Source organism: Myotis daubentonii, chromosome 6 (assembly GCF_963259705.1).
Source record: "Myotis daubentonii chromosome 6, mMyoDau2.1, whole genome shotgun sequence".
Lineage (NCBI taxonomy): Eukaryota > Metazoa > Chordata > Mammalia > Chiroptera > Vespertilionidae > Myotis > Myotis daubentonii.
The window spans coordinates 82,024,352-82,096,440 of record NC_081845.1 but is presented as its reverse complement, the minus strand read 5'-3'; the positions used below and the strand labels follow the sequence as shown (position 1 = coordinate 82,096,440).

Below are 72,089 nucleotides of genomic sequence, written 5' to 3'. Positions count from 1 at the left end.
GGGAAACAGCCACCAGTTGGACATTATTTCCACAGATCAAGACAATAGAGCAATAAAACAAAACTCAAAGGCACAGTACCTTGAGTGATTCGGGAAAGTGACTCTTCAGCACTTTTTCCAGTGTCAGTAATTTGGTAGCACAGTTTAGCACCAGCATCTTCTCCAGAGTTCTAGCAGCTCCACACCTAGTAGAAACGTGAAGGTATACAATTCATTTTTGCCTGTTAGCAATGAATCCACCTAGGAACATCCTGGAAACCCTGTTTTCCCTGGCTGTGATTCTGTTTTTTGTTTTTTTAAAAATACATTTTATTGATTTTTTTACAGAGAGAAAGGGAGAGAAATAGAGAGTTAGAAACATCGATGAGAGAGAAACATCGATCAGCTGCCTCCTACACATCTCCCACTGGGGATATGCCCGCAACCCAGGTACATGCCCTCAACTGGAATCGAACCTGGGACCTTTCAGTCCACAGGCCGACGCTCTATCCACTGAGCCAAACCGGTTTCGGCCTGGCTGTGATTCTGAATACCGTTGCTCCCCCTGAAGAGGGAAGGAGAGGTGAGGGAGGCCCTGGGATGGGTAAATCAGAGAACACCTAGAAATGGAAAGTGTTAATGACCTGATTCTGGAAAGATCTATCTCCACTGGGTAAAGCCTTCATCATTTACACATGCATAGGACTCAACGCCTCCTTCAGGATACAGTAGCTGTTGTAAATTTACATGTATATGTGTTTCTTTTGATTGAAGTCTTTCTCAAGTAGACTGTGAGATATATGAAGGAAGGGACCAGGTCTGCTTTGGGCTGCACCATCTCCCCAGCACCTACCATGGGGCCCGGCACATAGTAAGGGGCATTCCAAGTAGTTGTTGAATGGCTGATGTGAAACTCAGGGTAAGACGCTTCACAATGGGGTACAAAGACACTGAGGGGCTCAGATATCAGGTGGTTATGAGGAACAATTTGGAGAGGAACAGCTAGATTGCAGATGAAGACTCCTATGTGAGCAAAGGCTCCTTTCAGTCAGATAAAATTAAGGAACAACAACAACCAGAAAAGCCTATAATGTATACAGCTTCACTCATTCTGATGCAATTATATTTTCTAGATTTGGGGGCTCCAATCTCCTGCTCTTTTGCCCCAAGAAAACTTTTCCCTCAACATTCCAGTCAGGTCTTGACTAGATTAAAGATATAACATATATTTATATTTTATATTCAACTAGAGGCCCAACGCATGAAATTCGTGCAAGGGGCTTGGCCCTCACAGCCCCGGCTTCGCCTGGAAGGTTATCCGGAAGGTCGTCTGGATGGTCGTTCCGCTGTTCGGCCGTTGGGTCTAATGAGCATATTACGCTTTTATTATTATAGATGTAGCAGAACTTTTGCACCTCATCTTCACAGCCAGGCACTCGGAAGGCAAAGAAAGCTCAGGACACTTGGGAACCGGGGTCTTCTGGGATTGTGGTGGATTATTCCTTCGCAACACATTTCCCACGGGGCATCTCTGTGTGGCCATAAGATACTCAGAGTGTTCGATGGTGATTTACTTCAATCCACTGTATAAAGCCCTGTCATGTTGTTTACGAGACTCTGAGCTGCGAAGAGGCATGTTTCTGATGCCTGAGCCGGCTCCAGGTCAGTGAGCGGGCACGTGAGGTGTTTGCATTCTCTGTCGGAGTCCGAAGAGAATGAAGGGTCAAGGCAGCATCAGATAGTCTGGGCCATATTAGAAACTTTGAAAAAAAATCAAGTTTCCAGAGTTCAGGTTGAACAAAGAAAGAAGTATAGCCACTATCTCCTCACCCTTGTATCTGCTCCCTTTTTCACTCCCTTGTGTCACCTCTAAATAAACTTTAACTTCTTCATTAAACACATGATTTTAATTTGAGGCCTTTCGGGAGAAAATGAAATATAATTATTTCACAGGGAAGTTGATCATGTATCTCTTATTAGGTTTGATGTCTAGAGATCTTTTTATATCCCAATATACAGCACAGTAGCTAGTGCAAAGAGGAGGAATCCTAAGCCGACTCTTTGCCTGGTTTGTTCCTCAAAGGATTGAAACTACTTATAAGCATCAGTAAAATATAAAATAAAATTCAGGCAAAGGGGAAAATAGAGGTACCGAAGTAACATGAATGCCAAGCCGATGTCGCTCAGTGTTTGAGCATCCTCCCATGAACCGAGAGGTCACTGGTTCAATTCCCAGTCAGGGCACATGCCTGGGTTGGGGGATAGAGCCACATGCAGGAGGCAGCCGACCAATGATGTTTCTCTCTCATCAGTGTTTCTCTCTCTCTATCCTTTTCCCTTCCTCTCTCTCTAAAAATCAATGAAAACATATTCAAGCCCTAGCCGGTTTGGCTCAGTGGATAGAGCATTGGCCTGCGGACTGAAGGGTCCCTGGTTTGGTTCCGGTCAAGGGTACATGCCTGGGTTGCGGGCTGACCCCAGTGGGGGATGTGCAGGAAGCAGCCGATCAGTGATCCTTTCTCATCATTGATGTTTCTATCTCTCTCTCCCTCTCCCTTCCTCTCTGAAATCAATAAAAATATATTTTAAAAAAATATTTAAAAAAAAAGTAACATGGAGTCAGTCAAGAGCGAGGTCAGCAGGCAGGCAAAGCATATGGAGAACGAGCCCTACACGTAGAGTTGATCCTTTTTACATGTGGATTCCGTGTTTATAATTCACCGCTTGCTCATGTATGTGTATCCCTCCACATCAATACAGACAGTGCTTTTGCAGTCAATTGTGCAGAGCAGTAACACATTTGAGTCACCTAATAACCCATATTTTCAGCTAAAGTTGAAGAAGGCGACTTTTTGTTCCAGCTCTCATCCTGTAAAAAAAGTCTTTTATGTGTCTATTGAGTGCCAACGTTTTCTTTTCTTTGCATTTTTTTTTTTGCTTTTTTTGTTGGTAATTTCACTGTTTAAAATGGCCCCTATCCCCTGACCAGTGTGACTCAGTTGGTTGGAACATCATCCCTGTGCACTGAAGAGTCGTGGGCTCAATTGCTGGTCAGGACACATGCCCAGGTTGTGGGTTTGATCTCTGGTCAGGATGCTTTATGGGAAGCCACCAATATATGTTTCTTTCTCACATCCATGTTTCTCCCCCCCCCCTTCCTCTCTCTCTAAAGTCAATTTTTAAAAGTGAAAACCATAAAATAAAATGGACCCCAAGTATAGTGCTGAAGTGCTGGTTAGTGTGCCTAAGTGCAAAAAGGCCATAATGTGTCTTATGGAGAAAATACGTGCACTAGAGAAGCTTCCTTCAGGCATGAGTGATAAAGCTCCTGACTGTGAGTTCAATGATAATGAATCAACAGTCTATATTAAATCACATGCCTTTAAACAGAAATATACATAAAACAAGGTTACCTGTTGATCTGCTGATGTGGACGTTGGGACCAGAGGTTTGTAGGAACCTAATAACTGTCTGTATTTTCCCTAGGACCATTGGTTCAAAATTCTCCAAGACAGCATTGTTGCCTTTGACTTTATTGAACTCAAGGACTGTGGAGAATGAGAAGTAACTACTTTCAGGAGGTGAGAGCCCATTTTTTTACTCTAAACTTTCTGGCGGCCAATACCAAGAGAAAGAAAGATGGGTAGCTACATGATTCACTTTCCCATAGAGTTATCCTTCTGGTCTTTACCACAGCATTTGCTTGACTGTTCACTTGTGCCATCTCTAAATGAGGTCCAGCTCTCTAGCTCCTAAATATTCAAAACCCTCCTTGATCTGACTTTAATCTACTTTTCTAGAGTAAGCAGCTATTTCAACTCACAAACAAATGATTCAGGATGACATTAAAATCAGGGACATTTCTCCCAGGGGTTCACACAGAGAAAAGATACTATAATTAATGAACAACATTAGAAAATATCCTTTCAGTAAACAGTGATGAACTTCATAAGAATATTTCTTTTATTAAATAAAAAGATAGTTTTTTAAAAATTAAAATAATTTTTTTTTTGTTGTTAACCCTCACCCGAGGATATTTTTTCCACTGATTTTTAGAGAGAGTGGAAGAGGGGCGGGGGGCGGGGGAGAAAGAGAGGGATAAAGATCAATGTGAGAGAAACCTCAACCAGTCGCCTCCCACACTCACCTCGACTGGGGGCCAGGGATCAAACCTGCAACCCAGGCACATGCCCTTGACCAGGAATTGAACCCTAGACCCTTCTGTGCGTGGGCTGATACTCCAACCACTGAGCAACACTGGCCAGGGCTAAAAAGATAGCTTTTAAAGGCCACAAGAACATACAGAAATTCTCATAGGTGCAGAAAAAAATTTTTATGCATTATTGGATTATATCCGAAAGTCATAATGACAACTATTACCTCTGAAAGCTACAAGATCAGTATATCATATCCTCACCACTCAATTATGAAGTCTCCATAATTAATATGGGGCCCAGAATTGGAAGGTAAATGTTTGTAAATCCCTTGGCCAAACTCTTATCAACAGAGTCACTAAGTGAAGTCTTTGTGAGGAAATTATCATGCTCACATAACTTTTAGAAACTGAAGTTTCTTTGCGGCACCTAAAGTATTTTATTCATATTAACTAGACAATAAAAGCACGGTACTCTCCTGGGACACTTTTAATTCTCACAAATAAATAAAACAGAAGGTCCCTGTGTTTATGGAGTAACACACCATTTGTAATAAAATAGTCATTATTTTTTCAGATGATAGGTTTTTCTATTTAAAAGATTCCTGTCAGATAAGTCAGGAAGATTCCTGTCTTATCTGTTCAGGAAGATTCCTGTCTTACGTGTTTGCAAAAACGTCTATATTTCATAGTGCTTATTTACCCCGTATCAAAATTTAAGAGTAAAAAAAACAAAAATAAAAACACCCGAAAAACTTCTTTTCCTCCGAATCTAATTAAATTTATTCTCCCTATCCACTTTTGGATTTCATCTCTCCTCGTTCTGTTTCCCCATTTATTCTTGCATTAAAACCAATGATTTGAAACTTAAACGTAATGAATACATTGAATTAAAATGTATTAATTAAAACCTGGGTTTTCACTAATAAATGCTTACCTGCGGTTGAGCGGCTAGCCTGAAACAGGTTTTTCACTGGGCAAGCAGCAGCTCTTCCTCCCCAAATGGTGAGTTTCTTCCTCAAGCCTCGTTCCTTAATTAGTCCTTAGTGCCCAGAGAAGGGAGAGAAAAGGAAATGTCACACCTGTAGAGAGGGAGGAGTTTCTGTGGTCAGGTGAGATTTACCATGAATACAGCACCAGTGTTTCCCGCCACCTCTTCCTTTCGATCAGATTTAGTCTTACAGTGGAAAGAAAAGCCACTGAGCACTAATTTTGATTTAGATCTGAACATTTTCTAGACACAAAACCTATCTATCCATCAGGCTCTAATGGAAGAGAATCAAAAGAAATGGGACACAGGCCAGTGGGGAACAATAAAATAATGTGGCTATTGACCCCTTACATTTTTTTTTTATCTATTCTAAAAAAATAATAATAATAATTTCGCTGCTCTGAGCTTCCAAGAGGATGCTTGTAAAATTGAGCGTATGTTTGAAAATGTTAATTCTTTTACCCTATTCTTTTAAATGAAAAATCACTCACACTGTACTCGCTTCCTCAACGGCTGCAATCTCAGGCACTTATAGAAGCATTTACATGGGAATCGCAGCACACAACACAGTCTCCGAGTCTTGGATAATAAACAGTACAAATGTCCCCAAGGCATATGGAGACGGCTTCGATTTGAATGTGATCACCTGGGAGGATACTGTTACAAATGAAGGGGTAGGTTAGGGCATTCTTTACTTGAAGATGCTGGTTTTAAGTAATACACTGGCTAATTGGTGGTTGAAAGTGACTGAAAAACTTGTATTCAATGACAATTCCTGGACGTCAAAATAAGTGTTTATGATCCTGATACATTGATAACTTTTTTTAAAAGATGTTATGGAGGGCAACATATACCTGTGCATGTTCCTAAGGATACTATATAAATCTAGTCTTTTCTAAATATTATTTGAGGAAAATTGATTTTAATATGAACAGAAGTTGTTATTGGTAGAACAGAATCTGCGTCAGAGAGATCTATAAAAGTCTTCCCAGATTTAGGCTACATCCTGTTTCCTGGTGCATCCAAAACAGAAACTTCTACTCTTTTTTCAAAGTTCTTTGCTCTCTATAAAACACCGGAACTAATGAAAATAGTTGCTTTTTGCCATTAGGAAAAGTAACCAATAAGGCAAAGCATATTACTTTTCCAGGAAAACGACATTGGTTGAAGATAATTATATTTGAAATATGTCCATTACGCTAACCTGAACGTTTAACTCTGGGATTTACAAGGAAAAAATGGGAGGAAAAGGAGGTTACTAATACAAGATAAATTTAAAGAGATTTTCTTCTATAAACCCAAGTGAACAAATCCATCTACACTAATAAAAGAGAAAAATGGTAATTGGCGTACGACGATACCCTTTTCATTGGCTAATCAGGGCTATATGCAAATTAACTGCCAACTATGATTGGCAGTTAACTGCCAACAAGATGGCGGTTAATTTGCATATGTAGGCACAATGCAGGGAGGCGAAAGGGAAAGCAGGAAGAAGCCCCCTGCCACTGACAGTGATTGGAAACACAGGGGGGAGCTAAGAGCTGGGGGGCAGGGCAAAGGCGGCCCTGGGGCCGCCTTTGCCCTGCCCCCCAGCCATGATCGGAGAATCAGGTGCCTTTTCCACCCTGGCCAGTGATAGCAGGAAGTAGGGGTGGAGCCAGCGATGGGAACTGGGTACGGTCGCAGCTGGCAGTCCCGGGAGCTAGGGGTCCCTTGCCTGGGCCTAAAGCGAAGCCCACGATCATGGGGCCGCTGCAGCTGCGGGTCCCCGCTGCCCGGGCTGGACCCCTCTGCCGGAGGCCTCAGGCCTGGTCAAGGGGCCAATCCGGTGATTGGTGATCGGAGGGTGATGAGGGTCAACTCCTCTGGCCGAGGCATCAGGCCTGGGCGGGGGGCTGAGCCGGGTATTGGGGGGATATCATGGTCCCTTTGCCCAGGCCTGAAGCCTGGGTCAGAGGCATCAGGCTTGGGCGGGGGGTGGAGCAAGCAATCAGAGGGAGATGGGGGTCCCCTGCCCAGGCATGATTCCTGGGCCAGAGGCCTCAGGCCTGGGCGGGGGCCAGAGCCAGTGATCGGGGGAGATGGGGGTTCCCTGTCCAAGCCTGACACCTCTGGCGGAGGCGTCAGGCCTGGGCAAGGGGCCGATCAGGTGATCAGAGGGTGATGGGGGTCTACGCCTCTGGCTGAGGCATCAGGCCTGGGCAAGGGGCAGAGCCAGCAATCGGAGGGGTCTGGGGGTCCCCTGCCCAGGCCTGATGCCTGGGCCAGAGGCATCAGGCCTGGGCTGGGGGCAGAACCAGTGATGGGGGGAAATGAGGGTCCCCTGCCCAGGCCTGATGCCTCTGTCAGAGGCGTCAGGCCTGGGCAAGAGGCCGATCCTGCGATTGGAGGGTGATGGGGGTCAATGCCTGAGGGCTCCCAGTATGTGAGAGGGGGCAGGCTGGGCTGAGGGACACCCCCCCACACACACACACACAGACACCCAGTGCACGAATTTCGTGCACCGGGCCCCTAGTAATACATATTATCATAGAAAAATAGATGGACTTGACATTGTTTTTAACAGGATTTACACATCAACTTTGGTAGCCCCTCCTATTTGTAGTGTATCAGCAAATTCCTAAGTCAAAATTACAACTTTTTTTGCTTTCTAGTTCTATCACTTGCTATCTGAGGATCTTATGATAGATCTTAGTTTCCCATGCCTCAGGTTCGTCACCTGCAGGATGGGTATAATAGCAACTGTTATGGGGTTTAATCCCCATCATGTTATTAGGATTAAACACTGGCACAAATGTATGTGTATATGTAATGGGCTTAGAATAGTGTCTGGCACATAGCACACATCAGTAAATGTCAGCCATCTTTATGGTTGTTATTATTGTTATATGGTGCTGTTGTCTCATATGAAAACCTACACTAATTTTAAAGACCTCATTGGGGGTATGAAACGGTGAAATTGCTTAACGCACATTTGTTTCTATTAGTTAAAAAATGAGTACTTTCATTCTATTTATTTATTTATTTTTTAAAATATATTTATTGATTTCAGAGAGGAAGGGAGAGGGAGATAGAAACACCAATGATGAGAGAGAATCATTGATCGGCTGCCTCCTGCACACCCCCTACTGGGGAGCGAGCCTGCAACTCAGGCGTGTGCCCTTGGCCGGAATTGAACCTGGGACCCCTCAGTCCGCAGGCTGACGCTTTATCCACTGAGCCAAGCCGGCTAGGGCTGAGTACTTTCATTTTTCAAAAGCAATCTGGAGTCATTTTACTGAATTTGGGGAACAGCCCTCTTTCTTCTTCCTCTTTGTCCAATTTTAATAATTATAACCTATCTTAAATGTGGCTGCTACAGCAATTTCATAGCCTTGGTAACAGCAGAGGTCACTTTAATGAGAGCAAACATCTAAGCCAAGAGAAACTATTTCTACGTTAGTTTAGTAGTGAAGAGTCACCTTCAGTGGCAGCAACTTCTAATAAGAAAAGCTAGTTATGACACACAAAGGGCTCAGTTACTTTCGACATGGTAAAGTCCAAATGGGAAATTTGAATTTCTCTCTGCTTTTGCTCTCCTTCTTTCCTTTCTCTTCCGCAAAGCTAAATATTTCTTGACAATGAATGAAACATGAGAGGATTTAGAAGTCTTATGTTTGGAAACTAAGCCAACCGGCATTCAAATACTAATTTTGACAGGTGCACCTGCATTTATTTTTGGTAAACAGAGAATGCCAGGAAATTCAACCCAACCAAATAGAAGAAAGCAAATCCTTTAATTTTAGGTTCCAGCGCAGGTCAAATTTAAACAAAACCTGTTTGTTAAATATATGCCCCTCTGAGATTTGGGGGAAATGAAAGGGCTCGTATAAAGAATGTTTAATGACTGGCAATACCCTAAGGTTCTGCAACATATGTGTACAAGCTGCCTCCCCCTAACCCTGTTCACACACAAAAATTACACCACTTTACCTTCCTTCCTTCAGCAGCATCAGTGGGGACCCACTTTCCCGTATGATCAGCAACTTTCCCTTTTAGCCTTTTTCAGTCTGATAGGTGGAAATGTTTTATTTTGCATTAAAGGGAACATCTTCCAAATACACATTGGCCATTTATGTATCTTTGAGAATTGACCACTTTCCTACTGGTATTTAATCTATTTGTTACTGACATTCTAAGTTTATGTTTAACTTTATTTGGAATCTATCTATCCTATATAATAAAAGGCTAATATGCAAATTGCCCAAACAGCGGAATGACTGGTCCCTATGACACACACTGACCACCAGGGGAACGCCGCTGTGGGAGCGCCGCTCAGCCAGAAGCTGGGCTCACGGCTGGAGAGCACAGCAGTGGTGGCGGGAGCCTCTCCTGCCTCTGCAGCAGCACTAAGGTCCTCTCAGGGGATATCTGTCTGCCTAAGCCCGAGGGGTCCTGGACTGTGAGAAGGCGCAGGCTGAGGCGAGGGACTTCCCCTCTCCAGTGCACGAATATCGTGCACCAGGCCTCTAGTCCTATCTAATAAAAGAGAACATGGTAATTAGCCGTACATCCGCTACCCTTCCCATTGGCTAATCAGGGCGATATGCAAATTAACTGCCAGCCAAGATGGCGGCCGGCAGCCAGGCAGCTTGAAGTTAACATGAGGCTTACTTGCTTCAGTGATGGAGGACTCCAGTGTTCCCCGCCTGCCTTGCCGGCCTCTGAGCTTGCAGTTTGAAACATTGTTACAAATATAGAAGCTAAACAAAACCCCAGAAACCTGCTTTCAGCCAGCCGGGATCTCAGAGCTGGAGTTGATACAGTGTTTCGATTATAGAACCCAAACAAACCAGATACCTGCTTTCAGCAGCAGAGGCCTCAGAGCTGGAGCCAGAGCTAAAGCTGGCCCAGAATAAAAAGGAAAAAGAAAAAAAGGAGCAGTTGGGAACTTCAGTCACCCGCCAGCCTGAAAACAGTCATCAGCCCCTCACCCAGACTGGCCAGGCACCCCAGTGGGGACCCCCACCCTGAAGGGTGTGTGACCAGCTGCAAACAGCCATCATCCCCTCACCCAGGCTGGCCAGGTACCCCAGTGGGGAACCCCACCTGATCCAGGACACCCTTCAGGGCAAACCAGCCGGCCCCCACCCGTGCACCAGGCCTCTATTCTATATAGTAAAAGGGTAATATGCCTCCCAGCACTGGGATCAGCATGACAGGGGGCAGTGTCCAAACCCCCTGATAGCCCTGTGGCTCTGTGTGTGACAGGGGGCGGGGCCACAACCTCCCTATCTGCCTGCTCTGTTCGGGACAGGGGAAGGTGCCCCAACCCCCTGATCAGCCCTGCTCTGTGGGTGATAGAGGGCGGCACCCCAACCCCCTCCCCCCCACGGGCCCTGCTGTGTGTGTGACAGGGTAGAGCCATAACCTCCCCATCAGCCCTGCCCTGAGTGTGACAGGGTATGGCGCCCCAACCCCCTGATCCGCCCTGCTCTGTGTGTGACAGGGTATGGAGCCCCAACTCCCCTATCGGCCCTACTCTGTGAGTGACAGGGTATGGAGCCCCAACCCCCCTGATGGGCCCTACTCTGTGGGTGACAGGGGGCAGCACCCCAACCCCCTGATTGGCCCTGCTCTGTGGGTGACAGGGGGTGGTGCCGCAACCTCCCCATTGACCCTGCCTTGAGTGTGACAGGGGGCAGTGCCCCAACCCCCCAATCGGCCCTACCCTGAGCGTGACTGAGGGTGGCATCACAACCTCCCAATCCACCCTGCTCTGTGAATGACAAGGGGTGGTGCCCCAATTCCCCAATCGGCCCTGTTCTGAGCCCGACCAGGGGCTGCACCTAGGGATTGGGCCTGCCCTCTGCCACCTGGGAGCAGGCCTAAACCAGCAGGTCGTTATCTCCCGAGGGGTCCCAGACTGCGAGAGGGCACAGGCTGGGCTGAGGGACCCCCCTCTCCTCCTCAAGTGCACAAATTTTTGTGCACCGGGCCTCTAGTCTACACTAATAAAAGAGAAAAATGGTAATTGGCGTACGACGCTACCCTTTTCATTGGCTAATCAGGGCTATATGCAAATTAACTGCCAACTAAGATTGGCAGTTAACTGCCAACAAGATGGCGGTTAATTTGCATATGTAGGCACAATGCAGGGAGGCGAAAGGGAAAGCAGGAAGAAGCCCCCTGCCACTGACAGTGACCGGAGAATCAGGCGCCTTTTCCGCCCTGGCCAGTGATAGCAGGAAGTAGGGGTGGAGCCAGTGATGGGAACTGGGCACGGTCGAAGCTGGCAGTCCCGGGAGCTAGGGGTCCCTTGCCTGGGCCTAAAGCGAAGCCCACGATCGCGGGGCCACTGCAGCTGCGGGTCCCCGCTGCCCGGGCCAGACGCCTAGGCCAGAGGCGTCAGGCCTGGGCAGGGGCGGAGCCTGCAACCGCGGGGAGCTGGGGGTCCCCTGCCCAGGCCTGACACCTCTGCCGGAGGCCTCAGGCCTGGTCAAGGGGCCGATCCGGTGATTGGTGATCGGAGGGTGATGAGGGTCAACTCCTCTGGCAGAGGCATCAGGCCTGGGTGGGGGGCGGAGCTGGGGATTGGGGGGATATGATGGTCCCTTTGCCCAGGCTTGGGCGGGGGGTGGAGCAAGCGATCAGAGGGAGATGGGGGTCCCCTGCCCAGGCATGATTCCTGGGCCAGAGGCATCAGGCCTGGGTGGGGGGTCAGAGCCAGTGATCGGGGGGAGATGGGGGTCCCCTGTCCAAGCCTGACACCTCTGGCGGAGGCGTCAGGCCAGGGCAAGGGGCCGATCCTGCGATTGGAGGGTGATGGGGGTCAACGCCTGAGGGCTCCCAGTATGTGAGAGGGGGCAGGCTGGGCTGAGGGACACTCCCCCCCCCCCACACCCAGTGCACGAATTTCGTGCACCAGGCCCCTAGTATATATATAAAAGCCTAAGCGGCAGTTACAACTGGACAACCAGCCGGTAACTATGATGCATACTGACCACTAGGGGGCAGACGCTCAACGCTGGAGTTGCCCCCTGGTGGTCAGTGCTCTCCCACAGCCAACCTCCTACGGTCCTTCCCCCTCTCCCCTGCTGGCCAGCCCTGATCACCAGCCATGCCGAGACCCCGCCGTGTACAAATTTGTGCACCGGGCCTCTAGTTTTGGCATAAAATAGAAATTTTAACCACTGTTTTCTCCATCCCCATCTCTGGTGTGGTTAGTGGTTTTCTCAAGACTATTTATTGAATATCTTTCTGCATTTTACTTGAAATGCTATCTTTATCATATATGTCTTTACACTATAAACCCTCCTTATGTTTTAGAATTTAAAGTTTCTGGCATTGGCACTTACCATCTTCTTGCTAGATAGGTGGGTCATAGTTGGCATGGACTGTGCATTTGAGAACTCAGGTGGGTGTGGAAATTACATAGGAACTACAGCCATTTGAATTATTGGTACCAAGTACAGTTGAATTTTATTTGGGTTTGTAATTAAGTTATTCATAGAGAGTACACTAACATGCATCCTTAAAGAAAATATTGTGTATGTTTTGAATTGCTTGATACCTGCCAGAACTGTAGATCTCTTGAAATTAGGTCACATACTTTTCAAAGCTCCAAGAGTGTATGACCAGTTTATGCATGAAGAACTCTAAGTACAAGCTCCAGTTGATGTTCAATAATCTGTTAAACAGATGTTCTAAGAGAAACAAGACTTTTAAAGAAAATATGTATTCATCGATTTCAGAGACGGGGAGAGAGAGGGAGAGAAACATTAATGATGAGAGAGAACCATTCATCAGCTGCCTTATGTACATCCTACACTGGGGATCAAGCCCACAACCTGGGCATGTGCCCTGACTGGGAATCGAACTGTGACCTCCTGGTTCATAGGTCAATGCTCAATCACTGCACCACACCAGCTGGGTGAGAAACAAGACTTTTAATGTACCTCCTTTCCCAAAAGCTATTATAAACATCGTAATTAATGATAAAAATCAGTGAGTTGGGGCTCTATTAGTCACTCTAAAACCCTGAAGCTGTAAGTCTCCAAGTGAAGTTTTTAAGATATTTTGCAAAATCTTTTAGTTGCTTTGCCTGATGTAGCAGACAGTCCAAAATACACAAAAACACTTTCTTTAAATGCTGCAGTACAGGTTTCTGTTATTGAAGACTTTCTTTCCCTCTGAAATCCATTAATGGCCTTTTGGACCATTGCTTCCTAAAAGGATATTGCTTTTGACCCTTTTACTGAGCTGCCCAGGGTTTCCTGTGGCGTGTGGCCTCCCTCACAGCAGTGAGCATTACACCGAGTTTGTTCCTGGTGGTCTTTGCATGGAGGATATTAACGGAATTGTGGCACTTTGTACATTAACTGACAAAGTATTCTAGGTGAGACAGAAAAATAATTAAATTTCAGTTATTTTACTTACAAATAGATTAAAGCAACCCAGACAATAAAAATAAATTTTAATGTTTTACTGATCATTTATTTACATGTATATACATACTATAATCACAATGAGGAAAGAAAATTCACTTTGGTTTTTGTTTTAAGGGGGTAAATCTGTTTATGTTTCATTTTAATAATTTTATGAAATCAAAGTATGATTTGATGGTAAGGGGAAATAAGTATGCAACATCTATACACTAAACCAACCAAAGAAATGTTCGTTCTACCTCCAAAGTTAAAGACACATGAAGAATCTTAATTATACCGCAAAGTCTAGAGAGTTATGTAAAAAAGTAAAGGCATTTGGAGATTTCTCAAGTTCCAGATGACCAGGCAGAAAATGTAAGTCATCAGCTAAAGAATAATAATGAAAGCAAACATGTTTTTATGAACTAGGTACTTTAAACACTTTACACATATATATATTAAGTCACAGTATCAAATTTCCTCTGCACTAATCAATAAATGAGCTTTATCTAGCCTATAAATCAGTGGACTGTGACTGTTCTTATTTTACAGTGTCAGGTAAATAACTGGAACAAAAATGTGAGCTCCTGGATGCGGTAACTGCTAAAACCAGTTTTCAGGACTACACTAGATGCTAATGGTAGATCTACAGAGGCTCATTTTAAGCTCCATATTAGGAAACAATAAACCTTAAAGAAGCCTTAGCCTCTGAAATATCATCAGGTTAACAGTTTTACAACTTATAAACATTATAAATTAATGTGGAATAACTTAAAAACATTCTTCAAGAGGCATCCAGTCTCTTATAGGCTTCTTCGATGAAAGTTAGCATGTTTTTTGTCTGAGACGAATTATGGAGAACATCAAAGTCCTTCAGAAGAGCATTCTGGTTTGGAATTTGTGCCAAAATTTCTTCCTGTGGGTACAATGTGTAATTAGTGTAAAAATGTTTATTGAAATATAATTGACATATAACATATTAGTTTTAGGTGGATAACATAATGTTTCAATATTTGTATATACTGTGCAATGAATCTAGTTAACATCCATCACCACACAGTTACAATTTTTTATGTGATGAGAACTTCTAAGATTTACTCTTAGCAACTTTCAAAAACACAATATAATATTATTGACTAATTACTATACTGTATATTACATCCTCGTGACTTATTTATTTTACAACTGGAAGTTTGTACCTTTTGACCACCTTCACGCATATAATTGTTTTTTAATCTTATTATGAAAAATATAAATGTACATTATTTAGAGAATGTATAATAAATCTCATGTTCCCATCACTCAACTTCAAAAACCATCAACTCATTCTGTTCTTCTCTCAAATCTATATTATTCTGTTTTTCCTCTGCCCATTTTGCTCCTTACACCTAGGTGAATTGTAAATAGGAAAAGTTCAAAATACTTTTTGAGAAAATATAAAGACTCTCTACCACTATAAACATTTACACTATAATATCTACTAAGGTCCTTTGAAGAAAGACAAGTTAGCAGTGTATAGCCTACTACACATAAGACATAATATGATTTATGAAGAGTTATAGGTCATTGTTAGAAGCATAAGCAAAAGCAATTTACTTCCCTAAATCTATTCTACAGTTATATGACCACACAGATGCGTAAAAATATATGTACAAGGGTATACTCAGCATTATCTGTAATGATAAATGCTGGAAGCTAATTCCAGCAGGTCATAAATGCAAAAAGTTCATCAAAAGGTTGATGGAACTTGGGGCTTATTCAGCAGGGCTGAATATCTACATATTACCGGCTGCTGGAATAGCTAAAAGCATTTCTTCAAACCTGAAAAGTCTGCCTGCTGCCAGACAGCTGAGGGCATTTCCCCAAACCTGAAAATCTACATGTTATTGCCTGCTACTGGGACAGTCGAGGGCAGTTCCCCCCAACCTGACAATGCCTACTGTATAACAAACCTTACCTTTTGATATGTATAGCTGCTTTGCTTTAGGGCAATTTGTGATAATAAAGAACAAGGGGTCCAGAGATGCAGAGACCTTGGTTACTAAAGCTAGGTCTCCTCTGGCTTCCCAAAATGCCTTCCAAATTTATATTTCTAGTCTCTTTATTAATTCACACACATCCCCTTCTCCAGATTCCTGAATGCTTCTAGATGCTGGATAACATCCTGGCAGATAAAACTTACTTATTGTCATCAGTACCTCACAACTTATATTATGGTACATCCATACAATGGAATATTATACAGTTATTAAAAAGGACGAGAGACAACTACATAGACTGACAAAGAAAGATGTTCAAACTATAGTGTCAAATAAGAAATAATTGTGTGTATATGTATACCATGAATTCCATTTGTTGTTGTTTTTTAAAGAAACAGGATATATAATGCTTTTAAATATCAAATTAATAACTGGTGATACAGTTAATATAGTAAATTGTTACCTGAAGTATGGGTGCTTTGAGACTCTTCTGAGAAAGTTCTGGAAGGGAGAGTACACCACTGCTATCTATTTGAAACATCTAAAGTAGAAAAAGAAAGCTATAGGTTCTTTAAAAAGACTAATATCTCTGAACTTATTACACAGAAAAGCTGTCTTGGTAAAATGTAAGCATTAAAAATTACACCGAGTCTAGCAATATATTATTAAACAATTACCTCTTTAACTTTCTCCTCTTCTTCTTCCACCTCACTTGTCAGAATTTGAATTTTGTTCTTTAGGCTCTGGATATCCCCAGTCACTGCTTCTGTGGTCTCTACTATTTTATCTATTTCTTCCTGAGTCAGAAAGAGAAAGTTAATATTTCAAATTAAATATTTTATTAAATGAACCCCCAAAGATATATACATATCTTTTAAAACCCTTATATATTGCAACACTGCTAAAAGAAACTGGTAAATATATTTATGCTTTTCTTTCAAAAACCAGACTTGCTAGGAACTAACTGCCCACTGTAATATTGCATTATAAAGAAGTTAATTTCCTGAAACAAAAAGATATACCTCACGTACAAGAATATTTCCTCAAAAACTTACTGAAACTGCTAGCATCGGATTCTGGAAGCCCTGTGTAAATCCAGCAGAGCCCAAGGTATACCCTCACCACACACCCTGGCAATCACTGATCCTTTTATTGTCCCCACAGTTTTGTCTAGTCCAGATGTCATATAGTTGCAATCATATAGTACACAGCTTTCTCAGATTGGCTTATTTCACTTAATAATATACCTTTAAGTTTCCTCCTTGCCTTTGTGGGCTTGATAGCTACTTTCTTTTTAATACTGATTTTAATATCGCATTGTCTACATGTGCCACCGTTTATTTATCCATTCACCTACTGAAGGACATCTTGTTTTTTTCCAAGTTTTGGGAACCATGAATGCCACTACAAAGATCCGTGGGCAGGCTCCCTCTGAAGGCTCTAGGGAAGATTCCTTTCTTGCCTCTTCCAGCTTCTGAGGCTGCCAGCATTCCTTGTAGCTGCATCACTCCAATTTCTGCATGTTTGTACAAGGCCCTTTCCTTTATGCCTATCCCTTAAAAGGACATTTCCATCTCTTCAAGGATACTTGTCACTGGATCTAGGGCCCACCCAAGATAATCCAGGATGATTTCACTTTGAGATCCTAACTTAATTACACCGGGGAAGATTCGCTTTCTAAATAAGGTCATATTCCAGGAGTTAAGATTTAAACGTACTTTTCGGGGCCCACCATTCAACTCATATAGAAGGAAATGAATAACAGCACTGATGGAAGAGTTAATAATAATGACTAGCCCTAACTGGTTTGGCTCAGTGGATAGAGCGTCGGCCTGCAGACTGAAGGGTCCCAGGTTCGATTCTGGTCAAGGGCATGTATCTTGGTTGCAGGCACATCCCCAGTAGGGGATGTGCAAGAGGCAGCTGATCGATGTTTCTCTCTCATCGATGTTTCTAACTCTCTATACCTCTCCCTTCCTCTCTGTAAAAAATCAATAAAAATTAAAAAAATAATAACAACTAAATTTTTTCATTATAAATTTTTTAAAATTAATTTTGTTCCATTACTTTGGTTATTTTCTTTGGGTATTCCTACCATACCCATTTTGCAACTTTTGTATTTTCCATTTTTTCCCCCGATACCTTTAAAAAATAATCATTCTTTTTGATTCTTAACATTTTCTCCTTATTTCATCTTCTATGTATTGTAAGTATTATCATTTGTATTTGTTTGCTTTAGTACTCTAATTTAGTTGGCAAATCCAAAAGGCTTTTTCTTTTATTGCCGCAGTCTTTCTGTAGCTAGGGTTCAGGAATCTGGAATAGGGCTGTGCATAAATGACTAGAGACTACACAAGAAATATAAATTTGGAAAGCATGGGGGAAAGCCAGGTGGAAATTTAGCTCTAGTGACTAAGCTCCCTGAATCTCCGGACCCATGGCTTTTTATTAATACATTTTGCCCTTTAGCAAAGCAGATATACATATCAAAGGTAAAGTTTGGTAAACAGTAAAGGATTATCAGGTTAGGGGAATTGCCCTCAGCTGTTTGGCAGCAGGTAATAATATGCAGATCTTCAGCCCTGCTGAAGATGTCCATCAGCCTTCTGAGAACTTCTCGCATTTATTATGCTAACTACTGTTCTTAGCCTCCAGCATTTTATTTCTAATTCTTTCCTGAATTCTGTAACTTCACTTTTTGGTATAGCAGTTCCTCTAATGTTCAACCTCATTTTGTTATAACGAGGGGGGAAAAAAATTCCCTGCTAGGGCCACCACTGTGTGGAGAATGCACATCCTTCCCATGCTTACGTGGGTTTTTTTCCAGGTTTTGGAAAGTCACCACCAGCAGTAACTCTAGGCTGCAGCAGGAGAAAGCTTTCTAAGTAATGCACAAGAGAAAATGAATGAATACAAATTCTACAAACTCCTAGTTCAAAGACTCTCTTATGCCAATGAAGAACTCTTATGCCCAAAATGTGAATAGTGACTTATCAAGTAACTGACTTATCAAGCAAACCACAGACCACTGTGATAGATGAAATATACATTTATTCAGTCTTCGTCCTTGGTTCCTGGCACAGAGTTTCTAAAACCTTTGTAACTCCTAAGTGATGGGGGGTGGGGAAGGATGGGATAAGAGCATAGTTAGTTATATTTGATTTTTGTCCTGGTTCCTGGCACAGCTACCAAAAACCTTTGTAATTTTCTGAGTGATTGGGGTGAGAGGAGCGTCTTTTGTTATTCTTAAGTCCTTTCAACCTTACCAGAGTTTATGATAATGCACACACAGAGGATGAAGGCTGGTTGCCAGAACAAGCAATCATGTGATCATGGTTGGAACTTCCAGTCCTACTCCCTGATCTGTGAAGGGGAGCTGGGCTGGAGACTTAATTAACAATCAATATGCTTACGTGATGGAGCTTTTATAAAAACTCCCAACAATGGGGTTCAGAGAGCTTCCAGGTTGGTTATCACATGAAGTAACTGGGAGGCTGATGTGCCTGAAGAGGCATGGAAGCTCGCATCCCTTCCCATATACTGTGCCCTTAGGCATCTCTTCCTTTTGGCTATTCCTAAGTTGAGTCCTTTATAATAAACTAGTGGCCTGGTGCACGAATTCATGCTTATCGAAAGGAAATTAGAAGAGATATTTTAATATCACCATTTGCCCTTTCTCTATAATAGAAGTGTTAACCAAATTCACGATCGACAATGACAGATGGAAACACATGTGTGCGATTGGTGCAAGAGCTTTATATGTATCATGCATGTGCAAGTCAACTTAGCCTTTTATAGAATAAACTTGCTTAATTAGACCTGCTTTCTGATTTAGCTAAACTTTTTCCAGCCCAATGAAGCACTCCAACTTCTCTTTCAGGTAACTGTCAGCAACAAAACAGTACATACCAACACAAAGCAGATTATTATTGTAGATCATGCAGGGAGACCAAAGGATGAAATATTTAACTGCCAGAAAACAGAGATTTAGAAAGCTTACAAACTTAACCCGACTGAAAAGAAGAAATGGTGGACCTTGAAAATGACTTCAGATTTTCTCACTGTGCAGAATATGGTCAAACACTGCTGCCGGCTCCGATTGCCCTTGAGGGCTTCTCCACCTCCCCCTGCTCCTGAGGGGTGATCGGTGCAACAACCGCTGCTCGTATTTGCTGCTGGTGCCGGCCCCAATTGCTCTGCGCCGTCAGCGGGTGCCAACAGGGCCAGCGCTGTCAGCATGTGGGAGCGGTGGCGGGAGCGGGGCTGCCGACAGACAGGGGACCGGGGGCTGCGGCAAGAGGGGCCGGCGGTGGCGTGGAGGATGGGCCGAGACCCATCCATGTGCCCACCGCAGCCTCACAGCCCACAGTTCCTTTCAAGGTGCACTAATTCGTGCACTGGGCCCCTAGTCCTATATAATAAAAGCATAATATGCTAAGTGTCCAACTGTTTGGTCAACCGCTCAACCAGTCACTATGACGTGCACTGACCACCAGGGGGCAGATGCTCCAACCAGTAGGTTAGCTTGCTGCTGGTGTCCCGCTGATCAGGACTGGGCGAGATGGCCAGACATGCCCTGAAGCCCTTCCACAGTCCCTCCCTAGCTGACCAACCTCCTGTGGTCCCTCCCCACTGGCCAGCCCCCATAAGCCCCAATCAGGACTGGATGAGACGGCCCTGATGGGCCCCGATCCCTGGCCAGGCCAAGGGACCCTACTCGTGCACGAATTAGTGCACTGGGCTTCTAGTATTGTATAATTTAAATTTGCTAAAAGAGTAGAATTTAAATGATATTATCTATACCTCTCCCTAAAGGATATATGAGAAATGGATGTGATAATTAACTAGATGGGAATCCTTTCACACACAATGCATACCTATATAAAATCACCATGATGCACACTTTAAATCTTAGAATTTGTCAATTATACGTCAATGAATCTGAAAATAAAAAAAAAAATAACCCATAATAATGTCATCCAACTGTTAGAACTAGAGCCAGTACTGAAAATAATCCATGAAAAATAGTAACATTGGGAGGAAATTAAACGTAATCTCACCCTATGAAGAAAGCCAGGTAATCACTAAAAACACCACCCTATTAATTTATAATATATGTAGATTTGTTGCTCCGAAACTAATCCTTCCAACATTATCTAAATTATATAAAATAGAATAAATTATTTGTGAATTTTGAAATATTAGAAATCCTTGGCATTCCTTGCATGAACTACTACCACCTTGTACTTACTGAATTACTAACAAAGACCTAAGCACCACATCTACAAACAATGTCAAAATGACTAAGGGATATATGGTCCAATATGCTCTACTTTTTAGAATTATCCAATAAGTCACTTAAAGTTGCTTCTTTCTCTATATCTATATCTATATCTATATCTATATCTATATCTATATTTGATTTGCCTGTACTCTTTAAAAACTTTTTAAATTACAGTTGACATGCAATATTATTTATATTAGTTTCATGTGTACAGCATAGTGATTAAACAGTTATATAATTTATGAAGTAATCTCCCAGTAAGGTGCTTTTCTTAATTGTTCAAGTATCCACTAAGTACAAGGCTGAAGTTAATGATAACAGCTAATGTTATTTCTCAGTAGCTTCTACAGCATAATGATTAAGAATCATGCTCTGACATTGGACTGGCTAGGTCTGCACTACAATTTTAAGCAGTTTGTCTAAGGTTAAGCCAGAAATGTCAGTATGTCTTTTTCACATTTGTAGCATGAGGATAACAGAGCATAGACCTCTCTAAATCCTTGTGAGGATTAAGGAATATAACTATAAGTGCTTAGAAAAGTGCCTAGAACAAAGAAAGCCCTAATTACATGTTAGTTATAATAACAATGGGGCGGGGGGGAAAAATGGACACATATGTAATACCCTTTGTAATACTTTAAGCAATTAAAAAAAAATAACAATGATGATGATGATAACTGTGTTCCTGACAATGAAGTATAGGGTGGAAAAATTAATGTTTTCAAATTCTACAGCATTTAGTGATGAGTTCCTAATAAAAAATACTAAAATAGCCTGGCCAGTGTGGCTTAGTGATTGAGTGTTGATTTATGAACCAGGTGGTCACAGTTCGATTCCCCATCAGTGCACATGCACGGGTTGTGGACTTGATCCCCAGTGAGGGTTGTACAGGAGGCAGAGATCAATGATTCTCTCTCATCATTGATGTTTCTATCTCTCTCTCTCTCGCTCTCCTTTCCTCTCTGAAATAAATAAAAATAGTTTTAAAAATCACTCAGATAGTTCAGTTATAAAGTCTGATAAAAAAAACACAAGACAGTTACTTAGTCACTAATATATTAGAAATACTTAACTTTAGAGGCCCCAAGTGTAGGTGAAGTTTTTGGTTAGCGTTAAAAAAAAAAAGAATTTAATGAACAAACCTGGTCCAAGATCTAGCATTTATTGCCAGGAGAACATCATAATAATTTCAAAAGCCTTTTGGTCTCTTCCTCGTCCCCCAAGGCATGGACGCCCTGTTCATTCCCATACCTGCAATGACGCCAGGCCTTCTTCATTGGCCCTGTGACGGGCCCTTTCCATTTTCAGTAGACTTGACATGTTAGTTAAATCTTTCAGTTTTGGGGGAGGGACTTTTAGGGTTTCAAACATTTGTAGCAATCTTAGGGATAGAATAAAAACAATTATTAGTTTATTTTTTCAGTACCATTAATATTACTTTTGTTTTGTTTTGAAATACTGTTATCGTTTTTATTTGCCGTCTTGCTCCCAAGGGCTTCATCTTTATTAAAAGTTACTCACCTTAGAAATAAGTCTCCCCAAAAGAGCCCTGACAAATCATCATTTAACATTTTATTTTATTAAGATTTACTTCAAATCATGGGGCCACTTAAGCTTCTTCATAAAAGGAAAATTTTCTCTTTTATACATTTAACAATTACTTATATGCATTTTAAAATAAAAATTTCCCAATTTTAAAATATGTTTTCTAGACTATTCTAGCACATAAGTGTATTATTTATTGTGAATTATTGAGTAAGAGATGGAGCACTGCTCTATAAATCTTAACAATGAGCCTGGATTCTAAATCTCAGTTGTTTTAAAGAATGTGATTAATAAAATGACTTTAAAGAAAACTGAGTCCCATAGACTTTAAGGCAAATAAAACACTGAGATTAAAGTGCTTTGTTTTAACGTACTAGCAACATGAATAGTATTAAATATTAAAGTTTAAAAGTCCTACAAACTGGTTGATTAGAGCACAAATAAAAACTGACATTACTACCCTCACTTCTAGCAGAGAGCAATACAGCTTTCCAATATTTGATTCTTGTTTCCATAGTAGGAAAATCTGAATTTGGTTGCTTTTACCAAATAGGAGCACTTGGGGTGCTAAAACGTTCTACTACTTAATCTGAACAACAGTGGAACCTAAGACTTATCTTCCTGGGGTCTTATTCAAAATATTAATTTTTATAAAGAAAAAAGTAGGCAGTAAAACCCCCACCAATCATAATTTTCATCATACTTTTAGAATAAACTTCAATTTTCCAGAAAACCATCATTAGGGCATCATGTTTAAGCATAAATCTTGTCTGTATAATCTTCCCAAGAGGGTAAGTTTTTGACTTCTTAACTAAAATAAAGTTTCCATTTATAATCAGTTTCTTCTAAAACTTCATTAAGTCAATTTTGTGGAAGGGACATCCACTAGTCCAATGTCCTAAATAGTGGTCAGATTTCCAGAATTCTTTTAAAACTAATTAAAATAAAAATATAACATGAATACATCCTACTTATCAATAATACTTAATCACCATTTACAACACTGTTTCTATATGACAACTTTTCCAAAGCATGTTCCTCTAGAAACTATAGGGTATAACCACTTTATCTGACTAGCAACCCTGTTTGTCTGATCATGTGGGTATGTGTATGATACAGTCTATATCAATCATAACAGTCTTGCCACAAAATCAGTCCAAAGACAGGAGTATCATTGAAGCTGGGCCAATCACAGTCTATCTCAGGGGTCCTTAAACTACGGCCCGCGGGCCACATGCAAATACAAATATTGTATTTGTTCCCGTTTTGTTTTTTTACTTCAAAATAAGATATGTGCAGTGTGCATAGGAATTTGTTCATAGTTTTTTTTTAAACTATAGTCCGGCCCTCCAATGGTCTGAGGGACAGTGAACTGGCCCCCTGTTTAAAAAGTTTGAGGACCCCTGGTCTATCTCCTAGAATTTTGTGACTGGAGCTAAGAGGATAAGTGTTTTCTTTCTGCTCTTTCTTCACAAGGCTAATAAGATACATAGGAAGCTGTCTATGTCTACAATTCTAACCTAGTGAGGATAATCTGTCTAAAAGAATACAGCCAAAATGCAGACAGAGCAGAGATGAGACTAATACATGAAAGAAAGAGTCCCGTGATAAATACTAATTTGGGAGATGCTAGGTTAAGCAAAATAAAATACATTTACTAACTGCAGGACTTTTAATATGCTTATGGACCAAAACATTACTCACGATATATCACTTTTATTCACAGAGTATCTTTAAGAATAAGTGTTCCAAATATACTTTGAGAAATGCTGCTATAGGAAAATGTATTCAGAGATCCAATTAAAATAAATTTGGTAAGACTGTAAACACTGCTAAATTAGTAAAAGGGAAAGTATCTTGAGCCTTATTATTTTGGGGATTAAAGAAAGTGAGCTGCAAGAGCAAACAAAAAAACAGGCAGTCTTTAAAATATACATCTCCATGGCTGCTACATGATGAAGAGACAGCCTATATATTGAAGAATTTAATCTTTTCTGATTACCCAGCGTGACCACGGTGAAGAACGGCTATTATGTACTGTCATATTCTCATTTATAAACCAACCATGATTATTTGTCCTATATTAAAAAGACCATGAATAAGCTACATCTTCATTATATATTTTTTATCTTATTTAGAAGCTTTTTTAGGGCACTTCTTCAATATTAGACGGTTATTCCTATAAGCCATTTACAGGCCTGCTTATAGAAGTCTTTCTTTAATCTCTTCAACCTCTCTCCACCAACTCCCACCCCCATCTACCCTATCCCAACCTTTCTATTCTGCTACTTTACACTTAAAGTAAGCAGAATTTGTGTTCGGTCTTCCGAAGAATCAAGTACTAGGTTAGAAACATTTCTGAGTACACCAGTAACTAAGATGCAGAACATTCTTCTATGAAAAGACAACGTTGTGCAAATACTAGAAAAAAGTAATCACTGAAAATCACTCACAGTGGTGTGACTTTTTAAGAACACATGAAAAGAAACCTCCATTTGCGACTTGCCTCAAGAGGAAGAGCAGTAATATTCTGGAAAATTACATGAAAACAGTGATAGAATAAATAAGAGTGGTGAACTGTGAACTTCAAATTGTTCAAAATGCAGTTGAAGGGAGTTAAAGTTGACAAAATACTGTTCAAATCCCAACACAGAAAAGTGAATTATAGGAGGAGGCATTTTGTCACCTTCAGACTCTTCCTAATAAATTCTCTTAAAGAATGCAGACTTGCATATAGCAGCAATTTAGGATGGAATGTATGTTCCCAAATTGTTCCTCTTTTTAAAACAACAACAAAAATCCCAAATGAAAAACTTTTCTATTCCACAAATGTCTGTTCTGCAACATAGACAGATTAAACTTTTCCTAAATATGTTTCAATCGTTTCCTATTGCATAACTACTAGTATATTACCTTTTCTTCAGGCAGTTGAGATGATATTGAATTTGTTCATTTTCTCTACTTTTGTTACTCAAAATTGCTCTAGAAAAGAAAAAGAAAAAGGATTGAGTAAATATTAGTTTGCCTCTTTCCTAGCCAGGCAGAATCAATCACTTTCTCTTTTGTATACATTTTAAGTGGAGGGATAATCAAAGTTCTTTCTATCACATTACGTTGTTGTGTTTAATTTATATGCCTGACTCTTCTGTGGATTTCAGCTCCTTGAGAGCAGAACCATTATTTTCTTTGTATTGCCTCCAGCGTGGTAACTTCCAGATAGTGTCAATTTGAACTCAACTTTTTCCTAAAATGTCCACATTGCACGGATCAGGCCACATAGACTTCATTTTTATTTCCCTGATGGAATTCTAAATTTCTGAAAATAATCAAAACTTTCCTGCTTAGGCTAATGCTATTAAAAATATCTTCTGAAAGAGAAAAACATCCTATCACCATAAAATAGAAAATAACATTTAAAAGAATACTATCTATAGAAAACGTAAGTAGAAATAAAGTTAAGTGAAAAAATTTCATGCTCACATGATGACTGTTTCCATCAGAGTTTGCAAATGCTTTCTGCTGCTCTCCGAAAGAGGTTGCCAGGTTTTCCTCCTGCTGGATGCTATCTTTACCTGTTTTAGACTAGTTTGCTCTGTCTGTCCTGGTGAAAGAAGAGACTGGTCAGTCTAGAAGTTTGTATGATTTTACTTAAAAAGTGATTAAAGTATAAATTTATCTAAAATAGCTAATGGAATCAAGAAAACCAAATGTAAAGCTGTATAAACTGTTTAATTTCCTCTTTATTGCACAGCCCTCACATGCCAGGTGTTAAATATGAACCTGCTACCTATTGTTAACTAAAATAATATTAGCCGACACTGCAGATACAAAACCAAGACAATTTTAAATGAATAACCAAGCTATAATTATTAGGATTCAACATAAAACCATGGTTCTCAGAAATGATCTTAATTAAAGAGTTCGTTAAGACTTGGGCACTTTTTCTACTAAATGTTGGATGGCAACTAGAACAAAAGCGATTAACCAAACCACAGACAGTGTTTAGTAGATTGTTAACTGTTCTACTGAGAAGGGATAAACAAAGGAGATATACTATTGGCTCACATGAAGATTTACTTTGGAGAAAAGAGAGATGAAATAATTATAAGAACGCCAAGCACTATAAAAGCAGAAGTACTGTGCGCTCTGGAAGTATAAAAACAGACGACAACCTGGTCTTGGGTGAGGAGAGGCAGGCAATTCTTCGAGGAAAAGGTGATATTTAATTAAACTAATTTACTCCAAATAAAATCAGGTAGTGGTTCCAAGCTAATCTGTGCAGTGGTGGCAGAACAGAAGCATATTTGTCTTGAGAAATCACTAAGTGCTTCTATGTATCAGAGATGAGTAATAATTCAGACTGTGGGACACTTTTTCTCTAGTTCCTATCAATTTTATAACCCTACACAGTGTTTTGCTAGCGATGGTAAATAAAATTTCAGTTGACCAAAATAACTAACCAGTGCTACTTATTCTTGCAAAAATGAGAATGCTGCAGTTTGTTACTATCCTTTGCTTTGCAGAACAAGATACTGATAATTTTTTCATGAATAAACATAGCTTGAGAAAGGCCAGTTCAACAAGATTTAGAAAAGAAATACCTTTAGAAGACAGATGCTTTGGATGATTTTTATTTTTTTTCACTGTGTTTTTAACCTAGAGGGGAAAACATGTGCACATACACAGAAAGAATTAAACATCAGATAAAAAATTTTTGCTTTGGCAATAGATTTGTCACTTATTTGGAAGAGTATTCATATAACTTTTGCCTAGGTAGAAAAATGTATATTGCCACTTTTACAGAAAAAGGGCATGTACTTGTCTCAGGCAAAAAAATACAACTAAAGCAACTCCTGGACAATGGTGATAATGTATAATAGAATGTCCTAGGATCTCAAACAATGTTTTAAAGAAATAATTTCTCATTTTGCCCGTGAAATAGTGTTACATACTTAATCTGCAAAACAAATAGCGGCACTGCCTAATACAGGGTAAAACGGAAGAAAAAAAATGTGATTATTTAGTCATTTATTCTTTTAAAAGAGATGGTAAAGTCATGGTAGGAAAAAGCTAATTCCCACAGAACTAATTTTTCTCTATCTTAATAAAAATCTCCTCCACTAGCTGTCATATTCTCTTGCCTTTTAACATATGAATGCCGTATAATTTGTATCCTTTATTCCTAGTCTTCCCATTTAAATTCTTTAGCAATGCCCTATGACCCACTCCTCCCCCAAGAATTCTCTGATTAATATCTTCAGAATTAAAGCAAACAATTTCTGTCTGAGAACTTTTACAAATCATGCTGTAACAGCTCCCACCTAATATGAATTACTATAATTTCCAGTAAAAGTAGCCTTTAGTTTTCATATACTCCTTTACAGAGAAAAGATGATATTTCTAATGAGTTCTGGATGATAAACTAGGTTATTTTCATTACCTCTTTCTCTGATAACTCCACTTCCTTATCATCAATTTTTCTTTTTGGATTTCTTTTTAACTGTTGAGACCTCTTCTTGGAAGCATTTGCTTTGCTAGACATCTTGATCTAAATAGAACAATTCTAATAGTGCTCCAAAAAAATCTGTAAAAATGAAAAGGACAGAAAAATGCCTAAGACTTACATATTATTTTGTTCAAAAGACTACCTGTCTCTATAAATATTCCCAATTGGCCTTTTAAGTATTTTAAACATTTAAATAGATTTAAAAACAAATAACATTGGTTCTTATTAGAACGAGAATAGCCAATTTAATTTCATTCTTAGAAATTTCTTCCATTTGCATGGTTTAAAAAACCATTTTAAAATGTTTTTGCATCTATAACTTTATACTCCTCCATACAATAACATTATCTCCATATTTAAATCCAAGAATATGGGAATATAAACTGCTGAATTGTCTTATTCTGGTCACAGATAACTTTGATATCTACTATCTCACAGGTATCACTCAGGTCTTCTTTTTTTAAACTTAATGGATTTATCATTCAACTTATGCCAAAAATGGAAGAAGGTAATTTTTAGAATTATACCATGAATCTAACTTGTGCAGATTAATGTGGTAAATTCACTCACAAGGATTTAAGCTATGTAACTGTCTGGATTATGTGCATTTTAACAAGAGCACAGAAGTATACTGATTTCTCTGTCCCTCCCACAAATTAAAAAACAGGTACAGGAGTGGAGTGATAACATCAATGACAAAATTTACAATAACAGTTACCCTTTCTCCATCTAATAATTTTTAATCACCAAACTCATTTATGCTAAAAGGAACAGAGGAATAGGATATTTATTCTTGCATTAGGTTATCAGGAGTAGATAGCCAGAAATTAGGTACAATATACATGGAGATATGTAATACACATATACATCCATACATAAATTCCTATAGTGCTTCTAAGTATAGAAACTGAGAGTATTGATTTAGAAACTTTTATAACAGTTTGACAATTTTGTCTATATTGAATCTGATCATAAAATAATTGGCTTTGCTTTTTTCTTTTTAGATTTCATTTTGCTAGTAATTTATTTTATTCCTAAAATATAGACTGTTTTTTAGAGCATTTTTAGGTTTACAGCAAAATTGAGCAGAAAGTACAGAGTTCCAATATACCTGTATACCACCTCCCACCCTTACCCTTCCCCACCATCAATATCCCACACCAGAGTGGTACATTTGCTACAATTTATGAACCTACATTGATACATGACACCATGCAGAGTCTGTAGCAAGCATGTCAAACGTGCGGTGCGGCTTGCGTGTGGCCCACAACAAATATTTTTTGCGGCCCAGCCAATGTAACGGTATGTAAAAAACATTTTAATAAACATTTTGTAACAAGTTTTACAATATCCTGTTATACATAATTATTAATAACGAACTACAATGTTCACTAATGACTGATCGCTATAATCATGTTGCATTCATTTCCCTTACGTGCCTTCCGCGCAGGCGCAAATTTTCTCTCCACTAATACTAGCAGCAAATATTCTAGCAGCCGATTGCCACGTCATTAGTATTGGACTGGTTTGGTGTGCGCAACAGGAAATATTTTGCTTTCGGAGAACAAGAAAAAGAGGTTTACTTGCGTTACTCTTATTTGTGCAGTTATTCAGTGTCTGGTAAATTAATGTTGAAGAAGAAATATTAATTTTTATTAAAAGATTCTATTATTTTATGTTGATTACTCATTTATTTTAGCCCTTTGTATTTAGCATGTCTCTATCGAAAGAAACCTACATTTCTATGAAAATTGAAACTTTTGTTTTTTGTGGCCCACATAAACTTAAACCTTGTTTATTTGGCCCGTGTTAGCCTTTGAGTTTGACTAGCAATTCATTTTTAATTGCATTTTACAAGTGACAGATGTGACTGATTAAAAATTAAAAAACAAAAATTGGTCCTTTATCAGTTTGAGAAACACCGTTTTCACCGAAACCTACTTGAAGCAATAAGCCACAATGCCAATGTATCAACCTTGGCACTACACTGCACTAACAGTGGGAATGGGCTAATTCTCTGTTGTGGGTGCTGTCCTCTGCACCGTAGGAGGTTTAGCAGCATCCCTGGCTTCCACCCATGAGAGTAAGTAGCACCTTCCCCAGTTGTGAGAGCCGGGATGATCTCCAGACTTACCAACTGCCCCTGCAGTGAAATCGCCCGGGCTGGGAACCACTGCAAGAGTGAGAACACATTGCCCAGGCTCCACATCCTGGCTCTGCCATTTAACTAGCTGCAGAGCCCTGGCCGAATAAACTTGCTCACGTTCCCACTGGTAAGATGGGTTAATAAAAGTACCAACACCAAAGGCTTGTGTAAAGCTCAAATTTTGTGCAGAATACATCAACTGCCTGGAACAATATCTGGGATATAGCGCAAAAAAAAAAAAAAAAAAAAAAAAGGGAATAGAAATTTTAGATCCACAGGAAACCACAGCTTAGTGGTAGTGGGTACAGACAGACATCAAAAACCCCACAATTATGATCGACAGTTATATACAATGTGACAAATGTTATAAGACAAATGAGTGAATGACTATCTCAAGACGGTGTGTGCGAGAGAATATGCAGTATTCAGATAAAAACAATTAATATTTGAGTTACATTTTGAAATACTGAGCCAGAAGGAGAATGACGTCTTGGAGAGAAAGGAGCGAACACCCGATGACAGGCAGCGTGAAGAGACGGGTGCGTTCCGCGACCCTTGCACGTGCCCGGGAGGCCTGGACAGAACGGGACGGTGGCCGGGGCCGACTTCATTGTGCGGGAAGAATGCACGCTTTCCGGGGTGGGCCACAGGGAGGACCGAGGACGCCCGGTTCCTTACCGGCTTGCTGACACTCGCGGAAACCAAGGCTCTCAGTCCCGACCTCGGCGAGGGCAGAAGACGTGAGCACCGCGAGTGGCAAAACACAAGCCCAATGTTGACCTCTGGACAGTGACGCCGGCGGCCGCCGACCGCAGGAGCCTCAAGGCCAGACACTAAGCTCCGAGGCTGCGCCGGGTCCCGCCACGGGCTGCGGGGAGATGACGGCAGGGGGACGAGGGTGAGGAGGGTTCGCGGAAAGGAGGGGCGAACCAGCGTGGCTCCACTCCCTCCTCGCGAGTCAAATAATTCAACCTGTGGCCCGGCAGGGCAGACCGGCTCGCACTTCCCCCTTCGGAAAAGCCACCTCACGCTTCTCAAATGCAAACCGCGGAGTTTGCCACGAACGGGTGGGTCACAAAACTCCCTCTCGCACCGCACCCACGGGCCAGGCAAGGCTTTCACTACTCACCGACCGCTCCCCTCCAACCATTCAGCGAGGCGGGCTTGCCGCGATTCGCGCCCAAACCGTCAAACCGGGGAAACCCGGAAGTGGCCTGGTAGAGACCGGAAATGCCCCGAGCGAGAAGTAGGCGGCTAGCCACGCCCTGACGTCACCCGGAGCGCGCCCCCGAGTGCGCGCGGTGATTGGCTGGAAGGAGGGCGTTGTCGACCTACGCCCCCCGACTGGCTCGCTCGCGGGGGCCCGGCTGCGTGGACCTCTGGCTGGTGGGGTCCCGGGCGCCCCGCTTCCGCCGCGCTCTCCCGGAGCCCAGGTCCGAGACCGACCGGCCGGTGAGTAGGACCGTGCACCGTGGGGCACGTCAGCCTTTACCGTCTCTCCGTTCTTCTGGCTCCTACCCCCCCTCACCCCCGTCCTCTGTGCCTCTGACCTCTCCACCTCCAACTTCTTCCTGCACGTCCTGCTCGGACGGGATCCCGCTCTCCCCTACCGTATCCTGAGGCTTAGGTTCGCCTCCGACCGCTCACTCTCAGGGAGGCCCTTGGGAGTTGAGAGGTACTGCGGGGCAGGTGTTTTTCTCGGGTCGGGGGCCGTGTCGCCATGTTCCCTGGCCACCCAAGCACCCCGAGGCTCCTAGGCAGAGGTCACTTGTATGGTTGCAGAAGGGTGCATTGGCGCCGCATGTTACTGTGAGTGTGAGTGTGTGTGTGTGTGTGTGTGCGCGCGTGTGTAAGAGGTGGCGGTACTCCTAGTGACTTTCGGTATGCAGGTAACGGAAAGTCAGATCTAAATTGACGTAAAATTGTAAATTACTAACTTGTTTTCCGTTCTATCTAGAAAGAGAGCATTATATCAGAAGGTCGAAAACGTGGATAGTGTATGTGTGGTTTTAGATCACTTGATGATTTCTCCCTCCCCCCCCCCCCCGCATATGTTATGTTTAATGATTTATTTATGCTAATATTTAATATGCATGTTCTAGGTTGTCATCTCCAATCCAAATTTGCTGAACACTGGAAGTTGGTTGGTTCTTTTTTTTTTTCTTTAAAAATTTTTTTTGATTTCAGAGAGGAAAGGAGGAGAGAGAGAAACATCACTGATGAGAGAGAATCGTTTATCAGCTGCCTCCTGCATGCCCCCTACTGGGGATGGAGCCAGCAACCGTGACCCGCTGGTCCATAGGTCCACTCTCAACCACTGAGCCATGCTGGCAGGGCAGAGGTGACTAGTTATTGAAACATTAATGCGGAGCTACATGTAAACAGCCAAAACTTGAAGATTATTTGCTTTGCAAGTTGTTTCTTTGAATGCTTGAAGCTTCTCTTTAAAAAATGTTTTTATTGATTTCAGAGAGGAAGGGAGTGGAGAGAGATAGAAATATCAATGATGAAAGAGAATCATTTATCGGCTGTCTCCTGCACGCCCCCTATTGGAGATCCAGCTGGCAACTTGGCATGTGCCCTAACTGGGAATCCAACCGTGACCTGCTGGTTCGTGGGTCCTCACTCAACCACTGAGCAACACGTGCTTGATTCGAAGCCTCTCTTGATGGGTCTGAGAAAATTTAGAAGTCCTGTTGCCATCAGCAGTAGTTGTGTGCTTATCTAAAAACTAGAGGCCTGCTGCATGAAATTCGTGCATGGGGGTGGAGGGGTCTCTCAGCCTGGCCTGCACCCTCTTGCAATCTGGGACCCCTCTGGGGATGTCTGACTGCTGGTGTTTAGGCCTGATCCCGCAGGGGTCCCTGCGGGATCAGGCCTAAACTGGAAGTTGGACGTCCCTCTCACAATCCGGGACCACTGGCTCCTAACCGCTCACCTGCCTGCCTGCCTGGTCACCCCTAACCACTCACCTGCCTACCTGATGCCCCTAACCACTCTGCCTGCCTGATTGCCCCTAACCACTCTGCCTGCCTGCCTGATCACCCTTAACTGCTTGCCTGCCTGCCTGATCGCCCCTGACCGCCTCTGCCTTGACCGCCGCCACTGTGGCTTCATCTGGAATGACGTCCGGAAGGTCGTTCGGCTGGCTGGTCTAATTAGTATATTATGATTTTATTATTATAGATGATATTTATTTCCAGCCTGTACCAATTTGCCATGTGATTTTCAGGAAGTAAGTTTTGTAGGATTTTTTTCTAATCATTTGTTCAGGTTTAAGAAAGCGCATGATTATTTTGTGTGAAGTGTGATATTTCCTGTCTACAGTCTAGTCTTAAGACAGTTTTCAAATTACTTTTTATATCATTACTAGAGGCCTGATGCACAGATTCATGCATTGGTGGGGTCCCTCAGCCTGGCCTGCGGGGATTGGGCTGAAACCGGCAGTCTGACATCCCCCGTAGTAGTGCGCGAAGCAGCAGGCGGCCTGGTAGGAGCCCGAGCATGGCCAGTGCCACTCCCACTCATTCTGGCCCCACTGCACCTGCCGCTGCTCAGTAGCACTGCCGCGGAGGCCGGAGAGGCTTGCACCACTGCAGCTGCTCTTGCCAGCCATGAGCTCGGCGTCTGGCACCCATGGGTCAGCTGAGCAGCGCTCTCACTGTGGGAGAGCACTGACCACCAGGGAGCAGCTCCTGTGTTGAGCATCTGCCCCCTGGTGGTCAGTGCATGTCATAGCTACTGGCTGGTCATCTGGTTGCTTAGGCTTTTATATATATAGAATATAGATAGATTACACTAATGGTCAGTTATAACTTAATTATTCTTCTCACCCACTTTTGAAGCTAATACATGTAGTGTGTGGCTTGTTAGATGGATGACAAAGATCCTGTGGATTTCATAAATTAAAAATCATAATAGCTTTTAAAATGGGTCTGGCCGGTGTGGCTCAGTGGTTGAATGTTGCATGGGAACCAGGAGGTCATGTTTTGGTTCCTGGTAGGGGCACATGTCGGGTTGGGCCTCCATCCCCAATTAGGGGTGTGCACAAGGCAGCTAATCAATGATTATCTCTCAGCATTGATGTTTCTCTCTCTTCCTCTCCCTTCCTCTCTGAAATCAATAAAAATATATTTAAAAAATTTAAAAACTGGGAATTGTTTTTGTTGTATTTCCATTAGATTTTATATATTTTTAGCTAGTTGAACATATTGTATTTACAATTTTTTATCTTGATTCTTTCACTTGATACTTTTTGAGCCTATCTCCTTTTTAAAGAGACTATGTATAACATTTAAAATTTTGACCTATGTATAATATATTTACACTAGAGACCCAGTGCACAACATTCGTGGACTTAGCCCGGCTTGTGCCCTTTTGCAGTCCAGGAACCCTTGGGGCATGTCCTACTGATGGCTGTAGGGAGCGGACCTAAGCTTCAGTTGGGCATCCTTAGCGCTGCCGTGGAGGCGAGCCACTGTGCTCACCAGCCATCAGCCCAGCTTCTGGCTGAGCGGCATTCCCCCTGTGGGAGTGCAGTGGCCACCAGGGGACAGTCCCTGCATTGAGCATCTGCCCCCTGGTGGTCAGTGTGCACCATAGTGACTGGTTGTTCCACTATTCAGTCAATTTGCATATTACCCTTTTATTATATAGGATGTAAGTGCACATGCAGTAATTGTACAGTTTGACAAATTTCCACAAACTGAATACATCTATATAATCAGCATTCAAGTCAAGACCACCTCAAAAACTCCTCTCTCGCTCTTTCTGAACTAGCCACTATGAGTAACTATTCTCCTCCCTTCTAACATCAAAGATTAGTTTTGGTGATTTTTTAAATACATTTTAATGGCTACATAAAATTCTATCATTTGTATTTTGCTATAATTATTCATTCCTATGTTGTCGATTATCTTTCTAAATCTTCTTTATTACAAGTAAAGCTAGAGGGAACACATATTTTATGTAGTAACTTTCCTAGAAGTGATGTTCCTCAGTGGAATGGCAGTATCATTTCTGAAACTTCTTGTACATATTTCCAGTTTGTTTTCTGAAGTGGTAAAAGCAACTAATACTCCCATAAGTGGTTTATGTGTTTTGTTTCACAACCCTCTAATAAAGTTGGGTATTTTTATTTTCTTTTAAGCTTTACTATAGTAAGAAATGATATGGAAACTAGAATTTTAAGCTCACATTACTTCTTTTTTTAAAAAAAATATACTTTATTAAATTTTTACAGAGAGGAAGGGAGAGGGATAGAGAGTTAGAAACATTGATGAGAGAGAAACATCGATCAGCTGCCTCCTGCAAACCCCCCACTGGGGATATGTCCACAACCAAGGTACAGGCCCTTGACTGGAATCGAACCTGGGACCCTTCGTTCCGCAGGCCGACGCTCTATCCACTGAGCCAAACCGGTCAGCGCTCACATTACTTCTTAACTTACCTATTATAAAACAATATGGCATGATGGATATATTATAAAATTTGCATATCAGAATATTTTAAAATACTAGGTTCTAACAAGTAGCAATTCAGATAAATAGTTTACTGCTTTGTGGAATTTTGATCAAGCTATTTTATTTCTTTAGTAGAGGCCCGATGCACGAAGATTCGTGCACTAGGGGGGAGGTGGTGGTGGAGGAGGGGTCCCTCCGCCCTACCTGCACCCTCTCCAATCTGGGAGCCCTCAGGGGAGCCCTCTCCAATCCGGGAGTTTCTGTCTGTCTTTGCAATCATATGAGTGAATTGTCTGAGACCCTCAGCCCAGTTTGGTTTGTTGCTCACAGAATAATAGAGGCATTTTTTTTTCTTTGCTTCATTGGTGGAGATTTCCTGGGAGTTTTAGAATATCTTCCCTTTAATTTTTCCTAGACACTCTGATTTTACTTATGTCTCTCACCTTTGCTTTCCCTCCATCCCCCACCGCAACAGTAACTTGCTCCAGGCTCACTTTGCTCTAGAGCAGCGGTTCTCAACCTGTGGATTGCGACCCCTTTGGGGTCGAACGACCCTTTCACAGGGGTCGCCTAAGACCATTGGAAAACACATATATAATTACATATTGTTTTTGTGATTAATCACTATGCTTTGATTATATTCAATTTGTAACAATGAAATTGGGGATCACCACAACATGAGGAACTGTATTAAAGGGTCACGGCATTAGGAAGGTTGAGAACCACTGCTCTAGTGTCTAGGACAGGGGTCCTCAAACTTTTTAAACAGGGGGCCAGTTCACTGTCCCTCAGACCGTTGGAGGGCCGGACTAAAAAAAAAACTATGAACAAATTCCTATGCACACTGCACATATCTTATTTTGAAGTAAAAAAATGGGAACAAATAAAATATTTGTATTTGCATGTGGCCCACGAGCTGTCAGTTGAGGATCCCTGGTCTAGGAGATCTGTCTGCCACCAGAACTACGATTCCCAGCATTCCGGGTGCTCCCTGCACTCTGGGCTTCTGCATCTGGTCCTGGGGCTGCCATCAGAAGTATGATTCCCAGCATTCCTGGTGCTCCCCACGCTCTGGGTTTTCCCCAACTGAGGGAGCCACGTCCCCCCAAGCCTCGGCTCTCCTGCTCTGCTCTCCGTCTGGTAACCGAGGGAGCCATGTCCCCCCCAAGGGAGCGACCGAGGGAGCGACCGATGGAACCACGTACCCCCAAGCTGCCAGGTCTCCCACTCTGCTCTGTGTATGCAAATTACCCGCCATCTTTGTTGGGTTAATTTGTATACTCACTCATTGGCTTGTGGGCATGGCTTGAGTGTAGCGGAGGGATGGTTAATTTGCATGCCTTTTATTATATAGGATTTCTGTGGACCTAAATTTCTACATAGTGAAATGATGAAATTGGACTTAATGGGAATTAGGTACCTAATGTAAGACTCTGTGCTAGTTATAAGGAATATGTAGTTCTAATGTCAGACCAGTGTATAGAATAGACTAGCAGAGAAGAAATATGTATGTGTGTGTGTGTGTGTGTGTGTGTGTGTGTGTGTATTAGAGGCCCAGTGCACGAAATTTGTGCATGGGGGGTCCCCTCAGCCCAGCCTGCACCCTCTCCAATATGGGACCCCTTGGGGGACATCCCTCTTATAGTCCTGGACTGCTGGTTCCTAATTGCTCACCTGCCTGCCTGCCTGGTCGTCCCTAACTGCCCCCCACTGCTGGCCTGATTTCCTTCACTGCCTCTGCATGCCAGACTGGTTGCTCCTAACTGCCCCTCCCCCAGACTGGCCTGGTCTCCCCCAACTGCCCCCCTGCTGGCCTGGTTGCCCCTAATGGTGGTCCCCCTTCATGGCCTCCCCACAGGCCTGGTCACCCCACACAGCCTGCTGTTCAGTTGTTTGGTCGTCCCTCACTAACCCCCCTGCCAGCCTGGTTGCCCCACGCAGCCTGCTTGTTCAGTCATTTGGTCGTCCGTCACTAACCCTCCTGCTGGGCTGGTCGTAGACAGCCATCTTGTGAGGGTGTGAGGGTCAATTTGCCTATCACCTCTTTATTTTATAGGATATTCATACAACTATAAACCTTCTTTTGCCAATCCCTATATATAGAAAGATGTATATATGATTTTATAGACATGTATTTTATGTAGATAACAGATGTATCTTACATAAATAAATGCATTTTATAGAAGCATAAAAGTATTCTAATATGTTGTCACATGGGAGATGGTCTGTCTATATAAAAGGCTAATATGCTGAGTGTCCTTCCCTCCGTCAGGGTAATGACATCAAGTAGCAACACCCGGCTTCCTCTCCCTAGCCTCCTTGCAGTTTCTTCAGCCCAGGAAGACTTTAGCCAGGTGGAAACACTTTACACTGTAACCAAGTATCTGTGAAGCATTTTCCTGGGTCTCATCTCATTTGATCCTCACAGAAGTCCTGGAGTAGACAGGAGACTCAGTGGAATCCTATTTTCTTTTCATTAGCCAGAAAACGGAGATTTAGAAAGCTTAGAACCTTGACCCGACTGAAAAGAAGTAAGAAATGGTGAACCTTGAAAATGACTTCAGGTTTTCTCACTGCGCAGAATATAGTCAAACACTGCTGCAGTTAAATATTTTACCCTTTTTTCTCCCTGCGTGATCTACAATAATAATCTACTTCATGTTGATACTTACTGATGTGTTGCTGACAATTACCTGAAAGAGAAGTTGGGGTACTTCACTGGGCTGGAAAAAGTTTAGCTAAATCAGAAAGCAGGTCTAATTAAGCAAGTTTGTTCTATATCTATAAAAGGCTAAGTTGACTCGTGCATGTGCGATACATACTAGTAAAAAGCTCTCGCTGGTGCCAATCGCACGCATGTGTTTTGATCTGTCATTGTCAATTGTGAATTTGGTTGACATTTCTATTATAGAGAAAGGGTGAATAGCGACATCAATTTATTTCTTCTAATTAATTTCCTTTCAATGTGCACAAATTCGTGCTCTGAACCACTAGTATATGTATAAATAGGAAAACGGAGTTCTATAGATTACTGAAGAGGCCATTTAGCCCCGTTTGTGGATTCAAGGAGAGGCTGTGAGTATATTAGTTCAATTCAAGGCCTTTGAAATGGGACTGCCTAGATTCAAATGCTGGCTCTTTTGTGCCTCAGTTTCCTTGTCTGTAATAATATTAGTACCTATTTCTTAGTGTTGTGAAAATTAAAATTGGTACTTTATGTATAAAGTTCTTAAAGCAGTGCTGGGCCCATAGAAAGCCCTGTATATTAGAGATGATATCTTAGCTGAATTAGCCAAATAAGAACATTCCAGTCAGGTGGGAGAGCAAGAACAAATCAAAGAACTTTGACATATACAGGGAACTGTGGGTAATCCAGTACCTATAGAATACAGATTGAGGAAAAAGGCAGAGATTAGTCTGAGAGGCAAGCAGGTCATGAAGGCCTTAAATGCCTGTTTGTCTTCCTTACCACTTTTTATCCAGCCGCCAATACAATGCCTGTCATTAAATAAGTGTTAAATGAAAACCTTTTGAATGAAAAGAATCAATTAAGATGCTATATACTATATCCTCTCTACAATGCAGAGCCTTTGAAAAATCTTTAAGAGCAGTGTGACTTCATATTTGCTCTGCTGTCAGTGTGTAGAATAAATTAGAGGGGCCAAGACTGGTTAGTAAAATCAGCTACGAGGCTATTGAGGAAGACGACTAGAACAATAATAGTAGTTGTGAGAAGACGGGCCAGTTATAAACTATCAGATACAGGAAACAGAAAAGAAGAAGAGATAAAATCACACTAATATACCTTCTTCCTTCTCTTTTCTCACTAATAGCTCCCATTTTGCCTTTCTCTTGTAAATAAATATACCCTGTGCTCTTTTTCTAGATCAGTTTTTGATTCTGTTGGGTGTTTTCCATGCTCCATCATGTTGAGGGCTAAGACTCGGCTTGTTTTGCTTTCACCTCATCATCTGAAGCAACTAAAAGAGTCATCAGGCTCCAGACTTATATGGCAGCGACTTCTACATCAAAAACAACCCCTTCACCCAGAATGGGCTGCCCTGGCTAAAAAGCAGCTGAAAGGCAAAAATCCAGAAGACCTAATATGGCGCACCCCAGAAGGGATCTCCATAAAGCCCTTATATTCCAGCAGGGATACTAAGGACTCACCTGAAGAACTTCCAGGAGTGAAGCCATTCACACGTGGACCATATCCCACCATGTACACCTTTAGGCCCTGGACCATCCGCCAGTATGCTGGCTTTAGCACTGTGGAAGAGAGCAATAAGTTCTATAAGGACAATATTAAGGGTGAGATTTTAATGAGATATAATATTTATGATCAAACATACACTTTCTCATCTTGGTTTCTTTTTGAGGGGAGGTTGGCTAATCTCTGTAAAGATAATAGTTATTTTATAATTTTGTAGTTTAGATTGTATTCTGAAAACAATGAATGGTTTTCAACTTCCATGGTCAAAGGATAGGTGAGCCAGAATAAAATACTCAGTTCTTTTTTTAAAAAAATATATTTTATTGATTTTTTACAGAGAGGAAGAGAGATAGAGAGTTAGAAACATCGATGAGAGAGAAACATCGATCAGCTGCCTCCTGCACATCCCCCACTGGGGAAGTGCCCACAACCCAGGGACATGCCCTTGACCGGAATCAAACCCGGGACTTTTCAGTCCGCAGGCCGACGCTCTATCCACTGAGCCAAACCGGTTTCGGCTGAAAAGTTTTAATAAACATTATTTTAGGGTAGGAATTGGAGGCTAAAAGGGATTAAGTGATGTCTAAAGAAAGAAATAATAATGTGGTATAAATATATTCAGTGCAATCTGGCATTCATTCTCTGAAAATCATATTTACTATTTCTTCTTTCTGATCTATTATAAAGTCATATTGTTTGAATGCTGGACTTGAGAGTCTATAACTTTGTATTGGCCATAGAGGACTGAACTTATATTTAGTGTAGAATATTTCAGCTTTTCACATGATTTTCATAGTTTCCCAGAATATTTGAATAGCCAAGACATCCTGTAATGACCATATTAAATGAAAAAAAATAAGTGAGCATAGAAATACTAAGTACTGTTAGCTATGTATAAAGAGCCAAATCTTGACATGAATCATCAACATATTTCTATCAAAAATGGTTAGGATGCAAAAAATCCACAAATGGACGTATCATAAATGAGGTGTTTTGTTTTGTTTCTTTCATTCTGATAGTGAGGTCTGGAACTCAATTTGTGCATTTTAGCACATGGGAAACAACTGACTGTCTTAGGAAATAAAATATCTATTTAAATTTGTTTTGACATTTACAAACATAAAAATGTTTGTTATAAAGTGTACTATGATGAGATGAATCAACACTTACTAGTGATAGGAAAATCAGTTAATTTATATGCCACACTCTTTAATCTGACATTGTTTTCTTTATATATTTAGCTGGCCAACAGGGATTATCAGTTGCCTTTGATCTGGCAACACATCGTGGCTATGATTCAGACAACCCTCGAGTCCGTGGTGATGTTGGAATGGCTGGAGTTGCAATTGACAGTGTGGAAGATACAAAAATTCTTTTTGACGGAATTCCTTTAGAAAAAATGTCAGTTTCCATGACCATGAATGGAGCAGTTATTCCAGTTCTTGCAAATTTTATAGTAACTGGAGAAGAGCAAGGTGTACCTAAAGAGAAACTTACTGGTACGATCCAAAATGATATACTAAAGGAGTTTATGGTCAGAAATACTTATATTTTTCCTCCAGAACCATCCATGAAAATTATTGCTGACATCTTCCAATATACAGCACAGGTATCCTTTGTGTTTATTATAGGTTTTTCTGTAGTTCTGTGAATGTAGGAATTTTTATAAAATACCATAACCTAATTTGAATTCAGTAACTGACTAAGTAATGCTTATTGTAGTATAAAGTCAGATATGTGGTTTTTTGTCTTGTTTAGTTTTTGTGTATATGTGTTAGTTTCTTTTTTCTTTTCTTTTCTTTTTTTTTTTTTTTGGTCTTTCATGTACTAATGTTATGGTCTGTCATTAGCTGTAGAAATCTGGACACTAGACATTTACTGTATTTTCTTTATTATTAAAATTTTTATAATCAGAGAGGGCCCATAATTTATACTTCTTCATTTCTTAACTTGTGAATAGATACTGGTGTCAGACAGATGGGAATCAAAGTATCAGCTTTATTTCTGCTAAAATTGGATTAGAACAGCAGTTTTCAACCACTGTATCCATGATACACTGGTGTGCTGCAAGAATTTTTAAAACATGCAATACCTGACTATTTAGTTACAGGCATTGATCTCTTTTACCTTAGATTGTCAAATAAAAAAATGACAACAGCCAGTAAAACAATGGCCATCTGGTGTGAATGAATAAAAAAATGTAGCTATTTTTTTTTTGTTAGATCAGCAAAATATATATTTTTTGGTGTGCTGCAGTATTTTAGTAGTTCATGTGTGCCATGAGATGAAAAAGATTGGAAATTGCTGGATTAAAAGGTATCACTTATATCTGCAACTACAATGAGTCTCCTAATATTTCACCCCTGAATTAGGTTCATCTTTCTCAATCAGAGTGGTGGGAAAATAAGACCTTGTAATGTTCTTATATTAACAGCAGTCCCTCCACAGGAAACCTAGTTTCTTAATTTCCCTTTGGATAATTCATATATTTATTTCCCCCCATCATTCTCACTTTGCTTCTTTTTAAAAAATATATAATTTAAGCATTTTAAAAAATGTTTTTATTGATTTTTAGAGAGAGAGGAAGGGAGAGGGATAGAGAGATAGAAACATCGATCAACTACTTCCTGCACACCTTGTACTGGGGATCGAGCCCAAAACCTGGGCATGTGCCCTGACCGGGAATCGAACTGTGACCTCTTGGTCCCTGGGTCGATGAGCAACACCGGCCAGGCTCACTTTGTTTCTTGATAGCAGTCCTCTCCTTTTCCTCACCAACCTTAAAGTTAGACCACTGTTTCATAGTAAAGGACAAATCTCACTTCCACCATCAAATCTGTATCTCTTTCACCTCTTATAATTGCTATTATCTCAGAACTCTTACAAGTATTGCATATTCTCCTCTTTTTAAAAAAAAATATATTTTATTGGTTTTTTACAGAGAGGAAGGGAGAGGGAGAGGGATAGAAAGTTAGAAACATCAATGAGAGAGAAACATCGATCAGCTGCCTCCTGCACACTCCCTACTGCGGTTGTGCCCGCAACCAAGGTACATGCCCATGACCGGAATTGAACCTGGGACCCTTGAGTCCGCAGGCCAATGCTCTATCCACTGAGCCAAACTGGTTACGGCATATTCTCCTCTTTTGAGATTTAGCCTTTACACTTTACTTATTTTCATAGATTTCATCTGTCCATGAAAATGATATTGTATAGAATTGTACATTTCTATCACCCTTTTCAATGTCAAGAACACATGCCCAGGAGGATAGCATATGACAAACCCAGATATACAAAAAGTAGTGGCTTAAACTAAATAGGAGGCAGTTCTCTTTCATGTAGAAGTAGTAAGGTGGGGTGTCCGAAACCATAACAGTCATAGGGTTCCAGTTTCCTTTCATCTGGCTTCTCCTCTGTTGTTAGTGTGCCAGCTCATGGGCCAGGTGTGTTTGTATTAAGAGAGGGACCCGGCTTATCTCATAAAAGGGAAACTTCCAGAAGGAACAAACCAAATTTCTACTTGTATGCCCCAATGGACACACACCAGTAGTGAGGGAAGATTTGAAGTGCAGTTCTGGACATTGGCACTCTGAATTTATAGTTCAGGTATTATAGGAGAGTGGAGAATATAGCAGTGTGTGCTGCCATACTTGTACACTTCACCTTGTAAAAGATCCTAATGTCCTCTACAAGCTCAAAATTGCTTTATATATAGTCCTTCATGAAAATGATAAAAGTGCCAGTTTCAGATATTGATCAAATGATGTTGTATTAAAGTGCTTGTAAACTGTAAACTTTTGTATTATTCCTTAAAAAATTTCTAATCGTGACAAAGTACACATACCATAAAATTTACCATCTTAATAACTTTTAAGTGTATAGTCAGTGGCATTAAGTACGTTCACATTGTTTTGCAGCCATCACCACCATTCATCTCCAGAACTCTTAATCTTGCAAAACTGAAACTCTGTATCTAAGTACTAACTTTCCATTATCCCCTCCTTCCTCACAACCACCATTCTACTTTTTAATCTTTATGAATTTGACTAAGCACCACATATAAAGGGAACCATATAGTATTTATCTTTGTACGACTGGCTCATTTCACTTAGCATAATGTCCTCATGGAGCATCCATGTTGTAGCATGTGTTAGACTATCCTCCCTTTTTAAGGCTGAATAATAGTCCAGTATTTTTATTATTATTAAAGAAATCCTGCTACTAAAAACTCCTCTGGGTAGAGAAGCACATGTTTGTTTCCTTACTTCTTATTTGTAAATTCTCAGTATACTCAAGTAGTATCTTCCATGGAATTCAAGTCCCTTATTGCTTTTGTGATGGAAAATTTTAAAGAGCTTTTAGTTAGTTATAAATAAAATATTTTCAAAGTAAAATACAGATAATCCATATGATATGCTAGAACAACTAATTTTTTGTTGTTAATTCTCACCCGAGGGTATTTTTTTCATTGATTTTAGAGAGAGTGGAAGGGAGGGGGAGAGACAGAGAGAGACACACATCGATTGGTTGCCTATCGCACATGACCGAGACCCTTTAGTCCACAGGCTGACATTCTAACCACTGAGCACCAGCTAGGCCAACTAATTTTTTGTGTGCTTACTGTGCACTGACAATACTAAGTGGTTTAGATGAATTATTTCATTTAATCCTACAACAACTTCATGAGGAAGGTACAATCATTATCTGTAGTTTATACTTTAGGAAATGCAGGAATAACAAGGTCGAGAAACTTGCCTGCAGTCAGTCTCATGGCTAGTTAAGTGACAGCTAGAATTTGAGCACTCTGATTCCAGAGCCCATGTTCTTAACCACTGTGACTTCCAGGTATCTTCCTGGTCACTTAGTATTTATTTTATGTTTGGTTAATTTTTGGGAAGGATAATAATTTTTTGGCTCTTGAGAATATGTGTGATATGCATCTTATCTAACATGAAATTTTAGGAGAATAGTGGAAATGCTGTGATTATGGTAGAAAGAATCTGTCTGAGATATGCATAGCATTAAATATCTCAGTAAATTAAACTGAAATCTTTGATTTTTGCCATTGATTTTATCCTGTTTTGTTTCAATATGTAGTACTTTGGATTGAATAATTTTCCTGTTTGTTTCTATATTGTGTACTTACTCATGTTCAATGACTTCATTCAAATAAGATAATTAGTAACAAGTAAATAACAATTAAATTTATACATCTTCAGCAGATTAGCCCAAAGTTATGAGGTCTTAGGACCTCTTATGAGATTAAAGTCATTGGTTTTGAATTCAAGATGCCTTTATTCAGTTCTCAGGGCAAAGGTTACATTCCTGACCTCAGCCAGCTAATTTTGAAGTTTAAATTTTTGGTGTTAAAGGTGATGGTGTTGCCCTAGCTGGTTTGGCTCAGTGGATAGAGCGTCAGCCTGCGGACTCAAGAGTCCCAGGTTTGATTCCGGTCATGGACATGTACCTTGGTTGTGGGCACATCCCCAGTAGGAAGTGTGCAGGAGGCAGCTGATCGATGTTTCTCTCTCATCGATGTTTCTGACACTCTATCCCTCCCCCTCTCCCTTCCTCTCTGTAAAAAATCAATAAAATATATTTAAAAAAAATAAAGGTGATGGTGTTAAAGGTTCATTGGATCAGTCATTTAAATTGGCAAGTGAATTAAATGTAACAAAGTAAGCATTAAATATTTTCAGTTAATATTATAAGCTAAGTTACTTAGTATATCTGAGTTGAACATCATTTAAAAATAATATTGTCTTATAAAATAGATTTAATAGAACCTTTTAATATTTTTATTCAGTGTTGTGTTTTGATTTTATTTTATGTAGCACATGCCAAAATTTAATTCAATTTCAATCAGTGGATACCATATGCAGGAAGCAGGAGCGGATGCCATCTTGGAACTGGCCTATACGATAGCAGATGGGTTGGAGTACTGTAGAACTGGAATCCAAGCTGGCCTGACAATTGATGAATTTGCACCAAGGTGAGTAAATTAAACTCGGATATTGCCTCAACATTAAGAAAATGCATAGGACTATTTTATGAGTACACACAGCAAAATATATTGATAAAATGAATTTGTATATGTGTTATACTATATTCTATTGTTTTATCAGAGTATTAATGAGAGAATAAGTCAATACTGTTCATAATTAAAAATCAGAATAAAGTTTGACTATACTTCTTGGTAAATAAGAATCTTGTCTTCTGTGATATTCAGAGAATACAATTAAGTGGCACGTTTTGACAAATAATATTAAAATGTGAATATAATGCTTAAGATAGATTTGTTTTTATTTTTTCAATGAAAGTTTAAAGTACAGGAGTCACCTATTACATTTTAGTTTTTCATCTGGTGCACTTATAAATTTGGAATGCCAGTGCTATTAAAAATTTTCTTTCAAACACCTTGTTAATAAAATTGTATGACAACATGAACAGACTTAAAAGAAGTTTATGAAGCATTTAAATATGGAGATCAAAATCAGTCTGATGAGCAATAACATGCTAAGGTTTGCTCTGGGCCAAGCACTAGGAATATAGCATGTGAAAAATATGGCTTCTGCCCTCAAAGAGTTTATAGACTAGTGAATGCTCATATGAGGGATTGTTGCATACTTATTATGACAGCAGTTCTCAAAGTGTGGTCCAAGGACTCCTGGGAGTCATTAAAACACTTTCCTGGGTTTTAGAGGTCAAAAGGGATTTCATGATTATATTAAGAATTTGCTATTTTCACTTTGATTCTCTCAAGAATATGCAGTAGTTTTCAAAGACTACCTGATATATGATGTAACAGGTTAAATGAGAAGCAGATATGTGACTCCAGCTATTTTCCTGGAGCCACACATTAAAGAGATTTGCAAAAATGTAGGTCAGTGACTCTTATAATTTTTTGTTTTAGAAAAGTATTATTTTTTAATAAAAATGTTACTTATGTTAATATGTTGGATTTGTTATTTCTAAATGAATTAATATGTAAAATATTGATAGATATTATCCAAATAAACAGATTTTCTTTAGTAATTTTTAAGAGTTAAAGGGAGCCTGAGACCAAAATATTTGAGAACTGCTGTTAAGAACTTCCAGCTAGGTGAAATAAAAAACAAAAACAAACAAACAGACAACTCATAGACAAAGACAACAGTATGGTGATTACCAGAAGAAAAGGGCAGTGGGGAGAGGTAGAAGAGGATATAGGAGGCATAAATGGCAGTAGACTTGGCTTGGGGTGGTGAACACACAATATAATATATAGATGACGTGTTATAGAAATGTACACCTGAACCCCATATAATTTTATTAACCAGTATCACCCCAATACATTCAATAAAAATAAAACAAAAAATAAAAACTAAAACTTCCAAGTGTATATCAAGAATTTTTATTGTGTCTTAGTTTCTTTATTTCAGGTTCACTTGTTTTATATAGGGGCTCACAACCTTTGTGCTTTTAGACTCAGGCAAGTAACTGAAATGTGTACAGCTCACAATGTAAAAGGGAGTAGTAGGTTGGGAATAATTGGAAAAATATATGCCTAAACCAAGAATATGCCTAGATAGTCATTCTTTTAAAAAAACTTAAATTCCTATTCAAACAATCAAGCTTGTAGTTTTAGTCCCTTTGTAAGTGACCCCTGCCTTTGGATATTCTTAAAAAATATCTGTGTGTGTGTGTGTGTGTGTGTGTGTGTGTGTGTGTGTAGGTGTGTGTGTAGTGAATAATTCTTTAAGGACACAAGAGAACTTTTTTTTCCTAAAAAATCAACAACACAATTATAAAGTGAATTAATTTTTACCTGAAGCAAATAATCACAGCCATTTCTTCTGCATGCATAAAACTGTACTTTTATATGTTAGGTTTAAAGTTACTAAAGTACATATGCTTGATTTTAATATAAATTAAGTTGTGAAATTAAAATCTGACATGGTTTTTAGTGTGTGATACAACTCATTATTTTCCACTTTATATTGTTAACTATAATCAAATTCTGGACTTAATATTACTATTTTAGGTTGTCTTTCTTCTGGGGAATTGGGATGAACTTCTACATGGAAATAGCAAAAATGAGAGCTGGGAGAAGACTCTGGGCTCACTTAATTGAGAAAATCTTTCAGCCTAAGAACTCTAAATCCCTTCTTCTAAGAGCACATTGTCAGACATCAGGATGGTCACTTACTGAGCAGGTATGCACATAATTTAAAGTGTAGAATTATAACAAAGCCATATGTTTTCTTGTAAGAAACTTGACACACTCAGGAAATAGATTTAAGAACCTATCTGCTAATATTTGAAAATAATTATTAATCTGAAGCATAATTCATACTTAACACATTCATACTTGTTTATTTTTACACATATTAAAATAAATAAAATTGTCTCCCTCTAGTGGTTAACAATATAAAATTATTTAAATCAGCTTACATGTTTTACTTTTATTTATTTTTATTTAAAAAATATTTTTTATTGATTTCAGAGAGAAAGGGAGAGGGAGAGAGAGATAGAAACATCAATTATGGGAATCATTGATCGGTTGCCTCCTGCACACCCACTACTGGGGATCAAGCCCATAACCCGGGCATGTGCCCTTGACTCGAATCAAACCCAGGACCCTTCAGGCTGCAAGCTGACACCCCATCCACTGAGCCAAACCAGCCAGGGCACATGTTTTACTTTTAAAAGGGAAAAAATGTGGTGAGGAAGAAGTATAAATCATAATTTAATGCTATTGTTTTAAATAATTTTAAGGATGAAAATTCATAACATAAAACTGTCCAATTAAATTGATTATATATGCCCTAACCGGTTTGGCTCAGTGGATAGAGCATCGGCCTGCAGACTGAGGGGTCCCAGGTTTGATTCCGGTCAAGGGCATGTACCTTGATTGCGGGCACATCCCCAGTAGGGAGTGTGCAGGAGGCAGCTGAATTGATGTTTCTCATCAATGTTTCTAACCCTCTATCCCTCTCCCTTCCTCTCTGTAAAAAATCAATAAAATATATTTAAAATAAATAAGTAAATAGATTATATATATTTATTTATTTTAGTTGTATGTTTAAGTAAGCATGCATGCAGATAGAGCATTTAAAAATTATCACGTGGGTAATTTAATTTCATTCTATTAAAATTTTTATGGTAGTCTTTTTTATATGCATTTTTCTTTATAAAGTTTTTTTGATAAATTTTAAAATAATTTATAGCTTTAGAGTTAGATTGTTTTTATATATTTAAAAGTGAATAAAATGAATATGCTCCATATTAAATATAACTTCATGTCATTATAAATGGAGAAATATAGACTTCAGGATTGGAAGGAACTTTAATAATGTATTTGTCTTAAACTCCTCATTTTTACAGCTAAGGAAATTGAAGTCCAGAAAGGTTCAATGACTTGCCCAAATCACAACTAGGAGCACAGTAACTCATTTATTGAGGGCCTGTTTTAGGTACATCTTGTGGCAGATACTCAAGGTATACAAAATAATTAGGAGATAGTGAATTATGAAATGAAGGATGTTATAATCTAAGTAGACAGGTGTACAGTTATGATACACTTACAGAAGAGTAAGGAATACAAAAGTAAAAACAACAAGTATTTAATATTTCAGGGATTATAAGAGGTAATATTTTTAGTGTTTACATACAGACTAGACACTTTGACTCTTAATTCTAAGTCTGGCTCATTTATTAATTTGTCTGAATTTATTTGATATTCTGAAGCCTAATGTAGATATCTATCTATCTATATCTATATCTATATCTCAACTGTTGCCATTTTTTTCTAATTAAATATTCTAGGATCCTTACAATAACATTATTCGTACCACAGTGGAAGCAATGGCAGCGGTCTTTGGAGGGACTCAATCTTTGCACACAAATTCCTTTGATGAAGCCTTGGGTTTGCCCACTGTGAAAAGTGCTCGAATTGCCAGGAACACACAAATAATCATTCAAGAAGAATCTGGGATTCCCAAAGTAGCTGATCCTTGGGGCGGTTCATATATGATGGAATCTCTCACAAATGATGTGTATGATGCTGCTTTGAAGGTCAGTTTTGTCTCTTTAAACTTTGTTTTCAAGATTTACAGGTTTATACAGATTTATAGATGTTTTGATTTATAAATCAAATCATTTATAGATTTATCTGAAGATTAAAAATGTTTGATGGAAAAGAATTTTAGATTTGACTTTCTAGTATTTGAAACTGAAACGTAATTTAAAAAATAGGTGTGTATTTGCCCTAGCCAGTTTGGCTCAGTGAATAAAGTGTCTGTCTGTGGACTGAAGGGTCCCAGGTTCAGTTCTGGTCAAGAGCACATGCCCAGGTTGCCGGCTTGATTCCCTGTAGGGGGCATGCAGGAGGCAGCCAATCAATGATTCTCATCATTGATGTTTCTATCTCTCCTTCTCCCTTTCTCTCTGAAATCAAAAAATATATTAAAAAAAAAAAAGAAAGAAAGTACAATTGACCTTCTTCCTTTCTGCTGTCAGGTAATATTCCACCACCCCTTTTCCACCATTTCATTTATATCTGAGGCTGTGATTGAAGGTTTACATGGTTCCTGGCAGTGTCAATAAAGATGGAGTTATACCATTACTCTACTGCTCAAATAAAAAGTAGAATTGGCCCTGGCTGGTCTGGTTCTAATTAATGCCTTTGATGTTAACTTAATTCTTATAAATCATTAAATTTACCACTGAAATAATTCAATATTATAATTATGTAACCTAAATCTGAATATTTTATGAAAATAGTTTTATATTCTCTTCTCATTTTATTAAACTATTTTTCTTAGCTCATTAATGAAATTGAAGAAATGGGTGGAATGGCCAAAGCCGTAGCAGAGGGAATACCAAAACTTCGAATTGAAGAATGTGCTGCCCGAAGACAAGCTAGAATTGATTCTGGTAAGATAAGTAGAAGTGTTCATATGTGAAATCCAGTATTTAACATGAAATATTAATTTCTGTTTGAAGATAACATATGTAGTCAATAAAACAAAAGTAACAGAAAAATGGAAATGTGGATAAAATGTTTCTCATCTAAATCTATCCATCTACCTGTCTGTCTGTCTTTCTCTGTTTGTATTTTAGTATGTATGGATGCACATGGACAAAGCATATGTATAAAGTATGCAAGTATGAATGGAGGCATGCCCTTTGTGTCCATGTACATGTGTGGGTGGGTATCTTCAGCATTTGAAAGGTGACATGATTTTTGGTCATTGGGCTCTACATTGGAGTTCCATTTATTTATTCAATCAGTCAATACTTTTTTAGTCTTAAGTCTTTGAGACGCCGTGCTGTGTCTGAGCGTACAACTGTAAATAGGACAGACATAGTCTGTGCACCCACAGAGTTAACATTTTAGTAAGAGAGAGAAAATTAACAAGTAAACAAGTAAATAAAAAAAGCAATTCTAGATTGTGGTAAATTCTATGAAGGAATTAAGAAGGGATATAACCTGGTGTTGGGGTAGCAGGTTGTCTTTTGCTAGACTAATAATCTGGTAGTTTGAGGCAAAATATATTCTTTATCATGTTAAGGAGGTGTCTTTGTTATTCTAGTTTATCATTTATAGTTTTAAAAATATTTTTTGTTTTCATGCAATTGGCCATAAGAGAATTCAAGAAAATATTAGAAAACCTGTTGGGTGTTAATTCTTTACCTTATAAATCTTAGATGGTTGCTGCTATGACTGTTTCGATTTTGTAAAAGTGTTAGAAGATCCTTTGTCAGAAACTCTGGGAAAGCATATTATTTGGGAGAATAATAAAAAATGGTCCTTTACAGAGTTTCTGATACATACTTGTTTTTTCCCCTCCCACCTTCATCCCATATTGGGTTTTGCTGATTTATATTAAAGTTTTTCATTAAATGTTAAGAAGACTGCTTAATAATATTAAACTTACAAGAGATTTCATGATGATCAGACTATTATTATTAGGCATTTATTTGTGAGTAGACTCTACATATTATTTTCCTCTGGGAAATAACAGGTTCTGAAGTAATTGTTGGAGTAAATAAGTACCAGCTGGAGAAAGAAGAACCTGTGGATGTTATGGCGATTGATAATACTTCAGTGCGTAACAAGCAGATTGAAAAACTTAAGAAGGTAATAATAGCTGTCATGTTTTGAGTGCTTTCTTTGTTCTGGGCACTGGCTAAGCCCTTACATTATCCTGCTAATTCCTTACAACAACCTCATGAGGTGAATATTATTTCCCAATATTTTAAAGATAAGGAAAACTAAAGATAAGGGAGATTGAGAAACTTGGATAACTAATTGAACAGCCAAGACTCAGAAATCTAAGTATGTTGACACCAAAAACTCAGTGCTTTAAATCATGATATCTGCCTCTGAGCTATTAAAAACCACACCATAATAATATTTCCTATCACTTAAGATTATCATTTGCAGATTAGAATAAGGCATAGGTGATTATGTAATTCACAATAAAGTTCAGAATCATATTGGAACCCAGGGCTTCTCACTGTAATTTATTTCTATTAGACCATGGTTCCTGATACTATTATGAATCATTTACCTTCTGTTTTTGTATTTTTAAGTAAAATATATTTGGTAGTGCTTTAGTAAGCTACACTTTATAATGAACTGCATTTATTTTGATTGAAACGAAAGTACTGTCTTTTCTTCTTATTTCTTCTTTCTCACTGAGATATGATCTAAAGTATATGAAATACTAAACTAGATAAAACGTATTAATTTTCACTGTTGTAACCAATATATTTCTATTGTGTGAAGCTACCTTGGTCTCTTAATCTCGGACTGTTGTATTTATGTCAAAGGCAGGAAACTTGAAATTCCTTAATGGCTTTTCTCTGTTTACTTTCTCTGTGATTGTTTAAGACAAGAGTGGGGAATGACTGGCCCTCAGGCTATATAAGACCCCAGAAATCATTTGGTCTGGGCCTGCCAAGGCGTTAGGGGTGAGTTAATTAAATGTTTGACTAAACATAGCAGACTAAATTTTAAGTTGATAGTTTTGTATGGCCTGCGGATGATGTTATAAATATCCAAATGGCCCTTGGCAGAAAAAGGTTCCCCACCCTTGGGTTAAGATATAACTCTTCCCCCCTCTTGGTTCAAATGATCTGTAACAATCTACTTTGTCCAGGTAGATTGACTGCATAATGGTAGAGTTAATGATAGATGTTTAATGGTATTTCCTCCTATTTAATCAAGAGATAGTGACTCCTCTCTTACATTTTGTCATTTTAAAAGGCCCTTTTAGGGTGTAGCATTTTATTTCCAGTGATCACAGAAGTCTCAATATATATTATATTTGGGAAACCCCTTTTCTCTTCTATTATACTTTAGGCATTTATTAATTCTATACCCTCAAGCTCGAAGGGTTCCATTTATAATAAATGCTGATAGACCTTATTTTGGGCAAGAGAGAGAAATTTAATAATGGAGTTGGTTTTTTCCTTGCCCGTAATATATATTTTCTGGCCCACCTCTGCTAATGGATACCATAGAATTTTAGTGACATAGTGAGCAGTATAGTATTTTAGACTCGTATTTTACAAGTGATGAAAACCTGTAAAATATTGGATTTTAAGTAACTTCGTTTAGACAGGTTGTTGACAGAGCACAGTAGATCTAGGAATAGTTTTTGACCATGCCTTTCATTGCCTTTGTTTATCTCAGTATTTCTCATGGTCTCTGTCTCTCTTTGTCTCCTTGGAATTTTTTAAGATACATTTTTTATTGTTGACATTATTACAAACGTCCCCCATTTCCCCCTCTTTGTCTACCCTCCATCCAGAGCCTACTCTCCCCTCCCTCTGGCCCTCACCACACTGCTATCTGTGCCCATGGCTAATGGGCCATACAAATATGTTCTTTGGCTATACTCTTCACCTTCTTTCATCCTGTCCACCCCACCCACCTCCCCTCTGACAGCTGTCAGTCTGTTCTATGTATCCAGTGTCTCTGTTTCTCTTTATTGTCAGTTTATTTTGTTCATTAGATTCCACATATAAGTGAGATCATATGGTGTTTGTCTTTCTCTGACTGGCTTATTACTCTTAAATACAAAAGGAAAAACAATATACATACATATTGATATATTGTTAATTAGTTAAGGAAACAAAATGCAACTAAGATATTTAAGTTGTAATCTCATTTTTTTCTTCCTTGTCACTATTCATCTTTAGTGCCTTTGAAATTCCTCATATAAAAGAGCCACTTGTTTTCAGTGTCTTATAGAGCTTATCATCCAGTCAGGGGATACAGACAATTACTAAGTAAAAAAAAATACTAAGATAATCATGTGATAATACTACAAAGACACTAGAGTAGATATTGAAGATATGAAGATATTGAAGATATGAAGACTTATGAACTAGGACATAAATAATAAGAAATAGAAGATAAGGGGAAAAGCCTAGAAGCATGTACTACTTGGGATGGTCAGCACTGTTATTACTTCCCTGCTTGTTTCTAACTTATCAGGGTTATACAGAATTTAGCATTATTTAGGAGGTTCTTAAATGTTTATTGAATGAGTAAATGAATAAATTAAAGGAATATCAGACTTAGGATACATATTATTCTCTTTTTTTACCCCTTTTATTCTTGAGGTTAGGACTATGGGACAGTTTTCTGTGTGATGTATAACAGAGTCTAATCTCCCAATCTCTGCTTTATTCTCTATTCACTTAACTCCTCCCATTCTTTGACCTTTCCCATAAGATCAAATCTAGCAGGGATCCTGCTTTGGCGGACCGGTGTCTTGATGCACTGACTGCGTGTGCTGCCAGTGGAGATGGGAATATTCTGGCTCTTGCAGTGGATGCTGCTCGCGCAAGGTGAGGATATTACCTTTGGAGATTTCCAAACAGTAAAAATTGGCCAGTTAGCTTTTCAGAGTGTACTAAAATAAAAGGTTGATTCCATAAACCATGTGAGCCTAAAAGAAAATATTGGAGAACAAAATAAAGTTAATTCTTTTTTTTCTTAAACATCTGTACATTTAAAACATTTATATATTTTGAATGCAGAATATTAATACTCGTGTATTTCCCTGGGGCTCAGGACATTTGACATTGTAATGAATCCATTTGCAAGTTGAAGTTCGATGTACTTTCACATATAGGGAGACGTTAATACATTGGACAATAAGAAGACTTGCCCTCTGTCCAGAGGTAGACTATATGTCTGACTTCCAGGGCTATTCACTATGTAGATATCTTTGAAAAGATAGTCCAGAATAAGGGCAATCAGTACCTTGCCTCTTAGGGCATGGAAAAAAGCGAGTGACTCACAGAGTCTTTTCTCCCAATGTGTGATAATGTCACTAAATAAATTATTTTTGCTTATATTATTTACTAGAAGCCTGATGCACAAAATTCATGCAAGGGGCTCGGCCCTTGCAGCTACCACAGCTTGCCTTGGCCCTCGCAGCCCCAGCTTTGTCTGGAAGGACGTCCGGAAGGTCGTTTGGCTGTCCAGTCTAATTAGCATATTACGCTTTTATTATTATAGATTGCTGAAGATGATGAACTTTTAAAAAACATGTTATTTTAAGTGCTTAAGGGGTAATAGTGTGTGGGTTGTTTTTTATTTTATTTATTTCAGTTTTAATTTATTAAAATCCCTCCAATGGGCTTCTAGTACTTTTAAATTAAAACCTAATCTTACCAAGCCCTGCAAGGCCTCACTGAATATGACTCTTGCCTACCTCTCTGACTTTATCCTGCTTCCTTCACAACACTGTGTCCTCAATGTCCCCCTTTCTATTTTTAGAATACAAAAAAGTTTTTCTACTTCTCAGAGCCTTTGTATGTAGTGTTTCCTTTTTTAAATACTCTTCCCCTTATCTTCTATTTCTTATTACTTATATCCTAGTTCAAAAGACTTCATATCTTCAATATCTTTAAAATTGCTTTCACGGCCACCCCATTCCATTTGGCCTACTTTAGTGTCTTTGTAGTACTTATTACCACATTATTATCTTGGTATTATCTTGTATTGTCTGTATCCCCTGACTGGATGATAAGCTCTATAAGAACAGGTACGTGTTTTTTTTTTTTTGTCTTACATATCAATGAATTTTTAGCACTTACCAGTGCTTGGCCCAGATTAGGTACTTAGTACATGTTGAATGAATTAATAAACAAATGGATGGGATAAGCTAAAAGATTGTCTTCTTGTGAAAATATATTGCTCTCTGCACATTTATGTTGTGGTGAATTATTCAGTAACCATTAGAGGCTTATCTATATATAGTTTTTAGGTCAGTCATTTTTTTGGTTGAAAATGTTGAAAAGAGTTTACTATATATAAAGGCATCTAAAATCACTTTTTTTATTCATCTTTATTGTTGAAAGTATTACAGATGTTCTCCCCTATACGGGTATTTTCCTCATTGATCCCCTTCACCCAGCACCTGCCCCTCCCAGGCCTTCACCACACTATTGTCTGTGTCTATGGACCCAGGGGCTATGCATATCCTATCTAATAAAAGAGAAACATGGTAATTGGCATACGACCGCTACCCTTCCCATTGGCTAATCAGCGTGATATGCAAATTAACTGACAGCCAAGATGGCGGCCGGCAGCCAGGCAGCTTGAAACTAACATGAGGCTTGCTTGCTTCAGTGACAGGGGGCAGACAGTCAACTGGTGGACCAGTTGCTATGACGTTCACTGACCACCCAGGGACAGATGCTTTGACCGGTAGGTTAGCTTGCTGCTGGCGTCCAGCAAATCGGGGACTGAGCACGATGGTCTGGACATGCCCTGGATCCCTCCCGCAGTCCCTCCCTAACTTGATTGTGCACTGGTGGTGTCCTTCAGCCTGGTCGGTGCCCTCTTGCAATCTGGGGCCCCTCAGGGGATGTCGGAGATCCGGTTTCAGCCCGATTCCTCAGGCCACTCCCCTTGGGAGGGTGCCAGACACAGAGCTCATGGCTGGAGAGTGCTGCTGTGGCAGCACGAGCCTCTCCCAATGTGGACTGATTGACTCCAACGTTCCCTGCCTGCCTAGCCGGCCTCTGAGCCTGCAGTTTAAGAAACATTGTAACAAATATAGAAGCTAAACAAAACCCCAGAAACCTGCTTTCAGCGAGCCCGGGATCTCAGAGCTGGAGTTATACATTGTTTCGATTATAGAACCGAAACAAACCAGATACCTTCTTTCAGCAGCAGAGGCCTCAGAGCTGGAGCCAGAGCTAAAGCTGGCCCAGAATGAAAAAGAAAAAGAAAAAAAGGAGCAGTTGGGAGCTTCAGTCGGCCTGAAAACAGCCCTCAGCCCCTCACCCAGACTGGCCAGGCACCCCAGTGGGGACCCCCCACCCTGAAGGGTGTGTGACCAGCTGCAAACAGCCATCATCCCCTCATCCAGGCTGGCCAGGCACCCCAGTGGGGACCCCCATCCTGATCCGGGACACCCTTCAGGGCAAACCAGCCAGCCCCACCCATGCACCAGGCCTCTATTCTATATAGTAAAAGGGTAATATGCCTCCCGGCACCGGGATTAGCGTGACAGGGAACAGCGCCCAAATCCCCTGATCGCCCTGCGGCTCTGTGTGTGACAGGGGGCGGGGCCACAACCTCCCTATCCGCCCTGCTCTGTTCGTGACAGGGGAAGGCGCCCCAACCCCCTGATCAACCCTGCTCTGTGCCTGATAGGGGGGAGCTCCCCAACTCCCTGATCACCCTGCGGCTCTGTGTGTGACAGGGTGCGGCGCCTCAACCCCCTGATCGGCCCTACCCTGAGCGTGACTGAGGGTGGCATCACAACCTCCCGATCCGCCCTGCTCTGTGCATGACAGGGGCGGCGCCCCAACTCCCCAATTGGCCCTGCTCTGAGCCAGAACAGGGGCTGCACCTAGGGATTGGGCCTGCCCTCTGCCACCTGGGAGCAGGCCTAAGCCAGCAGGTCATTATCTCCCTAGGGGTCCCAGACTGCGAGAGGGCACAGGCCGGGCTGAGGGCCTCCTCCCCCCCGAGTGCACAATTTTTTGTGCACCGGGCCTCTAGTCCTATATAATAAAAGGGTAATATGCAAATAGACTGAACAGCAGAACAAACAACAAATCAAAGCGTAATATGCTAATGAAATGCTAAGGCTGCTCAACCACTCACTATAATGTGCACTGACCACCAGGGGGCAGACAGTCAACTGGTGGACCAGTTGCTATGACGTTCACTGACCACCCGGGGACAGATGCTTTGACCGGTAGGTTAGCTTGCTGCTGGGATCCAGCAAATCGGGGACTGAGCACGATGGTCTGGACATGCCCTGGATCCCTCCCGCAGTCCCTCCCTAACTTGATTGTGCACTGGTGGTGTCCCTCAGCCTGGTTGGTGCCCTCTTGCAATCTGGGGCCCCTCAGGGGATGTCGGAGATCCGGTTTCAGCCCGATTCCTCAGGCCACTCCCCTTGGGAGGGTGCCAGACACAGAGCTCATGGCTGGAGAGTGCTGCTGTGGCAGCACGAGCCTCTCCCAATGTGGACTGATTGGGTGCAAGCCCGTGGCAGGCACAGTGGGGCCAGGATGAGTGGGAGAAGCAGGTAGGAGCTGCAGGTGGTGTTGGACTGTGAGTCTTGGCATATCCCTGCAGGCCACTCAGAGGGACCCCACCCGTGCACGGATTTGTGCACCAGGCCTCTAGTCCTATATAATAAAAGGGTAATATGCAAATCGACTGCACAGTAGAACTACTGGTCGCTATGATGCGCACTGACCACAAGGGGGCAGATGCTCAATGCAGAAGGTGCCCCCTGGTGGTCAGAGTGCTCCCACAGTGGGAGCGCGCCTCAGCCAGAAGCCCTCAGCCAGGTTCACAGCTGGCAAGTGCAGCAGTGGTTGCGGGAGCCTCTCCCCCCTCTGCGGCAGCGCTAAGGATGTCTGACTGCCAGCTTAGGCCCGATCGCCATGGAGAGAGGCCTAAGCCATTAGTCAGCCATCCCCTAAGGCAGTGTTTCTCAACCTGTGGGTCATGACCTCTTTGGTGGCTCTTTCACAGGGGTTGCCTCAGACCATCCTGCATATCAGATATTTACATTACGATTCATAACAGTAGCAATATTACACTTATGAAGTAGCAACGAAAATAATTTTATGGTTGGGTCACAACATGAGGAACTGTATTTAAAGGGCCAGAAGGTTGAGAACCACTGCCCTAAGGGCTCCCTGGACTGCGAGAGGGGCAGGCCAGGCTGAGGGGACCCCCTCCCCCCTTGAGTGCACGAATTTCATGCACCAGGCCTCTAGTATGCATATAAAACCCTGGTTAATCTCTCCCCATCCATCCCCCACCCCAGCCTTCCCTCTGAGATTCATCAGTCTATTACATGCTTCTATGTCTCTCAGATCACTTTTCATAAGTATTCTGAGGAAGATACTTTCATAATGCAATAAAAAATTCTTATTTACATTTTTGACAGCCTATTTTTTAATTAGGTAATAAAATATGTCTAATATTGATATTAAGATAACTAAATATTTTTAAAATGTATGTGTTATTGATTTTTAGAGAGAGGAAAGGAAAGGGATAGAGAGATAGAAACATTGATGAAAGAGAAACATCAATCTGCTGCCTCTTGCCTGCCCCCCAGTGGGGCACGAGCCTGCAACCTGGGCATGTGCCTTGACCTGACTGGGAATCGAACCATGACCTCCTGGTTCATGGGCCAATGCTCAACAACTTAACCACATTGGCCAATCAGTAACTAAATATTTTAATCTCAAAAAATGATGTTAACAGAACTTCCCTGTAATATTTTAGATGTACAGTTGGAGAAATCACAGATGCCATGAAAAAGGTATTTGGTGAACACAAAGCTAATGATCGGATGGTGAGTGGAGCCTATCGTCAAGAATTTGGAGAAAGTAAAGAGATAACATATGCTATCACGAGGTAATGTGTGAGATTTCTTATAGCAGCATATCATCTTTTCAGTTAACACAGTCCACATGAGTCTACTGCAGGCTTAATTTTTTCCCATACCCCTTGGAAAATATGTAAATTGGCTTTCCTGTTAGTCTGTAGTTTTACTAAAACAATATTCTGAACTTTCACCATAGTCCCCGTTAGTAGTTTCTCATTTTAAACAGATGTTTATTTAATTAATGTGATATTGCTTCATATCCTCCAGGTACTTCAATTTCATTCTCCTTACTAAAGTACTAAAATGCTTTCATATTTTCTCAAGTCTATTTACATTAATTGCTCAAAATAATTATAAAATCTTACTTTTTCTATTTAAAAGTACATATTTGGTTGCCATCTCTATGCATTAATTAAAATCAGTCTTCACTGAACTGACAGTAATAACTATCAAACATGACTTGGAAATATAAATTAATATAAAAGGATCATGCTTCTCAAGTATACAAAGTAGCTTCCTGGTGATTGGTTTTTCTCAAACTTTGTAATAAAATTTTTATGTGACTACCTATATACGAGATAAATACCAAAACAGCCAAGGTGAAGGTAATCAAAATGGAATCTTCTTTTCTTTTGTCAGAAATAAATGTAGTGCTTTTTCATATGGGGTGTACATTTATTGATTTAATTAAGCAAGCATTTTTAAAAATATATTTTATTGATTTTTTACAGAGAGGAAGGGAGAGGGATAGAGAGTTGGAAACATCGATCAGCTGCCTCCTACACACCCGCCACTGGGGATGTGCCCACAACCAAGGTACATGCCCTTGACCGGAATCGAACCTGGGATCCTTGAGTCCGCAGGCCGGCCACTGAGCCAAACCGGTTAGGGCTAAGCAAGTATTTTGATTACATGTCATTGTAAGACATGCTGCAGTCAGCTTGGGGGAGTTCACACTTGTGAAGGGAGGTATGTGGATAGTTCACTACAGCTAGTGAGTGGCATATGTATGTAAATAACTCTGAAAGGCACTTTTTAGTTTACATTTAAATATCTCTAATATATAATATTCAATACTCAGGAGGTGCTTAAGAAGGTGAAAAGTAGCCATTTTCTCATTTTGGTTCACTGTGATGCTGTCAGGAATATGGGCTTACAGGCTGTTCCATCTTTTAAACTTTCCTCTAAGGGGGAGATGGTAAACATTCAGGCTTTAATGGAGTTCAGTGTAAAACAGAGATGTTAAAAATATTTGAATAAATAGATTTTTAAGTAAACTTGAAAGATTTACTGCAAATAAATTATAGGTTTTATATCCTACATTTGGACAACTAATATATAATTATTGTATTTTAAAATGTTGCTTAGGGTTCATAAATTCATGGAACGTGAAGGTCGCAGACCTCGTCTTCTTGTGGCAAAAATGGGACAAGATGGACATGACAGAGGAGCAAAAGTTATAGCTACAGGATTTGCTGACCTGGGTTTTGATGTGGACATTGGTCCTCTTTTTCAGGTACTGAAAATTGTTGGGGAGAATTTCAAAAAGTATATCATAAATCACATGTAGAAAAAAGTCATAAAAACATAATGGACCATGATGATATTTTAAAGTTTTAAAAGAACTTGAATTCAACAAATTTCCTAATTTATTTTTGAATGTATGTAATCTAATTAATTAGGACAGAAGCAGGAATGAAATATAACTCATGCTAATGTACTTGTTAATCAGACTTTGTAAAAGTCATTGTCAGTTCTGAACTATAGCTTTTATTAGGCTTCTGAAGCTGCGAAGATTACTTTCAAGTATCTTATTGTGCTGCTTATTAAGATGTGACTAATATTTTGTGGGAAGGATAGCCCACATTGGATTGGTGGAAAGTGTTTTTAAAAGGAAATCAAGCATCAGAGTAAGCTCAATTTAAAATTAGATTTTCTCTTTTTTACTCTCCAGTAGTATTTTATTTGATCACAGAATATTAGAACTAGCAGAAAAATAATTTGTTGCAAGTAAATGAAACTGAAATTTTCTATAGAATGATGAAGCATTAATCATTCACTCCCCCCAAATCTTTGGTTGAGGAGTAAATAACTTTTATATTAAAAGTTTTAAGCATTACATATTTACTGATCATCTACCAGGTTTTAGCTTCTGAGTTCTATAAGATACAATTTTTTTTTTTGGTCTTCAGGGATGTTACAAGCTTTTAACAGAGATTTACTTACTACCAATCACAGTACAATAATATCCATGTAATAAACTAGGGTTGAGGAACTTGTCCAAGAATCCTAGGATGTTGCATTTGAGCTGTGCTTTTCAAAAGCCTGAGAACAAAGCAGGGAAGAGCATGCTAAGAAGGGTTGGCTTGAGTATAGGTGCAGAGAGCTACGGGAGCGTGATGCCTCCAGGAGGTTCAGGAAAATTAGAATACAATGCTTGGGATGGTGTGCAGATTATGATGAATGGCCATGTATGCCATTCTAAGGAGTTTGGACTTTATCCCAAATGTGTTTGGGTAGAGTGACACAATCAAATTTATATTTTAGGAAGGTCACTGTACTAAAGTCCCTTACTGAACTGGATTGAGAGGAGCTGTGACTAGATAGGTGCCAGAAGTCCAGCTAAAATGTTTGGTAATCTGAGGGAGAAACAACAAAGGCCTTAACCAAGACAAGATCAGGGTCTTCGCAGAAACAAAGAGTCAGCTAGGATTTTGAAGAAAATTTAATAAAGGGGCTATTTACAGATAGGTTGGCAGGCTTAAGAGAACCAGCTGTGGGATATTCAAATGAAGATGACCACATAAGTTGGATATACATGTCTGAAATATAGCAGAAAGGCCTCAATTATAGACAAGATTTTGTGACTCGTCACTAAATAAATATTACTTAAAACCATGACATGGATGTAATTTTCCATAAAGAGTTTATATAGCAAGTCAAGAAAACTTGAACATTAAAAGGAAATAGAAGAGAAGGAAACAGCAAAGGAATGAAAGGAAATGGGATAAGTAGGGGGATAAAAACTAAGAGAAGAGTTTCAAGGAGAGGGAAGTACTGTTATTACAAATGCAGATACGTCAGCTAAACTAAGAGACTAAAAGAGTACTCATTGCATTTTTACCGGTGAAGAAGTAAACCTTCCTTTAGAGGTTTAGCCTTTGTAGAATCTCCCATAAGAGTTTTCCGTTTTTGAATATTACTCAAGAGAGTCTAGGAGAAATTGTTATTGTAAAGAGCCCAAATTTCTGGAGATATGTCCTTGAACTGTGTTAGTAGGTAAATTTATAAATGTGTTTAGAGTCTTATGCATTTAAGGTAGGTTTTATTAAGGCTCTCAAATATATTTAATTTTATTATTATTTTTTGAGAATTTTTATAAGTGTTTATTTGAACCAAACTGATGACATATACTGGGAAGCAAGAGTTCAAATGCTCCTCAAATATATTTTATAAATAAATATATATACTTAGGTTGTTTTCATCCTTTCAGTTGAATACTTTTCTATTTTAAAAATTATCTTCTACCATTTTATTTTAGTTTTTTGTTTGTTTTAAAGTGATCAAATATTAGAAATATTTCTAATATTTAGTAATTAGTTTTTGGGAAGTATTTCTTTCATAAAGTAAAAGTAATTTAAGAAAATTCTCTTCAGCCTTTGGCACCTAAAAGAATTTTCTGAAGAACTGTAAGTTTATTCCCTCTTAAATACCATCTATAAAAATATAATTGGCTTTTTAGTACCATCAACTTTCTTAACAGAATACTGTGTCATTTAAATAAAAACTTATCTGTGGCTAAAGGTACAACCCTGTAGTTCTTTGATGACTGATTTAATCAAAATTAGATGTGAGGTTTCAAAATTTTCAGGCTTTGATAATGTAAAATATAGTTTATATAAACATAAAGTATGGAACTGAACTGTTTAGATGAAATTTTATCTTATAAATTTTGGTAGCATGGATGAAATGGATGACAAATCATGCTTAAATTAATTAAATTTCTCACCTTTAAGAAATCAATGCAAGGCAAAAGTATGCATAATTTTTAAAGGTTTTAATTTTATGTATTAATATATTTAATTTTATGTGTTAATATATTTCATATTTAAAATTTGATCTATATGCTGCATGACTTACCTAGAGATCTTCTTGAATGTGGCTCCATTACTGAGAGTATAGAATCTCTTGTTTCCACACTAAAATTATGAGCCTTAAAATCTTGCCAAACTTAGAAAATTCATAGATTTTGATAATTTTTTTTGTACTTATAATTGTGCAGTGGTTTCTGAGGTGGCCTTATCCTTCTCAAATTTCTCAATTTACATTATATTCTTAATGAGAAACTCTTAGGCACATTTATAGGAATGACTTAAATACATGAAAATTATCAAATTATCAAATTATCAATGTCACAGACTCATTACAGAAAGTGGATATGATCTTGGGTAACTCAGTTAATAATGGAATATGGGAAATATCCTTTATAACTTTTATATTCCAAACTGGTTAAAACTAGAGTTCTTACAACGTTATTTTGGTCCACATATTGTTGTTAATTCAGTGTCTCTGTGGGAGAACCATGTCCTGGAGTTTCCTCGCCTGCTATCTTGCTAACATCACTCTTTCCCATTCTGTTTTAAAATCTAAGATTCACTTTTAACATTGCATTTTATATTTGGTCTTTTACTTCACATATACTATAACAGGTTGCCTTGTACTGCACTACTTAATAAATGTTGATAAAGAAGACAACAGATACATTCTTAAAAAATGATAATGAAGAGGAAATATGTTTTGGTATAGCTTAAATCTGATAAATTTTAGTGCTAGAAGCAAATACAGCACTGGTGTTATTGCATCCATTGAATGAGTTGGTATTTATGATTTGAGAATGATGAAATAGGAAGTTACATTCACTTCAAGATTTTTAATGAGTAAAATCTTAGAATGTTAAGTAGATAACACTTTTTGGAATAAATGAGATTTGTCCTTTTACTTTCTAATTTAGACTCCCCTTGAGGTGGCCCAGCAGGCTGTGGATGCGGATGTGCACGCTGTGGGTGTGAGCACACTTGCTGCTGGTCACAAAACCCTCGTTCCTGAGCTCATCAAACAGCTCAACTCCCTTGGACGGCCAGATATTCTTGTCATGTGTGGAGGGGTGATACCGCCACAGGTATTTTTCATCGCCTATATTTTTCTAGTGCTATGATGGGAATCCTGAGTAAATAATATGTAGCTCTTTAATTTACTGTACACCTTTCCTGAAGATCACTGTGTGGTAGATTTTGAGCCAAATTATTTTCTGGTGATTTTACTAAGTTCTACAAAGTCCAAAAGTGGGCAATGTTGTTTTCTCTTTAAGTTTATATTTAATTCATATGAATAATTTAACAATTTACAGAGCTTCTTTGAGAGAATTATCCCCTTGCAAACTAGTAACCGAAATAGAGATCTACTTTCTTTATATTCAACTAGAGGCCCGGTGCACAAAAATTTGTGCACTCGGGGGGGAGGAGGGGTCCCTCAGCCCGGCCTGTGCCCTCTCGCAGTCTGGGACCCCTTGGGAGATAACGACCTGCTGGCTTAGGCCTGCTCCCGGGTGGCAGAGGGCAGGTCCAATCCCTAGGTGTAGCCCCTGGTCGGGCTCAGAGCAGGGCGGATTGGGGAGTTGGGGCGCCGCCCCCTGTCATGCACAGAGCAGGGGAGATTGGGAGGTTGTGATGCCACCCTCAGTCACGCTCAGGGTAGGGCCGATTGGGGGGTTGGGGCACCGCCTCCTGTCACATTCAAGGCAGAGTCGATGGGGAGGTTGTGGCGCCACACCCTGTCATGCACAGAGCAGGGCCAATCAGGGGGTTGGGGCGCTGCCCCCTGTCACGCACAGAGCAGGGCCGATCAGGGGGTTGGGGAGCTCCCCCCTGTCACTCACAGAGTAGGGCTGATAGGGGAGTTGGCACACCGCCCCCTGTCACACACAGAGCAGGGCGGATCAGGGATTTGGGGCGCCGCCCTCTATCACCCACAGAGCAGGGCCGATCAGGGGGTTGGGGCGCCGCCACTGTCACACTCAGGGCAGGGCTGATGGGGAGATTATGGCTCTACCCCATCACACACAGAGCAGGGCCCGTTGGGGGGGGGCGCTGCCCTCTATCACCCACAGAGCAGGGCCCATCAGGGGGTTGGGGCGCCACACCCTGTCACAAACAGAGCAGGGCGGATAGGGAGGTTGTGGCCCCGCCCCCTGTCACACACAGAGCTGCAGGGCGATCAGGGGGTTTGGGTGCTGCCCCCTGTCACACTGATCCCGGTGCCGGGAGGCCTCTCAGCTCCGCTGATCCCAGTGCTGGGAGGCATATTACCCTTTTACTGTATAGAATAGAGGCCTGGTGCACGGGTGGGGGCCGGCTGGTTTGCCCTGAAGGGTGTCCTGGATCAGGGTGGGGGTCCCCACTGGGGTGCCTGGCCAGTCTGGGTGAGGGGCTGAGGGCTGTTTTCAGGCTGGGACTGAAGCTCCCAACCGCTCCTTTTTTTCTTTTCTTTTTTTTTTTATTCTGGGCCAGCTTTAGCTCTGAGGCTCCAGCTCTTAGGCCTCCGCTCCTGAAAGCAGGTATCTGGTTTGTTTCGGTTCTCGAAACTCTGTATCAACTCCAGCTCTGAGATCCCAGCTGAAAGCTGGTTTCTGAGGTTTTTGTTTAGCATCTATATTTGTTACAATGTTTGAAACTGCCAGCTCAGAGGTCTGCAGCGGCCAACGGGAACGTTGGAGTCCTCCGTCACTGAAGCAAGCAAGCCTCATGTTAGTTTCAAGCTGCCTGGCTGCCGGCCGCCATCTTGGCTGACAGTTAATTTGCATATCACCCTGATTAGCCAATGGGAAGGGTAGCGGTCATACGCCAATTACCATGTTTCTCTTTTATTAGTGTAGATAAACAGTGATGAGAAGGAACAGGATAAGGTAATAAAAATCTCACAGCTGGAATAGAGAAGAATGGTAAACACTGTGCATATAGCAACCAGAGATACAGTGAGCACTCCTCCCCTGGTAGTAAAGTGAATCCTTAGCCAGTTGGCCGCATTTGCTTATGTTGTTTTAAAGTAGCTACCTTGTCCATTTTCCCAATGCTCCCATCCCTAAATGCTGCCCTAACTCAGAGCTGTATCAGTTACATGGTCCAATAAAACCCCTTTTTTATTAAAGCTAATTTGGTTGGGTATAGTTTTCCTTGAGCCAAAAATATCATATTTCAGATGTAAATGGAATCAGCCTGTCCTGAAAATTATTGGCCAAATGGGGTAGAGGTGGATTCTTGAACAAAAATGTAGATCATCTTAGGAAAGGAGAAATGGACACTAGGTAACAATCAATGATGTCAATTAATTTATTAATGGAGTGGGAGACTCATTCCACATATTACCTTTACCTACCAGTTAAAATAATTAGTAAGGATATAAATTGGGCCCTAATTGGTTTGTCTGAGTGGATAGAGTGTCAGCCCATGGACTGAAGGGTCCCAGGTTCGATTCTGGACAAGGACATGTATCTGGGTTGCAGGCTTGATCCCCGGCCCTGGTCGAGGCACATGTGGGAGGTAACCAATCAATGTGTCTTTCTCACATTGATGTTTCTCTCTCTTTGTCTTTCCCTCTCCCTTCCACTCTTTAAAAATCAATGGAAAACTACCTTCAGGTGAGGATTAACAACAACAAAAACATAAATTGGGTCTATTTCCAATCCAATTTTTAATTATATGAAGTTCTCTTTTTTTTTTTTTTATACTGAGAATGGGAAAAAATCAAGATAGAAGAACTGTATATGAGATTGCTCTAAGGAAATGATTTGTAGATGCTACAAAGCCCCCACCACTATAGCAGGAATCTATCATTGAAATGGGAGCTTGTGTCCCAGGCTATAATTTTTTTTTCTCCATTACAACTCCGAATATAAAATAGTGGCTTTAGAGACTACTTATGAAATGAGAGAATACATATGTATGAGGTTATGAGATTGGTAATAACATGGTACTAACAAACAAACTATATATTTGTATTTTATTCTGACTACCAACACAATACTTAAAGGTAATATAGTCAACACAAAATTGCTTTTGTTAACATACTTGCCTATTTTTTCATAGCTATAGCTTACTATTTGGGAATATAAAGGGCTTTTATTCTTTATTGCTATCTATCACTGGAATACTTCTATCTATAATGCAGTTTTAGAGACTCTAATATCTAAGCTCTTGGGCATGATATTAAAATTTAAGAACCAAAATAATTAGGCAGCATAAAATAATGGAATTGAAATACAAGCTGAAAAATAAAACAAAACCCACAGGCTTGTTAAATGAGTAAGCAGACATTTTCAAGGAATATATTTCACAAGTTGTATTAACTCTGGATATTTGAATCACTTGGAATATCTGTAGGTGTTTCTTGTACTTTTTCCCTCTGAGTTTAAAGACTAAGTATCATTTTCTGTAATGACACACTTGAGTGTTAATATGGGTATCTGTTATAATTACAGCAGTCAGTACCCATGCATTTTTATTATTATTTGTTTGTAGTAAATATATAAAGTGTTGTTATTACCTGATTGAAAGATGCATAGATTTTAAATTAGATAGCACTAATATATGGTGGTTAATTAAACAGATTTAGCAACTGCCATTGTGGAGCTTATAGTTTCTGGGGCCTGATTAAATAAATGTGGTTTGTGTAACTACCTTCAGGATCTTCTAACCCCTTTAACAACAGTGGCTTCCAAGTACTCTAGGCAAAATTAGCAGCCTCATGCTGCCCACTTCCATCATGAAGCAGAGAATGTGATATGCCTGGCCCAGCTCAGTGGAAGACACTTTATAATAACTTTTTATTTAAAAATAATTTCAAACTAATAGATAGGGTACAAAATGAAAATAGTACAAAGCACACTGGTGTGCCCTTTACTCAGATTCACTTGTTTCTAACATTTTATCCTCTCATTAAAATACATTTGCAAGGCTTACATTAGGCTTAGATAAGACAAGGACCCTTTCTCCCGTGGCAACATTTCACAGTCCTCTCCTAAGTTGAGTTCTCCATTCCAAATCCATTACTTGGATGTCAGATCAAATGGTACATAGCATTGTTAGAAAAGATAGAAGATAACCTAGCAATTTAACCATCCCCAATTTGGAGATAGTTATTACATGTTCTATCAAGTTTTCTTATAAGTACCGCACGCTAACCGATTGAGCCACTGGAGCTCCAGTTTTCTTATGAACTTTTAAATCTATAGCATCTGCCCAAGGCGATGGCATATTTTCAGCACCTTTATGTGCCATGAACTGAGGATATAAAGATGCTTAGATGTGATCTCTGTCCTTAGAAGTCATAGACTAGGAGTAAACTTCAAAGAGATGGGTTAAGTGCTATTGCAGGATTATAGTATTACAGACTATTTTAAGGAAATAATAGAGACAGAAAAGAAATAGTTGGGGGATAATTAGCATGACCATATAATTTATCCTCCAAATATGATCACTTGATAATAAAAATGGGTGCTGCCATGACCAAAGAGTGATTTAAAAATGGCACTAGTATCTGACGAGACATGCTTCCAAAGAAAACATACAGATGGCCAACAGGTATGTGAAAGGTGCTCAACATCACTAATCATCAATGAAATGCAAATCAAAACCACAATGAGGTATTACCTCACACCTGTTGAAATAGCTGTTATCAAAAAAACAAAAATAACAAGTGTTGGCATGGATGTAGAGAAAAGGGAACTGTTGAACCCTGTTGGTGGGAATGTAAATTGGTGCAGGCACTATAGAAAATACTATGGAGGTTTTTCAAAAAATTAAAAAGAAAACTACCATATGTACTAGTAATTCTACTTCTGGGCATTTATCTGAAGCAAAGGAAAACATGAACCTCCATGAAAATGTGGTCTGTATACACAATGGAATATTCAGCCATACAAAGAATGAAATCTTGCTATTTGTGACAATACTAGAGGGTGTTATGCTCAGTGAAATAAGTCAGACAGAGAAAAACCATACCATATGATCTCACTTACATGTGGAAGATCAGATTGATGATTGCCAGAGACAGAGGGTGGGTGAAAATGGGTGAAGGGAGTCACAAAGTACAAACTTCCATGGAGATGTAATGTATGGCATAGTGACAATAGTTAATACTGCATTGCATATTTGAAGGTTACTAAGAATAAATCTTTTAAAAAAAATTCTTACCTGAGGATATGTTTTTCATTGATTCTAGAGAGACAGGAAAGAAGAGGGGGAGAGGGAATGGGAGAGAGAAAGAGAAAGAAACATCAGTTGGTTGCCTCCCATACGTGTGCAACTTAACTGGGGATCCAACTCAAAACCTCAGTATTTGCCCCGACTGGGAATCCAACCCGAGACCCTTTGGTGCACAGGATGAGGCTGTAATTAACTAAGCCATACCAGCCATGGCAAGAGAATAAATCTTAAAAGTTCTCAACATACACACACACACACACACACACACACACACACACATACACACATACACACAACTTTGTAACTGTGGTGATGGATGTTAGTTGGACATATTGTGGTGATAATTTTGCAGTATATACAAATATCAAATCATGTTATGTACCTGAAACTAATATAATGTTATATGTCAGTTATACTTCAATCAAAAAAAAGACTCACAAGAAAAGAAAAAGGTAAAGTTTGTGCTGCAATAGCACAAACCAGAATGTCCTCAAATATATAATTGGCCTAGTGATTGAGGGTCAGGGCTTTAAAGCATGTCCTAAACTTGATATTATTATAGCAATAAATATTCCAATATTGAAACAGCCTAAAGCCTGGAGGAGTATTTGTGTCATGTGAATATTTTCACTCAAACTTTGACTTTGTTTAAAATAAACTAATGAACAATAGCAGAGTGTTTGGGAAATGGGCAGAATGTGTTTTGTCCTTTTAATGACTTGGAATATAAGGGTGTGCTAGTGGTTTTTAGCAGTCCCAATCAAGGAAGAGTTTTCAGCCCCAAATGCCACTAGTGTAATAGTGGAGAAAGTTTGGGGCACTGGGGACAAAGAAAAAAAAAGCAAGTATTGTTCTTTTGTTTCATTTGCTTGAAATTAAAAATATTAATGTTTCTATTAATTAAACAAATTCTTTCAACAGGATTATGAATTTCTGTTTGAAGTTGGTGTTTCCAATGTATTTGGTCCTGGGACACGAATTCCAAAGGCTGCTGTTCAAGTGCTTGATGATATTGAGAAGTGTTTGGAAAAGAAGCAGCAATCTATGTAACATCCTCTTTCTGTTTTAGTTTTTTTCTAAAATATTCTCTCAATGATGATTAAAGAAGAAATTATTCAACACCGTATATATGCTTTCCTGAAAGCTTTACATTAAAATACCTGACTTAGAAGAATGTTGTCATAACTATAAGTATGTATGTACAATTTCACTTAAAAAATTATCCTAAAAAACTCTCAATAACATATGCTCACTGCTTTACCAGAAACTCTAGACAAAGGTGTTCTTTTAAAAAAATCATGTTTTTTTTTAAAAAAAATATTACTTGTAAATCTATTTACTTTCTATTTTAAGAATTAAATTGTACCTTAAAAAAATATGACTAGTCCCATTTTCAATTTAACATTATATTGACTTGAACACCAGAAAATAAAATCCATATGTGAGTAAAAAAATATTATATCTGTCTTGGAAAATATTGTGGGTGAGTATTTATGTAGGAAAATTGATTGTGGTTATGGTTCTCAGCCAAATTCTATTAGGATTACCTCAGTAAGAGGATTAAATCAGAAGGTTGTAATGGGAGGGAAATGGCAGAATATTTTTGGTCTGACTTTCTTCCTGGGCACGAACATGTGGCCTTGTTATTGCTGGAGTTGGCTCGAGATCTGGGAGAGTGGATAGATATTTATGAATATTCCTAACATGGAAGTGCTTTGGTTGTGAGTATGGCTTCCTCAGAATGACAATGTGGGCTGAGAGTGTAGAAGGGCCATAGTTTAGGAAAGTTATCACATCGAGAAAAGTCAGTGACATAATTTAGCCCACGTCTGAATGCCTGAGAATGAAAGGAGCCCATGATGTAAATCCCAGTTAGGCGGGAAAGAGGGGAGAATCCCTCCGTCGTCTGCCTTTGTTCTATCCAGGCCCTTAGCAGATTGGACGACACCTGTCCACAGTGGGACTTGACTAAGTCCACTAATTCAATGTTAAGCTCATCCAGGAACAGCCTAATACACACAACCAGAAGAATATTTAATCTGGGCACCCCATGGCGTCTAGTTGACATGTAAAATTATTTGTCACAGAGCCCCTGGACAGTAATGCTGCTACTATGGGAAATGATAAACTTTTTTAAAAAACAATTACCAAATGGCCCAGCAATTCCACTTCTGGGTATATATCCAAAAAAATTGAAAACAGGGACTCAAACAGATATTTGTACACCTATATTTATAGCAGCATTATTCACAATAGTCCAAGGATTGAAGCAACCCAAGATCCATTGACA

At 39.9% G+C, this 72,089-nt stretch overlaps 3 protein-coding genes across 10 annotated transcripts in view; 1 reads left to right on the top strand and 2 right to left on the bottom strand.

Annotated features, from left to right (window-relative positions):
• The window catches only part of GLYATL3 (glycine-N-acyltransferase like 3), an 11,503-nt gene extending 11,322 nt beyond the window's left edge, over positions 1–181 (bottom strand). Inside the window, exon 1 of the mRNA XM_059701484.1 lies at positions 80–181. Coding sequence (XP_059557467.1) covers positions 80–157 — 78 coding nt within the window. The 5' untranslated portion in view covers positions 158–181. The remainder of the gene's footprint in view (positions 1–79) is intronic.
• Positions 182–13,572: 13,391 nt separating this feature from the next.
• On the bottom strand, positions 13,573–31,235 carry CENPQ (centromere protein Q). Of its 7 annotated transcripts, none has more exons than XM_059701479.1 (11): positions 31,118–31,216; positions 30,667–30,856; positions 30,444–30,562; positions 27,777–27,920; positions 26,938–26,992; positions 25,817–25,937; positions 25,250–25,318; positions 22,043–22,172; positions 16,185–16,304; positions 15,971–16,048; positions 13,573–14,444 (listed from the first exon to the last, which is right to left on the bottom strand). In XM_059701479.1, the coding sequence occupies exons 4-11, from the start codon at positions 27,876–27,878 to the stop codon at positions 14,313–14,315; spliced, it is 807 nt and encodes a 268-aa protein (XP_059557462.1). In that variant the 5' UTR covers positions 27,879–27,920; positions 30,444–30,562; positions 30,667–30,856; positions 31,118–31,216; the 3' UTR covers positions 13,573–14,312. The 7 variants fall into 7 exon arrangements, 6 of the variants coding, with proteins under 6 accessions (XP_059557462.1, XP_059557461.1, XP_059557463.1 ...); XR_009453491.1 differs by adding an exon at positions 15,486–15,692 and having other exon boundaries at positions 14,319–14,444; positions 30,444–30,856; XM_059701478.1 differs by lacking the exon at positions 30,444–30,562.
• Positions 31,236–31,299: 64 nt separating this feature from the next.
• Positions 31,300–71,106, top strand: MMUT (methylmalonyl-CoA mutase). Of its 2 annotated transcripts, none has more exons than XM_059701476.1 (13): positions 31,300–31,440; positions 39,337–39,761; positions 40,905–41,272; positions 45,498–45,655; positions 47,687–47,858; positions 49,471–49,719; positions 50,469–50,580; positions 51,672–51,787; positions 54,395–54,510; positions 59,438–59,569; positions 60,909–61,056; positions 64,552–64,719; positions 70,721–71,106. In XM_059701476.1, exons 2-13 carry the CDS (start codon positions 39,377–39,379, stop codon positions 70,847–70,849), a joined length of 2,253 nt encoding a protein of 750 aa, XP_059557459.1. In that variant the 5' UTR covers positions 31,300–31,440; positions 39,337–39,376; the 3' UTR covers positions 70,850–71,106. The 2 variants fall into 2 exon arrangements, with proteins under 2 accessions (XP_059557459.1, XP_059557458.1); XM_059701475.1 differs by lacking the exon at positions 31,300–31,440 and adding an exon at positions 31,536–31,663.
• Positions 71,107–72,089: the final 983 nt, after the last annotated feature.

Excerpts from the sequence above, each read along its gene's own strand:
- CENPQ (XM_059701481.1), bottom strand. The coding sequence starts at position 27,878 with ATGTCTAGCAAAGCAAATGCTTCCAAGAAGAGGTCTCAACAGTTAAAA. Across the intron at positions 25,938-26,937 it reads AAAGCATCTGTCTTCTAAAG|GACAGACAGAGCAAACTAGT; the intron begins GTATTTCTTTTC and ends TTCTTTCACCAG. Across the intron at positions 16,049-16,184 it reads AAGAGGAGAAAGTTAAAGAG|ATGTTTCAAATAGATAGCAG; the intron begins GTAATTGTTTAA and ends TTTCTACTTTAG.
- MMUT (XM_059701476.1), top strand. The coding sequence starts at position 39,377 with ATGTTGAGGGCTAAGACTCGGCTTGTTTTGCTTTCACCTCATCATCTG. Across the intron at positions 41,273-45,497 it reads TCTTCCAATATACAGCACAG|CACATGCCAAAATTTAATTC; the intron begins GTATCCTTTGTG and ends TATTTTATGTAG. Across the intron at positions 45,656-47,686 it reads ATTGATGAATTTGCACCAAG|GTTGTCTTTCTTCTGGGGAA; the intron begins GTGAGTAAATTA and ends TTACTATTTTAG.